A 72,089-nucleotide genomic window follows, 5' to 3' on the forward strand; every position below is an offset into this window, starting at 1 on the left:
AACCAGCATCAACCGTGCATAAATTTGCATATTCGATCATTTTTGACAAAGTTATGGCACTTTGAACTTTGGTTGGGGACATGTATTGCAGCGCAATACTCAGAATGCTTGTTAATTGCAGGATTTTATTTGTAATAAATACAATTCATCTGTGTTCATTCATTTTATTACAGGATTTTTATAATGAATAAATTCATCTGTGTTTATTCATTGTATTTATTATAGGATTTTATTTGTAAGAAATACAATTCCTCTGTGTTTATTCATTTTATTTATTACAGGATTTTATTTGAAAAAAATACAATTCATCTTTGTTTATTCATTTTATTTATTATAGCATTTTATTTGAAGTAAATACAATTCCTCTGTGTTTATTCATTTTATTTATTACAGGATTTTATTTGAAATAAATACAATTCATCTGTGTTTATTCATTTTATTACAGGATTTTTATAATAATAAATAAATTAATCTGTGTTTATTCATTGTATTAATTGCATGATTTTTAAAATAAATACAATTCATCTGTGTTTATTCATTTTATTTATTACAGGATTTTAATTGTAATAAATACAATTCCTCTGTGTTTATTCATTTTATTTATTACAGGATTTTATTTGAAATGAATACAATTCCTCTGGGTTTATTCATTGTACTTATTGCATGATTTTTATTACAAATAATATTCATCTGGCTTTATTCATTGTATTTATTGCAGGATTTATTTGTAATAAAAAAATTCATGTGTGTTTATTCATTGTATTTATTGCAGGACTTATTTGTAATAAATACAATTCAAGTGTGTTTATTCATTGTATTTATTATGGGATTTTATTTGTAAGAAATACAATTCCTCTGTGTTTATTCATTTTATTTATTACCGGATTTTATTTGAAATAAATGCAATTCATCTGTGTTTATTCATTTTATTACAGGATTTTTATAATAAATAAATTCATCTGTGTTTATTCGTTGCACTTATTGCAGGATTTTTATGATAAGTACAATTCATCTGTGTTTATTCATTGTATTTATTCCAGGGGTTTTTTTTAATAAGAAATACAATTCATCTGTGTTTATTCATTGTATTTATTCCAGGGATTTTTATAAGAAATACAATTCATCTATGTTTATTCATTTTATTTCAGAATTTTTATAATAAATTACAATTCATCTGTGTTTATTCATTGTATTAATTGCATGATTTTAAAAATAAATACTGTTGCGGTTTTGAGAACCCACACAGGTAACATCATTAAAGGTTAAAGGTTGCACCCCATAGTTAGGCCACAAGCAACACGTAGGTCACCTTAGGACGTTAGTTATTTCATAGTATGTGTTTAGGATAAGGCCATTCCCAATAGTTGCATCTGCGTTGTGTAGAACAAATAAGTGTAGGCCCCGTTCGTCCATTTTTGCAGCCTCCCTTCAATCGACGCCATTAAGCGCTATCTATTCTGCACCCCATGGCCCCGCGCAGTATGTTACACCTCCTTTGCCAGCAGCGTTCGCTGCCCTTGGGCTTCCGCTCGAACCAGCCCAAATGCCACGACGTAAGGCCCGAAATGGAGGCGGAGCGCAAGGGTGGGGGTGTGGCCACGTCAAGCAGCCGTCAAAGGCGGAGCCGGTGAGCCCTCAACAGCCAATCAGGTCTGAGGCGACATCGCCTGACAGGGTGTGGCTGGACATTCCAGAGGGTTCGCTGGGCGTGGCAATATAACCCTTCGCGCGAGGCCCCCACCTCAGTTATGAGCCGGGATCCTCAGTTGAGTTGAGCTACGAGTCTTGATCGGAGTTGAGTTATGAGGAGAGAGCTCGAGTTCTGAGAAGGGAGAGGCGCTCGACAAGTTATGATGGGAGAGATGCTTGAACAGAGTTGAGTTGAGTTATGAGGAGGACAAGCTCTGTGAGTTGAGTTACGAGGAGGAGAGACGCGTGGTGACAAGCCTTAAAAAGGATTGATTGCGCTTTACAAGGGACGGGCGCGTGGCACGCATTGCAGAGGACTGCAGCGTGCAGAAGGACTTTTGTGGGAAGGCACCATTGGTAACATCATTGGGGGAGCGGCGCATGGTACATAGCAATACCGGGAGCACGTATAAAGGCGCCGGTACACCTATTGCGTACGCGATATAATCGCCAGCCAACCGACCTTTCCCCGATATACAACTGTCCGCCTTGCGCCTACACCACGCAGAGAGCTGCCTGCTGTCTTCCATCATCTGCACGGTACGAGTCGGGGACCGGACGAGCTGTGGACCCTTGGACCCTCAACCAGACCATCTACAAACCCCGTGAGTGAGCCTGAGAGTGAGTCTGAGTGTGAACGGGCCCGTGTCCAGGGAATAAGTAAGGCTGTATAAGGCTGCCCTGCGTATCTGCTTCTTCCTCTTCATTGTACATTGCTCTTTTTCTTCCTCTTCTTCTTTGTGTACAAATTGTTAATAAACCAATCTGTTCTTCCTGTCCTTCCTGATTCGACCGTTTTATTATAACCGCTCCATTCGGGTTAGTCCCTGGTAACGGCCGGAATCGCGGCTCGCTTCGCTCGGCATGTCCACTAACGCCGTGGTTCGGGTGGGGTTATTTCCTTGCTTCACGGCCGGTGTTAGTACTTAGGTAATAGGACTAATTCGACCAACAACCCTATTTAACACTGACCGGAAGGAACGTGATAGCCCCGGGATCGCGTCGGTCAGATAAAGGACAAGGGGATTAATCCCCCCTTGATAAAGGGAAGGCCGACGTTGGAGATCCGCAACAATTGGTAGTCAGGAGTGGGGATTTGGAACCTGGGACTAAATTTTTTTTAGACCAAATTTTGGGCACCAATTGTGCATATTGGCCGCAACAATTGGTGTCGGGGAGTGGGATTTGACCCGAAGTGCGCCTAACGCACTCAAAATTATGAGCGGCCGAAATTGTAGTAACATCTAAATTAACATCGTGCGATGGATAGCCAAGGCGGTCGGATGCCGGTGGGGGTAGATGAGGAGGAGTTAGAATTAACCTAGGCCCCCAGGAAGAATTGGGACAATTCGAAGAAATGGAAGAGGACATTGAAGAGGGTGCAGCAGTAGGGGTGGCAGGCGAACAAAATGGCGGTGCCTCACACATGGCGACGGGGGCCGCGCCCGCTGTACCAATGTTTGAAGGAATGCAGTTATTCATGGCTCTATTTACAAAGGAAATGGACAAATCCACCCGGGAAATGAAAGGGATGAAAGACGGGTTAAATAATTTGGAGAACAAAATGGGAAATCAAATTGGGGGATTGAAAGAAGAATTAAATAAATTTGAAAACAAAATGGGTGACCACATAAAAAAATTTGGGAAAGATTGACCGCAGGTCGAGCGGGAAAGGCACAGTGGTATGCGACGAGGTAGCGCGATGTGAGAAGCGTGGGTTAAGTGAGGGGGAGCAAAGCACAGCCGGGTGGACCGGGGTAGAAATCGCGACACGGGGTATGGGAAAGCCGACGACCGCCGAAGTAGAAGAGAAAATTTTATTAGCGCTGGCGGTCGTCGAGGAAAGAGAAAATGAAATAATTATTGTGGAAATCGGGGTTGAGGAGCCGGCAGACTTAGAAAAGCAATCGCGGAAGAAAGAGATGGAATTTGTTCAGAGTCTGTGCTCACATCGTGATGCCGTACTGCCTAACCCAAATGAAAGTTTGCAGCTGCATGGCGAGAGGAGGATCCCGAAGCATATACAGCAGGGCTGTATATGGCGCGAAAAGGTTTGGCGCGAAAGTGTTTGGCGCAAAAGGATTTTTCGCGCGCTTGGGATCCCGACGTCACCCGGGCACTTGTGGAAGGTCCGTGGTGAGGTGTATGAAGGTGAATGGCGCACATGTGAGAAAAAAGTGTGCACCAGAGCGCGAGTGTGAAACGGAGTGTGGAACAGAGTGCGCTACAGAGAGTGAGATGGATGAAGAGAGTGTGCAAGGATGCACACCAGAGCATGTTGGAGCGAGTGTGCGGGGCTGCACACCAGAGCGCGTGATTGGGTGTACAGTGGGAGATTGCACACCCATGGGTAGGTGTGTGCTGAGTGGGTGTATGCAGGAGTGCACACCCATGGGAGTTACAGAGGATGCAATGGAGTGTGCGAGTAGAATGAGTGCACCAGGATGTGCGCAAGAGAAGTGTGTAATGGAGTGTGCGAGCAGCGAGTGGTGTGCATCTGAGTGTGGAACGGAAGAGAGTGCATGAGAGGAGTGCGTGGAAGAGACGTGTGTAACAGAGTGTGCGAGAGAAGAGTGTGCACGAGAGCGTGCGGTGATAGGATGCATGGAATGTATGAGAGGCGCTAGAGCGCCGCCTTGTGTGCATGTAGAACGGGTCGCGGGGTGTGAGAATGCGACTCGAGCATCGACGCAGACCGGGGCAGCGTTTAGGGCGACGGATAGCCGACGCGAGTCCTCGGTGCGTGGGGTGCTTTGTGTGCTGTGGGAGCCGGCGGGGATCGTTGCCGCGGCGCTCTTGCAAGGAGCGCTGTGCACGATTCGGGCCGGGCCCCGCCCTGTATGGTCGGTGCCGCGCCTTCGCGGGCAAGGCGATCGGCACGATTCCGGGGGAGAAAGGCCAGGTCGGACATTCGCCCCTGGCGGGTGCGGTGCTCCGGCCAGGGGAGGTTGGGTCATCGGGCCGGAGACCGGAAGGCTCCACGCCGGGATGGCGCCTGGAACCTCGGTCCGAGTATGCCTCCTCCCCAGAATCGAAAATGCCGGACGGACCCAACCAACAGGAGACTGACCATCCACATGCATTGCTCAGCTTTGCGAAGCCGAGCTGTGAGAATGTATTTCCACCCCGAGAGGCTCGTAGTACAGTGGACAAATGGTAGCGATAGTGTTGGCGATGGTAGCCGGTGTAGAGGGATGGTAAATCTACCATCCCTCACTTTTGGGGCAGAGGAGCAGTAGTTTATGGGGTTTGGCAGTATGAACTAGCCAGGGCGGGCTAGGATAATTGTTAGGGATCTAGAAAGATGACCATAGGAGACCAAGATTGAAGTAGAGACATTGTACAAGTAGTGGGGACGTAGAGAGATTAGGTGGATGTTAATGACGAGGGATGTGCTTAGTTTAAAGGGATGATGGGGAGCACGAGTATTAGAGGGAAATAGTTAGATTAAATGATGCTGTGTGTGTGACTCTGAGGATGCGCTTTTGGCGCAAATGAGGACTTGGGAATGAGAGTCTTGGTGGTGAGACCCACGCCTCCTCCCCCCAAGCCCTCCCACAGATCTCCCGATCTCCCTGCTCTCAAATGTTGTGTTTGTGTGCTTCCCCTTCTCTCCCAATCTTGTCTACCACTACCCTTATTATATGTTTTGTGTGTCTGTTTGATTTTTTTTGTGTGTGATAAATGTTGGCTCTTTCACGAGCCTTGATCCTGTACACAAAAAAGGAAAAGAAAAGAAAAGAAGAAAGCTTTATCTATCTATAATTCCAGTAATCTCTGTGTGTCTGTCTGTGTGTCTGTGTGTCTGTGTGTCTGTGTGTCTGTGTGTTTGTCTGTGACCGCTGTTTCTCGACAACCACGGGTCCGATATACTTGAAACTTGCCAGGTATATTGCTGGGGACCCGAGGATGTGCCTTTTCAAGGTTTGAAATTAATCGGACAAGTACCTACCGAGCTATGTCCAAAAAACGCTTCAACCAATCAGAGAGCAGCGAGCTATCACGTGTGCCGAACCGTTAATGCAATGCAAGCGTTAATGCGTTAATGCAAGGCTTTTCTTTTTTTCCCTCTTCTCTTTCTACTTTTCCTTGCGATTAAATTGCAAACAGCCAAAATACGTTGGCGCTAATTGAATAATTGGCCATTAACACTAAAATAATCGTAACTGCGATATGCCAACTTCCGGACAGTGCAGCCTTCCCTGTTGTTGTTGTTTGCAGCAGCTGTTTGCAGCAAGGCAAGGCTTTTCTTTTTTTCCCTCTTCTCTTTCTACTTTGCCTTGCGATTAAATTGCAAACAGCCAAAATACGTTGGCGCTAATTGAATAATTGGGCATTATGTTTTACAACTAATAAAAACGAATTTGCGATTCATTCGCTTTCCTGCGCGTTTGTGTACGCGATGGCGATTTCTTTACCAAACTCCGGAAGCCGTTCGCTTTGGACCGAACCATTGCATGTAAATAGAGGGGGGGGGATTGTCACCACTCGCAAGCCGTTCGCTTTGGACCAAACCATTTCATGTAAATAGGGGGGGGGATATAATTTTAGATATATATATAGTACGGGCATGCCCTAGTTATGATAATACAGAGAAGGCGATTCATCATTTTGTGAAAAGATCAAAAGGTTAAATGTCAGCACCATCTATATTCATCAATTTATCATCCAATTGACCTGAAATTTAAATTTACCATTTGAGTTTTGTCATCAGATTTTCAACAACGCTTTATTATGAGAATATGGTGAAGGCAAATTAATAATTTGGTCAAAAGGTCAAAAGTAAGCGTCACATAACATCGACAATTTTGACCCGAATGACCTTGAAATTGAAGAATTTGTATTTTGGGTCACTGAATTGGTTCACTAATCAAAATAGTACATGGTGTTGTGTCATTGTCGTGCAAAATTTGCTACACTAGTGGAACCAATGTTTTTTGGAATCCTTATACCCGAGGCAACAAGACCTGAGTTGGTTCCATTTTTTTCAATGGCGTCTTTGGCGGCCATTTTGAAAGTCAAAATGGCCGCCATTTTTTGCAATTTTGTATGTATCTTTTCACATAAAACACTTTGATTAACCATTTTTTCTGGCATTTTTGTCATTCCTTGTACAGAAAATCCACCAGAACACTTATATCCAGTTAACAGACGTTTTTTGAGAAATATCTTTGGCTAACAACTTGTTTTGAGCATAATCTAGTCGGTTGTAGCTGAAGAAGTATATGCACAAATTTTCTAGAGACGCCAAGTACAGGAAGAAATCTGGCCGCTTCAGTGAACGTGTGAAGTTAATCAGCGCCAACACTTGCCTCATGTACATTCGTGCCCATTGATACATTGGGAATTTACTGCGGCTCCTGTCAAAATCACTCAGCTGCTTTTCCAAGTTTAGATGTTCAATCCCCATTAGAAGTTGGTGATGGGCTTCCTGAATGCCTACCTCTTTCTTGTTTGCTTCTATCAAGTGATCCATACAGGCAGATAGAGCTTCTACAACTGCAGGCTTCTCTTTCAGAAATTCTGCAAGTCAGAGATCAAAGAATACCTCTAATGTGAACTCATGAGCTTGAACAGCAGGATTGTGGTGATTCCCATTGAGTATCTGATTTACTGTCACAGTGCTGTACAGATCCTTGCTCCAAGCTTCATCAAGCCCGCCGTGCTCAACAGTCCTCCCAAGGCACCTCAGTGCACACAAGACAGTGTGGAAACCACCAGGGCATACCATCCATTTCCCAGCATATTGGTCATGAAGATATTCTAACTTTAGGGCCCTCTTGTAAAGATCCATGTCAAATGTAACTAAGATCGTTCCAGTGTTTTCTGGACACACAACACTATTGAGGTACGAAAGCTTCTCAAGAACTGTCACCAGTGTTGTCCACTCATGAGCTGGTGCCTTAATGATAGGCATTGTGTGATCTTGATCAAGGTTGGGTGTCTTGTTCTCTTCTGGAGTGCACACACGAGAATTGTATGCTGACCAAACTGGTATACCGTCTGATGTCTCTTCATGGTGCCTCTGTGAATACCGTGAAAGTAGCCATTCAAAGTCTTGCTGTGTTGCATTAACAACTTTATCTTGATACTGACCAAGTTTAAAGTTTTCATGGCGTGGACTTCTACTTGGCTTGGGGTTACCAGTAATTGTACAGTCAGACATTTCAGTCACAGTTGGCAGGATGTTCTCAAGTTTTGTTGAGGTGTTGTCATGCAGCTTCAGTGGTTCAGCTCCAGTCTCGTATTCTGATACATCTGGGGGAACTCGTTGATAGACAGCAAGAGCAGTCCCATGGAATGTGTTCCATCCATCAGCTGTGTCTACCTTGGCATCTATGTTATCAGCTGAGCATCTGATTGGCAGATTTTTCAACAGTCCTGGAGGCACGTAAACGCCATTGAATTCATTCATATTCTCTTGGACTGTGGTGGCAATCTTTGAAATTATCTCCTTTACACGTTGATATGAAACACCAACGCCACTCTGGTACAACATGTCTATGTCTCTGTGACTGCGGTGTGCATGATGGCTATGGAGTGAAAGTCCAACCCCTAATGGCGTTTCAGTTGTGAACCTGAAGGTTGAAGTTGAGGACTTTGGCTGATATTGCACCTGCCGATCAGATTTGAACTCCTGGATGATGTGCTGTCCAATAAGTGCACATGTTCCATTTATCTTTTCATTGCGTGATTGTGTTTTGGTGGTGGCTGCTCCCTGGATGATCCATCTCATCATACAGAACAGTTGTTCCGGTATTCCAACTTCAATACTGTCCTTTAGCGACCCCTCAAATTTCCAAGGATGTTGCCTCGCCTGTGTTATTGCATTTCTTATAATCTTTCCACTTTGAAAGAGAATTTTGAACTTTGCTTGCATATCCTTTTGTTCAGCAGAAGCTGCCCGAATAGCTGCAGCACCAGCATCACTGGAATGAACTGTTGATAGTTTTCCAGATATGCCTGTGATTTCGACATTATCCAGGTTGTTCTTCAGTTTCTGGTTTAAGTATAGCCTCTTGGGATCAAAACCAGGAACGTTGTGGTTCTGGAAGATATCTTTATACAGAAGGTGCACATCAGGCATGGGGATGAACTCTCCTTCATCAATCCTTTGCTGTATGATGCTTGTAAACTCTACTTCAGCTGCTATGGATTTCAGGTTCTCTTCCTGATTGGCTTCACCACCAATCCCTGGTGTTGGGCTAGCGGCTAGGGTGCCAGCTTAGGGTCCGAGGATCCTGGGTTCGAATCCCGGTCGATCGCTGAATTAACGCCAGGGGGGTTGACTCAGCCTGTTCATCCTTCCGAGGTCGGCAAATTGAGTACCAGTTCACTCGTAATTCCCTGCTTGTCGTAAAAGGCGACAAACAGGGTTGGCGGCAGGAAGGGCATCCGGCCGTAAAACATTGCTTCAAAAAGGGGACCAAAAAACAACAACAACCACGGTCCCCGAAAAAGGCCAACCCCGGCTTTGCGGGGAAAAATGGCCTCTAAAGGTGTTTTTTTTTTTTTTTCCTGTTTGGCTTCACAGGACAACTCACCACCCTTACGATGTGGACGTTGAACATATTGTTGTGGATATGGGATTTACATCCATCCATATCCGCTTGTAAATATTCCCCTATTTCCTCAGTACTTCTCAACTATCCCCAATCCCCCATTCCCTAGTCCCATTTTCTGTAAACAACACTCTGTAGACCCGACCTCCCCCTATTTCCCCCATTAAATGTCGCATCCAGGTCCATCGCATCTCACGTAGACAACTATAGGACATCTTGCTAGTTATTCTTAGTCGATGTCAGTTAAGGACTCGTTTCCATTAATTCTGACTCTTCGTTGCACCAGAATGTGATTGTATGGCACCGTTAGGAAGTTTAGGACCTCCCAATACCTCCCCGCAGCTCTTCCTCATGGTACAACAGCAACAACAACAACAGCAACAACAACGGCGGCGGCGCGGGGAGTGCGCGTCCTCACTCCGGCTTGGTTAGCCGCCATCGGAAATGTGCTCGACGGGGTTACCACGTAGGGGCTCGCTGTCAGCTCCTCGTCAAGGGCGGAGCCCGGTAACCCCCGCACCCAATGGGAGCGGCGGACCGGTCCCATCTGGGGCGGAGTCAAGCAGCCGAGGGCGTGTCACTCCCCGTTGAGCATGCGCAGGAAGAGGGAGGTGACGTCAGATGCGCACTGAACTTGAAGCGAGCAGGACGCCACCTCCGAGCGCTGTGACACCTCCCTGCATCTTTTGGACCGAGCTGTATCCTGTCCCTGAGCCAAGGTGCACCTTGTGCTATCGACTGCCTGTCCTTCCCTGCCATCAATCCCTGTGTAAGTCAGTCTTGTCCCGTTTGTCTGTGGTCTGTCGGGGATAAGATAAGACTGTAACTAAGTGCCTATCTCTTCTGTGTCTTTCCCTCATTACTTTGTAATCTACCCTTCTTTTCCACCACTAATTATATCCTCCTCCGGAGGTCTTGAGAACTGTACCCCTTGTGTCGTTTCATTTATCCCAGTCGTTGTGTCCTTTCCAAATCATTGATTTAGCATAGCGCGACTTGGTCAACGTCGGGTGGAATCGGGGTCTAGTCGGGGAATAACTTAGGTCGCGGCAATACCACCGCTCGGTAAATAACATCTTAATCCGCGATCCGTAACAATATTTTTCCCAGTTACGAGTGTAACAAAGGTGATGGTACACAATATCTCTAGCAAGTAAATCACCAGAAGTTATCACATCACCTAGGTTTACCTGCCAAGTCTTGTTTCCACTCTTATTGACAATATCTGTGAAATGCGAGCCTCTACTATAACTAGTACAAGGATGGAGAACCTCATTAGTATCTTTCTGGCAAAAGAAACATTTATCTCTGAAGAATGAGTCACTTTTGCTTTGAGATCGTGTAACTGTTGACACAGTTGTTGCTGAAGTTGACGGTGCTGCTCGGTTTTGAGGATTCGACGGTCGTCCCCTCTTGCGGTTCGTCAGACTTTAAATATTCTTTGATTCACAAGATTTACTAAAGTTCACTTCATCACGTTTGATATGAGCACGATTTGTCACTGCCTTGTAACATTGCTTGTGCCATGTAGCCTTTTTTTCTTTAAGTACTACTGAAGAAACATCACATAGTCTCTCACTAGCTGACGCAAAGCTTAAGTTGCCAAGTTGCACTCTTTTGTGTAAGCTGCTAAGAAATGTTTCATATGAAGCACATTTGAAATTGGCATGAGCAACGTCAACCAAAGGTTCAGGAGTTCTCTCTTGGCAGAATACACGAAGTTCGTAACTTGTGCATTGCTTCTTAGAAGGCGGCTCTTCAAACGATGACATTATGCAGCGGTGAAGCTGAAATCCAACTTGTCTATGAATACCTGTAAGATAAAAAAGAATAAAGCAAATGTTCATATTTCTTTCATTATTGTAATTATAGTTATCTATGTGTAGTTTAAGACTGTAGAAATTAGAATACATACAAAATTGCAAAAAACGGCGGCCATTTTGAAATTCAAAATGGCCGCCGAAGACGCCATTGAAAAAAATGGAACCAACTCAGGTCTTGTTGCCAAAGGTATATAGATTCCATTCCAAAAAAAACATTGGTTCCACTAGTGCAGCAAATTTTGCACTTACATATAATAATTCTACATAACACCATGTACTAAAAGGTATGAGTCGATTGTTTTTTTGTTTTGTTTTTAGATCAAAAGGTCAAAGATCAATGTTGCATGAAATCATCAATTTTTGTCGAATTGATATGAAATTTTAAGAATTTGCATATTCGATCACATAGTTGGTTAACCAATCAAAAGCTGGAAGCTGATTATTTTTTCGATCTGAAGCTCAAAGGTCAAAGCTGAATAAAATCATCAATTTTCATTTCATATTTTTAAAAAAAAACTGTTTTCGTTATTTTGAGCATAAGGAAGAAGAAGACGTCTGAATACAAACGGACGCGGATGGGCTTTGCATTTGCAGATGTTTTCTAGTTGTATTTATTACAGGATTGTTATAAAACTATCATGTTTTCAGGTTGTTCGTCCGGCTGTCCATCTGTCCGTCCGTCCATCCGTCCGTGATAGGTTATCGTTACCGCGATAACTTGAGAACGGCTGAAGGGATCTACGTCAAACTTGGTGCAGGAATGCATAATGAAGGAATGATGCACTGATTCGATTTTGGGGTCATGAGGTCAAAGGTCATGTTAGGTAAAATCCTGTTACCGTGATAACTTGTGATCTGACCAAATTTGGTACAATTATGTGGATTTTTTTTTTTTTAATGGATATCGCCCCAGACAAGGCATACATCCACTCTGCGTAAGGAGCTAAGAGAAAGTTAGAAAAATATAAGGATAAAGCAAAACAAAATAAATATATATAAATACATAAATAAATAAAAATAACAAGAAAACATCCAAGACACCGGAAGTCGTAGAGGTCGGGTGTGAATATGTATGTCGTATAATATATATATATTGTTGTCGATTTGAGAATTGCTGTGTTTTTTTTAATTGTAGTGTAATGAATTGTTGTAAAAATCACCCTCCGTGTTGTGTGTAAAGGTCAAAGGTCGTCCCTTAGTTAGGCCATATACAATCACGTAGCAAATCATAGATCTCCCTGTTCAGTAGTTATCTCCTTATTATGTGTATTAGTTTAAGGCTCTGTTCCCACTAGTTGACACTGCATTGCACTAAATGAAATAAGGTAGAATCCCCTTTCAATTGCCACCAAAACGCAATTGCCGGCAGCGTCCGCTGCCCTTTGGCTGGGGCTCGCTCGAATCGCCCCAAAAACCTCCATTACGCACGTGGTCAGCTCGGAGAAGAAGGGCGTGGCCCGTCCCTCGTCATCATGGGCGGAGCCAGGAAGAGCCCGTGCCCACCAATCGGCACTGCGGAGAGCGACCCGGTAGGCGTGCCCTCTTAACCCGCGGCTTGATCGCGGGAAAAGCAATAAAAGGGTGACGGAGAGACTACATGAGAAAGATGAGTGAGGAGGGCGCACGGAGCAGTCAGTGAAGGAGGAGCTGAAAGTGGAGCTTTGACGTGCAGTTGTCGACCCGCTGTGGCGAAGCAACGCGACCGTGCGACCCAGATTGCGGAGGATCGGCGGCCGCTCACCTCGAGCCCTGCCGTTTACATGGACCGGACCCGCATCCTCCCCGCCTTGTGATCCCGCCTCGTCCGTCCAGCCATCCCTCTGGTCCGAGCTGAACCTTCTTCCCTTTCCAGCCATTCGTGCCTGCCTTCATTTCCCATTCGTGTGAGTCTGTCTTTGTTTGTTCTGTCCTGGGTTTTTAAGTAAGACTGCCATAGGTAAGCTAGCGTTGCACTGTGTCCTTCTGCTTTCTGCAATTATTTTCTTATTCTTCCTTCTTCCTTGGTTTCTTTGATTGTGTAAATAGTAATTAGTAAATAAATCATATTTGTATTTCCCACCTTTGTTCTGCTTCTTCTTCACATCCGTGTCGCTTTAGTGATTTCCCCATTGAATACCCGTGGCACGATTTGGCCAACGGTCAAGAATCGGGTCTAGTCCTTGTTAATAGTTCGTGCCGCGGTTGCTAAAACCGCTCGGAAATTAACATCTGTCCGTGGTACGAACGGGGCTGCGCACCTGCCTTTCTGGAGGTAGCTGTGTAGCGTCAGGAGCGGAGACGGCCAGTGAAAATAGAAGGGGGGGATTAACCCCCCCCCCCCTAAGGGGAGTGCCGTACTCCGGTTCCGTAACAATATATATATATGTAGGTCTATATAGGTGTGAATATATATGTAGGTCGGGTGTGAAGTATGAATTGACATTCCTCTTAGAGCAGAGTAAGTCGTAGGATAATGGGAAGCATGTTACAGGTCGTGAATTCCAGAGCGAGACAGCCCGAGGGATAAAACTATCTGCATCGCCTTTCGTTCTGCACTTTGGATCAGCTATTGTGTATGGGTGACCGGAGATGGCAAACCGAGTCTTGGGTCCAAACACTTGTATGGGAGGAACCAAGTTAGAAAGTCCAACAGAACATTTGCCATGAAAATATCTGTAGAACAAACCAAGAGTAGAAATCGACCTACGGTGAGAGAGTGGTAGAAGAGTTGAACCCATCTCCACACCAACCAGGTTGACTATGCGTTTCCGGAGCCTATCAAGTAAAGGTAAGTGGCAGGCTTGTGCTCCAGCCCAAATGTGACAACAGTACTCCATGAGGGGACGTATAGTTGCTTTGTACAGGTACAAAATGGCCTCAAGAGGTAAATACCTCTGCACTCGATAAAGACAACCAACTCGCTTAGAAGCACTCTTGGCAATACCAGAAATGAACTTATCCCAACGGAGGTTAGAAGACATGTCCAGACCAAGAAGCCGAAGCTCCGGTGATTCCGTTAAGGTTGAAGATCCCATCTGCACAGAACAGAAAGACCTGTTTCTACAACGAGATATGGACAACAGTTTCGTTTTCTTTGCATTGAAGGTTACCAGCCAGTCGTGCCCCCACTTCAACACATTCTCCAAATCTTTGTCCAGAGAAACTCATACCTCATTACGAGTGGCGTTGAGTGAATCAGCAGATGTACAGTAGAGTGAGGAATCAGCATACATGGCTATAGCTGAGACAGAACATCAGGAAGATCATTGATATAAACAAGGAACAATGTGGGACCAAGGACAGAACCCTGTGGAACACCAGAATTGATGGAGCAAGTAGGAGAAGATTGACCCTCAAGTTCCACCTTCATCTTGTGATTTGTAAGGAAAGCTGAGATGATTGAATGCATCACTCCAGATACACCATGTGACTGAAGCTTGTGGAGCAGACTCCTGTGCCAAATTTTATCAAAGGCTTTTGAGATATCCAAAGCAACTAATCGAGCTTCACCTTTGAGCTCCAATGCCCTGTTGGTATGATCCGTAATTAAGGATAGCAGATCACCTGTAGAGCGAGAATAGCGAAAGCCATACTGGTAGTCAGTGAGAAGTTCATTGTCCTCTAGATGGCTGAGAAGTTGTTCATTGATGAAGCATTCAAATACCTTACTTATTACAGGAAGTAGGCTGATGGGGCGATAGTTACTCGGTTCAGAATGCTCACCGACACCCTTGAAAACAGGGACAACAGAAGCCACTTTCCATGATGAAGGAAACACTGAAGCAGACAAGCGCATGTTGAAGAGCTTGGCAAGAATTTGTGACAGTTCAGGACAACACATCTTCAATACAATCACAGGGATTCCATCAGGACCAGTCGCTTTTGAGGCTTCTAGGGTACGAATAATTCTGGCAACCTTCTTCGGAGTGATAAATGGAACAAGAATATCAGAGTGTGTACGAGATGGAAAATCAGGAAGAGGGTGTCCCTGATCATTGAGTGTTGAATTAGAAACAAAGCGGTTTGAAAAGAGGTTAGCCTTATCCAGAGGTGAAGTAACAACCTCTGGTTCCTGAAAAAGAGGAGGTATAGAAGATTTGTTGCGGTTGAGTCCATTGCTTGCAATCCGCTAAAAGTCCCGAGAGTCGCAATGGAATCGCCCACAGAAGCAGCATCTTGTTTCAATCTTTAAATGACTTTCAATCTTTGTATCAGCACAATTTGTTTGGTGTTTTTAGTGTTTTAAATCCTCAGTTTCATGTCCTTTTACAATTTCACAAAAACAACTCGGATGACAATCATCGGTTGAACGTTTTATTTGGTCTTGTGTGAATTTTAGCTTCAACATGATATTTTGAATTATTAACGCACAGGTTGTAAACCTGGTGCGTTATAGCGTTTGCCTGGGAATTTCGGGCGCTCAAAAGTGAAGCTAGTTTCTGTCACCCATTTCTGTCGCTCATTTCTGTCGCTCATTTCTGTCGCTCAGATGTGTAAACATGACGTCATCAAATCTATATTTATAGGATAGGTTTTTTGGAGATATATATGTTATAGGATAGGAATATAGGACCCAAATGACCCAGAGGACCCAAATGACCCAGAGGACCCAAATGACCCAGAGGACCCAAATGACCCAGAGGACCCAAATGACCCAGAGGACCCAAATGACCCAAATGACCCAGAGGACCCAAATGACCCAGAGGACCCAAATGACCCAGAGGACCCAAATGACCCAGAGGACCCAAATGACCCAGAGGACCCAAATGACCCAAATGACCCAGAGGACCCAAATGACCCAGAGGACCCAAATGACCCAGAGGACCCAAATGACCCAGAGGACCCAAATGACCCAGAGGACCCAGAGGACCCAAATGACCCAGAGGACCCAAATGACCCAGAGGACCCAAATGACCCAGAGGACCCAAATGACCCAGAGGACCCAAATGACCCAGAGGACCCAGAGGACCCAAATGACCCAGAGGACCCAAATGACCCAGAGGACCCAAATGACCCAGAGGACCCAAATGACCCAGAGGACCCAAATGACCCAGAGGACCCAAATGACCCAGAGGACCCAAATGACCCAGAGGACCCAAATGACCCAGAGGACCCAAATGACCCAGAGGACCCAAATGACCCAGAGGACCCAGAGGACCCAGAGGACCCAAATGACCCAGAGGACCCAAAGGACCCAAATGACCCAGAGGACCCAAATGACCCAGAGGACCCAAATGACCCAGAGGACCCAAATGACCCAGAGGACCCAAATGACCCAGAGGACCCAAATGACCCAGAGGACCCAAATGACCCAGAGGACCCAAATGACCCAGAGGACCCAAATGACCCAGAGGACCCAAATGACCCAGAGGACCCAAATGACCCAGAGGACCCAAATGACCCAGAGGACCCAAATGACCCAGAGGACCCAAATGACCCAGAGGACCCAAATGACCCAGAGGACCCAAATGACCCAGAGGACCCAAATGACCCAGTGGACCCAAATGACCCAGAGGACCCAAATGACCCAGAGGACCCAAATGACCCAGAGGACCCAAATGACCCAGAGGACCCAAATGACCCAGATGACCCAAATGACCCAGAGGACCCAAAGGACCCAAATGACCCAGAGGACCCAAATGACCCAGAGGACCCAGAGGACCCAGAGGACCCAGAGGACCCAAATGACCCAGAGGACCCAAATGACCCAAATGACCCAGAGGACCCAAATGACCCAGAGGACCCAAATGACCCAGAGGACCCAAATGACCCAGAGGACCCAAATGACCCAGAGGACCCAAATGACCCAGAGGACCCAAATGACCCAGAGGACCCAAATGACCCAAATGACCCAGAGGACCCAAATGACCCAGAGGACCCAGAGGACCCAAATGACCCAGAGGACCCAAATGACCCAGAGGACCCAAATGACCCAGAGGACCCAAATGACCCAGAGGACCCAAATTCTATGTATGTTTCTATGATGATGTATGTTTTGGTGAAAGTACATAATGTGAATACTAGTAGCAATTTTACAAAAACCATGGCATAATTTCAAATCTTGACCCGAGATGATAATTATGCTACATCATAATTTCCATGTGCCAACCTGGGCGGAATCCAAGTGGATTCACTTGACTTGTTTTAAAGAATACACTGATTGCACGTATGATAACATTTAGTGGGAATTTTTCTTGTTTTAAAGGAGACAAAGCAACACATGTATTACTTGGTTTTATCTTCAAATAGATGTTTGGGCCACAATGTATATGTTACAATGTCTGGTGACGATATCGGCCTCGTTTCCTTTTCACATTTGTAACAAAAGTCACTTGTTATTTCAAATGTCGACATCGTATGTAAATGTTCAGGATATATATATATATATAGGGTGATTGAAAAGTAACTCCCTATTTTAAAATACTTATAATGTATTTCTTAACTACAATTTTTACAAGAAATGGATATAAGAGGAAAGCGTATAGCATGAAGTTTTATTTAAAATTCGATATGGGCACCAGAATTCGCCACCAGCTTCTCAAGCCGCCCGGGAACCGCGTCAACTGATTTCACCAGGAACTCTTGTGGGATGTAAGACATAACTTCTCGTATTCGCCCTTCAAGTTCTTCCAAAGTCGTTTTTTTTTTTGTATACTGAATCGAGGCTCGTGAAAGAGCTAACATTTATTTCACAAACAAATCAACCAGACAAACAAAATATACAAAAAGAGGGAGCGGAAGACAAGATGGGGAGAGAAGGGGAAGCACACAACCACAACATTTGAGAGCAGGGAGAAGTGTGGGAGGGAGAGGGCTTGGGGGCAGGAGGCGTGGGATGGGGAGGGGGGGGGGGGCTCAGTAGACTTGCTCTTTTACCCAACCCCAAAGAAAAAAGTCACATGGTGTTAAGTCAGGGCTCCTGGCTGGCCACTCATACGGACCACGACGACCCATCCATCTCCCAGGGAAGTGGGCATTCAGCCATTCACGAACAACAATAGCAAAATGTGGAGGAGCGCCATCTTGCATGAAAATCAAATCTTCAACATTCTCCGAAGCACTGATAATTGGCCAGATTTCGTCTTGCAGCATGGTGAGGTACCTTTTGGCATTCATGGTATCGCGAAGAATGAAGGGACCTACAATCCTTTCCGAAGTCATTCCACACCACACCGTTACCTTGGGCCGATATTGCGTTTTTTCAGAAATAACACGAGGATCTTCTCCTGCCCAGTAATAGCAGTTGTGACGGTTCACAAACCCACCGATGTGAAATACCACTTCATCAGACCAGAGGGTATTTTCAAAGAGATCAGACCAATCTTCATACCACTAGCTGGGCACGCTCCTGCAGGGTAAGACGTCCAGCCATGTTTGTCGGGCTTCCGAATTTCAAACAAAAAATAATCTGAAAAAAAACCAACACAGATTAAATTCTCATACATTAAGGAACAAACACTAAAATTTTGAGAAAAATACGTATTACAATAAATAAATAATTTCTAAATATTTTAAAATAGGGAGGTACTTTTCAATCACCCTGGTATATATGATTACTTCGTGTTTCGAGATGGTGGTACTTAGGTCAACGGCACCAGAAGTTTATTTTGTATTTTTCAAATCAAGTTGTTTTTTCTGACTCTTATGAATAATTAAATGAAAGACTACCTGGTTATGTGCTTATGAAGGATGTGTACGTTGATTACTTCATCACAGGAGGGTTGTGGCTGTCCAAGGTAAAGTGTTTCAGAAATGTCATTTTTACCCCCCTTGCACCATATCCCATTGGATGGATATTAAGCTGGGTGTCCCATGTGCTCGCTGTAACTGTGCATGTTGAAGATCTCACCGGGTTCTCCGCTAAGAGTCGGTGAGTTATCTCCAGCATCCTGAACAAATGACTCGTTGCTGTCCAATCACCTTTCGTCGGACATCAGGCAGGGTGTGTTCTGTGTTCCGTTACCAAACAGCTTGGAGAGCGCTCGCCAAGTGGTTTAAGCACTCTATTAGAAACCGCTAAGGAACGGCTGCGTTGGCAACTGAACACAGCCCTGCTCAGCCTGTTCGTGAAAGACTCAGTAGAAAAGTTTTTCCCAGTCAACCCCTCAAGGTGTGCATAACGGGGGTTATTAAAGTAGGTGTAGTCCTCGTGAAATGCGTTGCAGGTACAGATACCTGAGCAGTTGAGCTAGGCGGGAACAGCTCACATAGGTGTTCACCATAGCGGAATATCATTGACGATTTTCTGTCCATTATTAAGTGAGCGAACTTCGAGATCTTTACCTTCAAGATGTCCATGCGTTTTGTTCGCTGGAATGCAGCCATGACGATGTAATTAGCGCCATATACTCACATTGGCTCCATCTTGGATTGTTTGTTTTTTCATTTACTAACCTGGGGTTGAAAGTGTGTTTGTATTGCTTATGGTGTTGAATGTAAATGGTATGAGAAGGAAGGACGGAAGGAAGGCTAGAGGAAGGTAGCGACGGTTCGTAGCTCAGAGGCCAAGTGAACCACGCCCTGAAGGGATCGAGAGAGAGGGAGCGAGTGAAGGGAACTGGAAGTGAGGAGAGATACTGGGAATAGAAGAGAAGGGGGAAAATCGGGAAAAGGTGGCAGAGGTGGATGGGAGACAGTTGGTCAAGGGAGGGGGAGCAAGCACGGCAAATATTCGGGTTACTAGTGAAGAATACGTGCTGAGGGGGAAATAAAGAGGAAGTGAGAGGAAAAGCGCCTGCACAGGGAATAGAGAAGAGGGCGGGAAGAGGAAGAGATCTCTTTCCCTTCCTGGGTTTTAACAACGACTGCAGGCAAGTTCGGGTCCGTCCGTGTGTTCCCTTACATGTTACATGTTTGTCTCGTTCTTCAGCTGCTATAACAGTTTGAAGTAGAAAGTTAATTCCCGAAGATAATCTAGAATCTCGATCCAAGTCTTGTGCGTTTACGGCTCGATAACGGGGGTGAGCGAGGGTGAGCGATTATTGCGGTGAGGACGAGGGTGAGGGAGTATTGCGGTGAGGTTGAGGATGAGTGAGTATTGCGGTGAGGACGAGGGTGAGCGAGTATTGCGGTGAGGACGAGGGTGAGTGAGTATTGCGGTGAGGACGAGGGTGAGAGAGAGTATTGCAGTGAGGATGAAGGTGAGTGAGTATTGCAGTGAGGACGAGGGTGAGAGAGAGTATTGCAGTGAGGATGAAGGTGAGAGTATTGCGGTGTGGACGAGGGTGAGTGAGTATTGCGGTGAGGACGAGGGTGAGGGAGTATTGCAGTGAGGATGAAGGTGAGTGAGTATTGCAGTGAGGACGAGGGTGAGCGATTATTGCGGTGAGGACGAGGGTGAGGGAGTATTGCAGTGAGGGTGAGTGAGTATTGCAGTGAGGACAAGGGTGAGCGAGTATTGCGGCGAGGACAAGGGTGAGCGAGTATTGCTGTGAGGACAAGGGTGAGAGAGTATTGTGGTGAGGACAAGGGTGAGAGAGTTGCGGTGAGGACAAGGGTGAGCGAGTATTGCGGTGAGGACAAGGGTGAGCGAGTATTGCGGTGAGGACAAGGGTGAGCGAGTATTGCGGTGAGGACAAGGGTGAGTGAGTATTGCGGTGAGGCCAAGGGTGAGAGAGTATTGCGGTGAGAAGGGTGAGAGCGTATTGCGGTGAGGACAAGGGTGAGAGAGTATTGCGGCAAGGACAAGGGTGAGGGAGTATTGCGGCAAGGACAAGGGTGAGGGAGTATTGCAGTGAGGACAAGAGTGAGGGTGAGCGAGTATTGAGGTGAGGACAAGGGTAAGGGTGAGTGATTGTTGTAATGAGGGTGAGTGATTGTTGTAATGAGGGTGAGTGATTGTTGTAATGAGGGTGAGCGATTGTTGTGATGAGGGTGAGCGATTGTTGTAATGAGGGTGAGTGATTGTTGTAATGAGGGTGAGTGATTGTTGTAATGAGGGTGAGTGATTGTTGTAATGAGGGTGAGTGATTGTTGTGATGAGGGTGAGTGATTGTTGTGATGAGGGTGAGTGATTGTTGTAATGAGGGTGAGTGATTGTTGTGATGAGGGTGAGTGATTGTTGTGATGAGGGTGAGTGATTGTTGTGATGAGGGTGAGTGATTGTTGTGATGAGGGTGAGTGATTGTTGTGATGAGGGTGAGCGATTGCTGTGATGAGGGTGAGCGATTGTTGTGATGAGGGTGAGCGATTGTTGTGATGAGGGTGAGCGATTGTTGTGATGAGGGTGAGTGATTGTTGTGATGAGGGTGAGTGATTGTTGTGATGAGGGTGAGTGATTGTTGTGATGAGGGTGAGTGATTGTTGTGATGAGGGTGAGTGATTGTTGTGATGAGGGTGAGTGATTGTTGTGATGAGGGTGAGTGATTGTTGTGATGAGGGTGAGTGATTGTTGTGATGAGGGTGAGTGATTGTTGTGATGAGGGTGAGTGATTGTTGTGACGAGGGTGAGTGATTGTTGTGATGAGGGTGAGTGATTGTTGTGATGAGGGTGAGTGATTGTTGTGATGAGGGTGAGTGATTGTTGTGATGAGGGTGAGTTGTTGTGATGAGGGTGAGCGATTGTTGTGATGAGGGTGAGCGATTGTTGTGATGAGGGTGAGTGATTGTTGTGATGAGGGTGAGCGATTGTTGTGATGAGGGTGAGATTGTTGTGATGAGGGTGAGTGATTGTTGTGATGAGGGTGAGTGATTGTTGTGATGAGGGTGAGTGATTGTTGTGATGAGGGTGAGTGATTGTTGTGATGAGGGTGAGTGATTGTTGTGATGAGGGTGAGTGATTGTTGTGATGAGGGTGAGTGATTGTTGTGATGAGGGTGAGTGATTGTTGTGATGAGGGTGAGCGATTGTTGTGATGAGGGTGAGCGATTGTTGTGATGAGGGTGAGTGATTGTTGTGATGAGGGTGAGTGATTGTTGTGATGAGGGTGAGTGATTGTTGTGATGAGGGTGAGTGATTGTTGTGATGAGGGTGAGTGATTGTTGTGATGAGGGTGAGTGATTGTTGTGATGAGGGTGAGTTGTTGTAATGAGGGTGAGTGATTGTTGTGATGAGGGTGAGTGATTGTTGTGATGAGGGTGAGTTGTTGTAATGAGGATGAGTGATTGTTGTGATGAGGGTGAGTGATTGTTGTGATGAGGGTGAGTGATTGTTGTGATGAGGGTGAGTGATTGTTGTGATGAGGGTGAGTGATTGTTGTGATGAGGGTGAGTGATTGTTGTGATGAGGGTGAGTTGTTGTAATGAGGGTGAGTGATTGTTGTGATGAGGGTGAGTGATTGTTGTGATGAGGGTGAGTGATTGTTGTGATGAGGGTGAGTGATTGTTGTGATGAGGATGAGTGATTGTTGTGATGAGGGTGAGTGATTGTTGTGATGAGGGTGAGTGATTGTTGTAATGAGGGTGAGTGATTGTTGTGATGAGGGTGAGTGATTGTTGTGATGAGGGTGAGTGATTGTTGTGATGAGGGTGAGTGAGTATTGCAATGAGGGCGAGCGAGTATTGCAGCGTTGATGAGGCTGAGCGAATATGATGATGAGGCTGAGCGAATATGATGATGAGGGTGAGCGAATATGATGATGAGGGTGAGCGAATATGATGATGAGGGTGAGCGAATATGATGAAGAGGGTGAGCAAATATGATGAAGAGGGTGAGCGAATATGATGAAGAGGGTGAGCGAATATGATGAAGAGGGTGAGCAAATATGATGAAGAGGGTGAGCGAATATGATGAAGAGGGTGAGCAAATATGATGAAGAGGGTGAGCGAATATGATGAAGAGGGTGAGCAAATATGATGAAGAGGGTGAGCAAATATGATGAAGAGGGTGAGCGAATATGATGATGAGGGTGAGCGAATATGATGAAGAGGGTGAGCGAATATGATGAAGAGGGTGAGCAAATATGATGAAGAGGGTGAGCGAATATGATGAGGGTGAGCGAATATGATGATGAGGGTGAGCGAATATGATGATGAGGGTGAGCGAATATGATGATGAGGTTGAGCGAATATGATGATGAGGGTGAGCGAATATGATGAAGAGGGTGAGCGAATATGATGACGAGGATGAGCGAATATGATGATGAGGGTGAGCGAATATGATGATGAGGGTGAGCGAATATGATGATGAGGGTGAGCGAATATGATGATGAGGGTGAGCGAATATGATGATGAGGGTGAGCGAATATGATGATGAGGGTGAGCGAATATGATGAGGGTGAGCGAATATGATGATGAGGGTGAGCGAATATGATGATGAGGGTGAGCGAATATGATGATGAGGGTGAGCGAATATGATGATGAGGGTGAGCGAATATGATGATGAGGGTGAGCGAATATGATGATGAGGGTGAGCGAATATGATGATGAGGGTGAGCGAATATGATGATGAGGGTGAGCGAATATGATGATGAGGGTGAGCGTATATGATGATGAGGGTGAGCGAATATGATGATGAGGGTGAGCGAATATGATGACGAGGATGAGCGAATATGATGATGATGGTGAGCGAATATGATGATGAGGGTGAGCGAATATGATGATGAGGGTGAGCGAATATGATGATGAGGGTGAGCGAATATGATGATGAGGGTGAGCGAATATGATGATGAGGGTGAGCGAATATGATGATGAGGGTGAGCGAATATGATGATGAGGGTGAGCGAATATGATGATGAGGGTGAGCGAATATGATGATGAGGGTGAGCGAATATGATGATGAGGGTGAGCGAATATGATGATGAGGGTGAGCGAATATGATGATGAGGGTGAGCGAATATGATGATGAGGGTGAGCGAATATGATGATGAGGGTGAGCGAATATGATGAAGAGGGTGAGCGAATATGATGAGGGTGAGCGAATATGATGAGGGTGAGCGAATATGATGAGGGTGAGCGAATATGATGATGAGGGTGAGCGAATATGATGATGAGGGTGAGCGAATATGATGATGAGGGTGAGCGAATATGATGATGAGGGTGAGCGAATATGATGATGACGGTGATCGAATATGAAGATGACGGTAATCGAATATGATGAGGGTGAGCGAATATGATGATGAGGGTGAGCGAATATGATGATGAGGGTGAGCGAATATGATGATGAGGGTGAGCGAATATGATGAGGGTGAGCGAATATGATGAGGGTGAGCGAATATGATGATGAGGGTGAGCGAATATGATGATGAGGGTGAGCGAATATGATGACGAGGGTGAGCGAATATGATGACGAGGGTGAGCGAATATGATGACGAGGGTGATCGAATATGATGACGAGGGTGAGTGAACATGATGACGAGGGTGATCGAATATGATGACGAGGGTGAGTGAACATGATGACGAGGGTGAGCGAACATGATGACGAGGGTGAGCGAACATGATGACGAGGGTGAGCGAACATGATGATGAGGGTGAGCGAACATGATGACGAGGATGAGCGAATATGATGACGAGGGTGAGTGAACATGATGACGAGGGTGAGCGAACATGATGACGAGGGTGAGCGAACATGATGACGAGGATGAGCGAACATGATGACGAGGGTGAGTGAACATGATGACGAGGGTGAGCGAACATGATGACGAGGATGAGCGAACATGATGACGAGGGTGAGTGAACATGATGACGAGGGTGAGCGAACATGATGACGAGGGTGTGAATATGATGATGAGGATGAGCGAATATGATGACGAGGGTGAGCTTGTGAGTCAGTACTACGGTGATTATCAGTGATTATAGCGGTGATGAGTGTAACTATGAGGATTGGGGAGAGTGAGCTCCATGATGAGGATGAGCAAGTGTGACGATGAGGTTAAAGGAGTATTGCGGTGAGTGAATATTGGGATAAGGATGCATAAGTATGAGCAAGGGAGAGGATGGACGGGTGAGTGAGCACTGCGGTGCGGGTGGGCAAGTGAGCAATGCAGAGAGGACGGGCATGTGATCACTGTGAACAGGGCGATGGAGAGAGGGGGCGAGCGAGTGCCTTCGGGGGTGGGGGGGGGGGCTGGGAGGGGGGTGGGAGGGGGGTTTGCGGGCACTTTGCATTCTAGATTTGAGGAGTCAGTGGGCACGTTGTGGTCTGCATTTGGGAGCTGGGTGGGTATAGTGCAGTTTGGATTTGCGTGGATTGGTGGGTACATTGTGGATACAATTATTTGGGGGTGGTGGATAGGCCTGATGCAGGCTCCATTTTGAGGGGTGTGCATGTGGGGCATTGCGTTCGGGATTCGGGGAGGGGGGGGGGGGGGAGAGCAGGGAGGGATCATAGATGAGTACACTGTGGCCTAGATTTGGGGTGTGTGGGCATTGTGCAGTGTATATTGTGAGGGGGTGAGCAATCGTGTCATTTTTGGAGTTGGCTGGGTAAATTGCAGTCTACATCTGGGGAGTGGATGGGCACGTTGCAGTCTCAATTTGGTGGTGGTGTTGGGGGTGTGGAGCATGGGAGAGCATATTGTCGTTTGGATTTGGGTGGGACGTTGGGTACATTGTGGACAGAATTCTGGGCAGGGGGAGGGGTGGTAGTTGGCAAGCCTGATGCGGGCTGCATTTGGAGGGGAGCGCATGGGTGGGGGGCGGGGGGCGCATGGGCGGGGGCATTGCGTTCTGGATTTGGGAGGGGGGGAGCATAGGTGAGTATACTGAGGTCTGGATTTGAGGGTTTTCTGAGCATGTTGTGGTTTCTAATGTGAGGGAGTGAGTGATCACATTGCAGTATGGATTGAGAAGTAGGGGGAGGTGGTGGAGGGGGGCATGTTGCAGTCTGTATTTGGGCGATTGCAAGCGTATCGTGGTGACTTCAGCCTCAGCAAGGAGAAATATTGCGGTGAAGATGAGCGAGTATAGCTGGGAGGGTGAGGATCAGGATGACGAGCTTGCATAAAAAAAATACAGGACACTCAAGCAGGTGGCAATGGAGCTGCTGTAAGACCACTTGTTGGATTCATGGGGCAAGGCTTCCCCTCCCCCCTCCCACCCCCTTCCCCACCCAAGCTATGATGCTACAGTATTAGAATAAGCAAGGGGGAGTTGAATATTTAAATGTGCCTGAGATATTCCTTGAGTATGTTAAGGTGCACTTCCTATATACAGACCAGCTGCTTCATGGTAATTGGCATCACGACAGTAAAAAGCCAAAATGCTGAGAATACGGGACAAATGGCGTCCCGTAAAAGGTATGAAACGGCACACTTCGGTATAAAAAGGGACAATCCCTGAAAGTACGGGATGGCTGGTCACAGTGCTGAGGATTGCTATGATCCTGACCCCAATGTTATCGATGTTGTTTGAGTAGGGAGATTGTGTGCACGTTTACATCAGTGTTTTTCACGCTTTAAACTCGAGCAAGTGTGTGTGCTACCATCCCACTTTAAGTTTTACGAGTGTTTGATATCGCAGATCTTCAAGATCCCCGCGTTGTTGTTCTTGTGATTCTTGTTGGGGGTCGATTTTTGAAATGTGCACCTATTGGTCGGACAGCTGCCAGAACTCACACTTATTGGTCCCACTCACATTTGTTGCTCATCTCCACCCACCATGACACCCAGGCAAAAATAATATGGCCGCCATCTTGGTTTTCTGGTGGGCGGAAGACATCAGGCTACTGAGATCCCAGAACATGCTTTTAGCTGCTTCTACAAGATTTTTTTAAATACATCTACCAGGGTTGAGCCATAAGCCCCAGGAGTAATAACATATAACAGTTGCAACAGTAATACATAATAACAGGAGTAACGAGAACAGCACTCGGTAGAGCATGTACTGAACAGGCTGAACAGTTTGTTTTGTATCCCAATGATGGGCCGCATCTGGATTCAGACCTGAACTAAAATCTAATCGGCTTGTTCTTGTCACCGAACCAACTCGTCCACCAAGTTTAGTTATAACTCATCCATAAACTTTTTAAATATCATGTTATGTGTCGCTTTTCGCCTGATCCCTCAATGGTGAAGAATCACTTAAGATATTAAATAACTCGTATCCGAATGCATATTCAGATCTTCACCAAAATCGAATCATCCTTGTCAGACACCCAACTGGTCCACCAAGTTTCGTCCAAATCCGTCCACAACTTTTTGAGATATCCTGCTATGTATCGTTTTTGGCCCGATCTCCCAATGGTGAAGAATCACAGAAAAAATTTCCATTAGCCGGATCCGAATCCGAATCTTCACCAAAATCTAATCATTTCGTCCTTGTCAAGTACACTACATCTCTGTCAAATTTCGTCTGAATCCGTTCACAAGTTTTTGAGATATTTTGTTCACAAACAAACAAACAGACAGACAGGGGTGAAAATATAACCTCCATTCACCTTTGGTGGTGGAGGTAATAATAACAAATCTTACTATAATTCACCAAATGTCTGTCTGTCCGTTTGAAGGTACCGCAAAAACGGCTCAGCTGATCGCAACGATATTTTGGGTGGGTATTCCTGGGACCACTGGGAGTAAAATAGGCTATCTTGTTTTTCCAAATTTTCCAGTTTTTCCAAACACGATGGAATTATATTTACCTATATGAACAGTGATGCGGCTTTCATTGAAATTCAACAAATACTGTTTAGATTTTGATGACAATTATGATTCTGCCGCGAATGCGGAAGTGGACAGATGACAGCAATGCGCGGGCTTGATAATATCCAAATACAACCGTCATTCAATCGTAATGTTAAATCGTCAAACGTTAATCGTGTTAATCGTTTTGTTAAACTATCAATTGATGATTGGAATTGAGTGAATACAAGTACGATTTTGAATTCGTAATTGTATTCACCCAACCGTACGGAACTTTACATCAGGATTTAAATATTTGTTTATGTCACGAATGTCGTCAAAAGTTTATTTTTTATATTCATGTTATTTCATTTGTGATTGGAGTTATGCTGTTTGGAATGAAAAAAGAGATATCGAGTTCAAGTGAATGACGAAATGCCGTGACGGTTTCTACTTTCTAAACGTGAATCTGCGGATCGCCATATGCAGATTCGCCATTCACCTTAGTGTAAGGGAAGACGGGAAAGCACTAGTATTAGAGGGAAGTAGTTACTTAGATGACGCTGTGTGTGTGTGTAGTAGTGTGGAGAAATTGTGTGTGAGTAGGAGGATGAGCTTTAGGTGCAAATGAGGAATTGAATGAGAATCTTTGTGGTGAGCATGAGGCATTGGTGAAACATGTGACATGTCTTTGACAAGTGGAACATGTCTTTCAATCCTGACAAATCTCACACTCTTACGATGTCTCTCCGAAAAGACCGACTGGACAACCCTCCCATCTACTTTCTGAATAATCCTCTCCAAGAAGTTCTGTCACTCAAGCTTTTGGGTCTCACTATCTGCCATGATCTTTCCTGGGAAAACCACATTTCCAAGCTGGCCTCCAAAGCCAGTCGCCGACTGGGTATCCTCCGTCGTGCGAAGTCCTTCCTTGGCACACCTGAGCTCCTCACCACATACAAGGCTTTCATCCGCAGCTCAATGGAGTACTGCTCTCCCCTCTGGGCTGGTGCTCCTGCCTCACACCTAGCTCGTCTTCACACTGTTGAAACCAAAGCGTTCAGAATCATTGGAATCTCCCGCGATGACGCTATCTCCGAGGGCCTTTCACTTACTCAACGCAGGCAGGTTGGTGGTCTTTCAGTCTTCTACCGACTCCTCTCCGGCCTTGCTCCCCCAGCTCTCTCTGGGCTCTGTCCCCCAAATATTCCTACAGGTCGCACAAGATCTGCCTGCAACCCTCTTATGGTTAAACTGCCAAAATCAAGACTCTCTGCTCACCTTCACTCCTTCATTCCTCTTTTCTCCCGCCTCTGGAACAAACTCCCCGACTCCCTTCAATCCCACCCCTCCCTCCAGGTCTTTAAAACAGCTGTTCACCACCATCTCTTATCTTCCCCAATCCAAAACCTTGATCTTTTCTACCCCTGCTAATTTCATCCCAAATCCACTTTTTTTAAATACCAACTTCTTTCCTGGAAGTCCTTGGTGTCCTTGCGTTTTATCCCGATCCTGCCTCCCCCAAGCCCTCTCCCTCCCACACATCTCCCTATGTCCCTGCTCTCAAATGTGTTTGTGTGCTTCCTCCCCTTCTCTCCCCATCTTGTCTACCGCTCCCCTTTTTATATACTTTGTTTGCTTGTTTGTTTGATTTGTTTGTTTGATAAATGTTAGCTCTTTCACGAGCCTCGATTCTGTATACAAAAAAAAAAAAAAAGTGTTCGATGCCTGGTTTCTGGTTGGTTTTTAATTAGTGTGGTTAATGGCCGATTTCTTTTTAGGTGGGTGTAGTGCGGTGTCCTAAGGAACACAGGAAAAGATTACAGAGGCAATTGCATACAGGGGATTAATTTACCCATAATCCCTCGCTAATTAACAAACCCCACCCCTCTCATGGGGATGAAGATACAAGCTTACCGGACATCCGGTCTACACAAATTTCCTACTTATGATACATCAAGGTTTCTTCTTCTTCACGACAGTCAGAGCACACTACCTATACAATATTGTACTTGGACTAAGGTAATGCCTACCCTCTACAAACGTAACAATAATATGTACCAACCAATTGCAGACATGTTGGGTGTGATGTATTCTTCGGGACAAGTGTTGGACAAGCGCGATGTGTGTACACATTATAGGCAACAATTTGATTAGATGAGAGAATTGTACACATGTGCAGTTCGGCCTATTTTACCAATCCTTTTTGGACCATAATTGCACAGTACATCAACTTGTAAGTGTTGACATTGCAGACATATTTGACAAACGTGATATGTACATGATGAATACTGATGTTAATTAGAGATGATGGATGAATTGTATATGTACACCTACTTCTGCAATAGAATAGAAAACTAATATGTATGGGAATTTAATTTTTTTTACAGAAAAATGAAGGACCACGAAGAGGTCCCTTTGAAACCAAGAGACTGTAACTGCATTGAAAATACATTTACTTCTTCATGTAGCTGAATGAATCAAATTGGCGCCCCTTCACACTACCGGTCAAAAGTTTGAGAACACCTCAATTTTTCCAGTTTTATTGAAATTTACACAGTTTCATGTCTCAATGTACTCTGAAATTAAGCATAGAACAAATAAACAATTGGAGATAAAAAGAAATCACGGAATCATTCAGTTTAACAAAATGTGTTTTAAAATTTTGACTCAGTAAGGTAGCCATCTTTTGCAGATATAACCGCCGAACACACTCGTGGCATTCTTTCTACAATGGAAATCAAATATTGTTCGGGAAGTTCTTCCAAACACTGTTGCAGAAGTTCCCACAAATGTGTTGCACTTGTAGGTTGCTTTGCTTTCACCCTTCTGTCCAGTTCATCCCAAACCAGCTTGATGGGGTTTAAGTCTGGAGACTGTGCTTGGCCATTCCATGATTTGAAGTCTACCGTCTTGTTCTTTTCCTCGAAGGTAGTTTTGATATAGCCTGGAGGTGTGTTTAGGGTCATTATCCTGCTGGAGGATGAACCCCTGACCAACTAGGCGTATACCAGAGGGTATTGCATGGCGCTGCAAAATGCTGTGGTAGCCCTTTTGGTTCAGGGTGCCAGTCACTCTGTGCAAGTCGCCGACTGGATCCAGCAAAAGAGCCCCAGACCATCACGCTTCCTCCTCCATATTTGACAGTTGGTGTCACACACAGTTGGAGGATAAGGAAGAAAGTGAAGATCGACGAAATGCAGTTTGGATTCATGCCAGGAAGAGGAACGACAGATGCGCTTTTCATTGTGAGGCAGTTGCAGGAGAAGTACATGGAGAAGAGGAAGAAGTTGTTTCTTGGGTTTGTTGATCTGGAGAAAGCATTCGATAGGGTACCACGCAAAGTATTGACATGGGCATTGAGGAAGTTAGGAGTGGAGGAATGGTTGATCAGAGTAGTGATGGCAATGTACAAAAGAGCGCGCACAGCTGTAAGGACGAAGGACGGGAACAGTGGTGAGTTTGAGGTGAAGGTGGGAGTGCATCAGGGGTCGGTACTAAGTCCACTACTATTTGTAGCTGTGATGGAGGTGCTGGCTCAGAACGTAAAGGAGGGTTTACTGTGGGAGTTGTTGTATGCAGATGATCTGGTGTTGATTGCGGAAAGTATGGATGGACTTTTTTTTTTTTTTTTTTTTTTTTTTTTTTTTGTATACAAGATCGAGGCTCGTGAAAGAGCGAACATTAATCACACAGAAAGACAAACAGACACATAAAACAAATAACATCGGGAGCGGTAGACAAGATGGGGAGAGAGGGGGAAGGACACAAACACAACATTTGAGAGCAGGGACCGAGAGACATGGAGACATCGAGAGATCTGTGGGAGGGAGAGGGCTTTGGGGGGGAGGCATGTGAAGGGGGGGAGGCATGTGAAGGGGGGGGGGGGCCACAGTGCCGGACTGAAGGAAAAGATGAACACGTGGAAGGAATGTATGGAGACAAAAGGTCTGAAGGTGAATATCGGAAAGACGAAGGTGATGGCAAGTGGTAAAGCATGTGGTGAGGTGGAAAGCACTGGGAAGTGGCCCTGTGCTGTGTGTAGGAAGGGTGTCGGAGTGAACTCCATTCAATGTACAATGTGCGCTGAGTGGGTTCATCAAAAATGTAGTGGTCTGAGAGGGTCATTAACCAGTGTGGCAGCTACATTCAAATGTAAGGTGTGCACAGAGGGAGCTGCAGATGGAGGAAATGTTGAGTTGGATCTTGGAGATGGCGTGAAGCTGGAAGGTGTGAAAACATTTTGCTACCTCGGAGACATGCTGAATGGAGAAGGTGGATCAGACTCGGCAACGGTTGCTTGAGTGAGATGTGCATGGAAGAAGTTTCGGGAACTGAGTGGCATGCTGATGATGAGGGGAGTGTCGTTGAAGCTGAAGGGAAAGGTGTATGCTGCATGTGTGAGAAGTGTTATGATTTATGGGAGCGAGACATGGGTAATGAACGTAGAGCAGCAACGAAGGTTGGAAAGGGTGGAAATGCGAATGGTTCAGTGGATGTGTGGAGTATCGTTGAGAGAGAGGAAGACAAATGATGAATTGCGAAAGATGATGGGAATAGAGCCTGTGATTGATGCTGTGAAGAGGAACAGGTTGAGATGGTTTGGTCATGGGTTGAGGAAGGATGAAAGTGACTGGTTGAGAAGAGTGATGGAAATGAATGTAGAAGGAAGCAGAGGACGGGGAAGACCGAGAAAGACTTGGCTAAAGATGGTGGAAGAAGAAATGCGGGCAAGGGGGTTAACAAGGAGAGATGCAGAAAATAGGGCAAAATGGAGAAGATTGTCATGGGGACCGCAAGGCTAACCCCCGCTCCAGCAGGGAAAATGGCCTTTAAAATGCATGTTGTTGTTGTTGTCACACACTGAGGAACCATCCTTTCACCTACTCGACGGCATACAAAAACCCTGCGTGATGAACCAAAGATTTCAAATTTTGATTCATCGGTCCACAAGACCTTCTTCCAGTCTTCAGTAGTCCACTGGCGGTGCTTCGTGGCACAGGCAAGCCTCTTTTTCTTATTTTGCCATCTTAGCAATGGCTTTCTTACTGCCACTCGACCTGTCAAACCTGCAGCTCGAAGTCTTCTCTTCACAGTTGAAACTGAGACTTGCTTACTTTGACCAGTGTTAAGCTGTGCTTGAAGCTGTTGTCCTGTGAGCCGCCTATCATGCAAGCTGTTGACTCTCAGAAACTTGTCTTCTGATTCTGTTGTGGCTTTGGGTCTGCCAGACCTCTTCCTGTCAGAGTTTCCTCCAGTTTCCAAGTGCCTTTTGATGGTGTAGGAAACTGTACTCACTGACACCTTGGCTTTCTTTGCAATTTCTCTAAAGGAAATACCTACACTTTTAAGGGTTATAATGGTCTGCCTGCCTTCCTTTCTTAATTGCCTTTTTCTCGCCATTATGATAGCAATATACTACTTCCTGCAGTGCAATATTGTCCAAATAATGCTTCAGAGGGTGTAATAACAGTCTGTTCCAATACTGCTTTTATATGGACAGGGGGTTTGTAATCAAGTAATCAGCAGAGGTTGGGACACCTGTCAGGATTGTTTGCATCAACTTTCAAGGCTTAATTTACTTACATTGCTGCAGAATAGCTGTAAGTTGTTAACTTGTTCCCTGAAGAAGGCCTTTTTTTTTTTACAATATAACTGTGCAATTTGCATTATTTGCCTGTTTTTGGCTAACCTAAACTTTTTTTTTTAACCTCAAGCAGTTTACTGCTTACCTTTGTACCATTTCAGGTTGTTCACTGGACTTGAATTGCTTACATTTCAATAACAACTGGAAAAATTGAGGTGTTCTAAAACTTTTGACCGGTAGTGTATATGAACTTTTCTGGAGCATTACTTGGTTCCTCCAAAGAACACAAGGGTATTCCAGCATGCATACAATCTTATTTTTTTTGAATGTCCCTTCTTTTCTATGCTTTGCCACATGGCACATACCATATAAAGGGGCCTTTTCTATGCCCCTGGCATTTTACCCAAGATTATTATAGATTTTCATTCTGAAACTTAATCTTTTTAATTTGTTTTCATTGTGAAGCAGAGGCGATGTAATGTAATGCTGTTCCTGCTCCATGCATGTGCTTGGTTCACTGTTTTGTGAAATACTATATGCCCTTGCGACTCGAGCGGGATCGTTTAAAGTCTCGCAAGAGCCTACCACGCCGCTATGGCCATGACACATAAAGCAGTTATCTTACAATAACTCCCATCGATCTTGTTGATACCTCCCATCGATCTTGTTGATACCTCCCATCGATCTTGTTGATGCCTCACATCAATCTTGCTGATACCTCCCATCAATCTTGTTGATACCTCCCATCAATCTTGTTGATACCTCCCATCAATCTTCTTGATGCCTCCCATCGAACTTGTTGATGCTTTATATCGACCTTGTTGATGCTTTCCATCATTCTTGTTGATACCTCCCATCAATTTTGTTGATACCTCCCATATATCTTCTTGATACACCCAATCAATCTTGTTGATGCCTCCCATCAATCTTGTTGATGCCTCCCATCAATCTTGTTGATGCCTCCCATCAATATTGTTGATGCCTCCCATCAATATTGTTGATGCCTCCCATCAATCTTGTTGATGCCTCCCATCAATCTTGTTGATGCCTCCCATCAATCTTGTTGATACCTCCCATCAATCTTCTTGATGCCTCCCATCGAACTTGTTGATGCTTTCGATCGAGCTTGTTGATGCTTTCCATCAATCTTGTTGATACCTCCCATCAATATTGTTGATGCCTCCCATCAATCTTGTTGATGCCTCCCATCAATCTTGTTGATGCCTCCCATATATCTTGTTGATGCCTCCCATATATCTTGTTGATGCCTCCCATATATCTTGTTGATGCCTCCCATATATCTTGTTGATGCCTCCCATATATCTTGTTGATGCCTCCCATATATCTTGTTGATGCCTCCCATATATCTTGTTGATGCCTCCCATATATCTTGTTGATGCCTCCCATATATCTTGTTGATGCCTCCCATCAATCTTGTTGATGACTCCCATCGATATTGTTGATACCTCCCATCGATCTTGTTGATGCCTCCCATCTATCTTGTTGATGCCTCCCATCAATCTTGCTGATACCTCCCATCAATCTTGTTGATACCTCCCATCAATCTTGTTGATACCTCCCATCAATCTTGTTGATACCTCCCATCGATCTTGTTGATATCTCCCATCGATCTTGTTGATACCTCCCATCGATCTTGTTGATACCTCCCATCTATCTTGTTGATGTCTCCCATCTATCTTGTTGATACCTCCCATTGACCTTGATGATATTTTCCATTGATCTTGTTGATGCCTCCCATCGAGCTTGATGATATTTTCCATCGATCTTGTTGATGCCTCCCATCGACCTTGATGATATTTTCCATCGATCTTGTTGATACCTCCCATCGTGCTTGATGATATTTTCCATTGAGCTTGTTGATATTTTCCATCGATCTTGTTGATACCTCCCATCGATCTTGATGATATTTTCCATCGATCTTGTTGATACGTCCCATTGATCTTGTTGATACCTCCCATCAATCTTGTTGATACCTCCCATCGATCTTGTTGATACCTCCCATCGATCTTGTTGATACCTCCCATCGATCTTGATGATATTTTCCATTGATCTTGTTGATACCTTGTCTGAAGTTTGTCCATGTGTGTGTTCAATTTGGGTTCCAGCTCTTCCATGAGCGTTGGACCCAATTTAAAAAAAACTATTATAAAATATACTGTTGGACCTCAACATTACCAATAAAAATTGTTCTTTTGATAACATATATTTGATTGTACTGTTGATGGTTGTGATTCTGTGTGGGTGTGCTTCAATGTATCTGGCATTGGTAATTCCTCTGACCATTGACCTGCACTTTGTCCTATGAATAGGCATTTCACTGATGTCGTTGTTTTGTTGGGTAATCAATTTTGAAGCTGGTCAATGATTGGTTACTTGGAGTGTTCCTGCACTCTGTGTCAGGGTTTTTGTGACTCGAGCCAAGTTGTCACTGCGCACTTGGCTCGTCGAGTTCACTTAAGCAAGTTTGTAGATGGTGAATTCTGCTTCTCTGTCTCGTTTCTTGTGAAGGAGAGCATGGTTGCACTTGACCCTGGACTGGATACTTGACCATAAAGCAAATTTGCTTTGTTGTTGATTCTAAAAAATTTTTTTGTAAGTTTCCGGTTTGTTAACCGTTGTAAACCGGACCATGTACACCAGGATTGTACAGCATTTTTACAAGTCTTCTCCTCGTGTCTGTTACATATCAAATGTGGAAGTTGGGTGAGCATGGGAAGCTGCAATCTCCTCAACCTCCCACACTCATCCTGCTAGTGAGGCTAGGGATGTGGTTAAAGCAGGAAACTGTCAGCGAGTATGGAGTTGTGGAAGACTGGGGAGTGGCTGCACAACACTGAGCTTGAAAATGTTTGTCTGTGAAAGGGGGGAAAGAGTGGGTGGTGATTATTGGTCGAGGGGCTAGAGCCGATAAGGTTATCCGAAATCTGTGGACCACATTTGGAAGATGGGAGAACTGGGAAAAGGAGCAAATGGAAAGGAATGGAAGTCATTGATTAGGTGGGGGACTTGTATGTTAGTTTAGTTACAACTCAAACCTTTTTGTTTCTTTCAGGTTACGGGATGCAGGCAGTGAAGTGCGTCGTGGTTGGAGATGGTGCAGTGGGCAAGACGTGTCTGCTCATTGTGTACACTCGTAATGCTTTTCCTGCCGAATATGTACCCACCGTCTTTGACAACTACAACAGTAACCTGACCGTGGAGGGACGCAGCATTTCTCTCAACCTGTGGGACACTGCCGGTAGTATTTGGGATGTGGGGAACACGTATGATGGAGAGGAGTGGGATGGATCGTTGCGTAAATGTGGGGTAGATGTGTCATTCTCCCGATATCAAACTCGTGCACACGTTCTGGAATTTGATTGATTTATAACTTTCTTTTTGTTAACTGTGGATTAAAAATATGTCTCCATTTTGTGTGATTCCTCATCTCCAGGTCAGGAGGAGTATGACAGACTGCGCACGTTGTCCTACCCACAGACCAACGTTTTTGTGATTTGCTTCTCCCTCGTGAGTCCTCCTTCGTACGAGAACGTACGTCTCAAATGGCACCCCGAGGTGTCGCACCACTGCCCCGGTGTACCGGTCTTGCTGGTCGGTACGAAGCTGGATCTCCGGGGGGACCCTGAGACTCAAAGGAAGTTGAAGGTGTGATGTGCAATGTTTAATTTTTTTCACGTGTTTTCACGAATCATGTCGTTTATGAAGCGAGACATCCACTGTTTTGCTTCGTTGTTCGACACTAACATTTCCATGATGGTTCTCGCTAATGCACCTTATCGATTGGATCACTCCCTTTCCCTTTTTTCTTTCCATCTGCACTCCACGCACGTTCTACAGGAGAGTGGCCAATGTGTGATATCCCACACGCAAGGGAACACCCTCGCTCGGCAGATCCGTGCCGTGCAGTACCTCGAGTGCTCCGCCCTGACGCAGGAGGGTGTCGCCAAGGTGTTCGAGCAGGCGGCCCGTGCGGTACTCTTCCCGTCCCCGCCTGGAGGACACAAGGGCCGCTGCCGTTTTCTGTAGAAACCGCGAGCTCGTCCCTTCCGTCTCGTTCTTTTCCGCTCCCACTATTGCCAACAAATTTGGTCCAGCCAGCCTGAACTTGTCCGGCTCGTCTTTCTTCTTTTTTCCACCTTCTCCTTGAGTGCTTGGTTTTTTTTCCAGCTTGTCCCTTGTTTTAAAATCCATCGTTTTTACGCGATCCCTTCTGAGGGATCTTGTGCCTCAAATGCAGATATGCTGCCTGTCTCTCACATCGTCTTGCGCACATGATCCGCTAACCCAATGAACTTGTATTTCGTGAAACCTGAATGTATTATTCACCGGCGTTGTTTAAAGGCCGAATGAACTCGGCAATGCTCCGTTTTCAGTTCGACGATTAGACCCACTTAGTAGTCCACGGTTGTCCGTTTTTACCTTCGATGCCGTGAATCTGAACACTGACCCAACACCGTGTGACTCCTGTATAATGAAGGGCTTTATTTTTGGAGTAATTGCCACTGACCCTGTGACCTTTCCTTGTGCCTTGATCCTTGTGCCTTTACCTCTGATCCTTGCACCTTGACCGTCATTGGGTTTTACCCCATAATGGTTTGATGAATGGCTCCCTACCTCTCAAAGCATTCTTATGTTCTTCCACTCTCACTTGTGCCTGTTTCCTGCTTTTCTATTTTATATATTTTTTAAGGTTGGTCAGGTTGGAGGAGGAGGGACCACAAAGGCTCCACGTGTTTGTTTAAAAATGGTGTTATGTGCAAGTCTAACTACATAATCGGAATGCCTCCTTGAATGCAGGTCCAAAATATTTCATTTCTTGACCTTTGTGGTTTACTGACCCACCGTTCTGCTCTTTGCTCATCTCTGCTCTCACTTCATCACACCTGCTGACTGACTCGCACTGCCTCTCCCTATCCATGTTTATTTACCTTGTTTGGACCAATGGAATAGAGACTGTACAAAGTGCTCCCTGTGTGCTGGTACGTTGTGATCCGATCCGGTTGCTATTTGCCGTTGCTAGTATAGGAGCATCGTGCATGGATGGCATTTCAAAAGGGGATCCGGGTGTGTCAGAGTCGCGGAGAAAAGGTCACTCACCTGAAGGAGTAGTGGATAAAAGGTCACTCACCTGCAAGCATCTCCATGAATACGGCCGACTTGCATAGAGAACTCCAGAGAGATAGACGCCACATATGCCCCCTTTCACCTTTTATGGTTCAGGGTACTACCACATATGTCCCCTTTCACCTTTTATGGTTCAGGGTAGTACCACATATGCCCCCTTTCACCTTTTATGGTTCAGGGTAGTACCACATATGCCCACTTTCACCTTTTATGGTTCAGGGTAGTACCACATATGCCCTCTTTCACCTTTTATGGTTCAGGGTAGTACCACATATGCCCCCTTTCACCTTTTATGGTTCAGGGTAGTACCACACATGCCCCTTTTCACCTTTTATGGTTCAGGGTAGTACCACATATGCCCCCTTTCACCTTTTATGGTTCAGGGTAGTAACACATATGCCCCCTTTCACCTTTTATGGTTCAGGGTAGTACCACATATGCCCTCTTTCACCTTTTATGGTTCAGGGTAGTACCACATATGCCCCCTTTCACCGTTTATGGTTCAGGGTAGTACCACATATGCCCTCTTTCACCTTTTATGGTTCAGGGTAGTACCACATATGCCCCCTTTCACCTTTTATGATTCAGGGTAGTACCACCTATGCCCCCTTTCACCTTTTATGGTCCAGGATAGTACCACATATGCCCCCTTTCACCTTTTATGGTTCAGGGTTGTACCACACTCGCTCACTCCATGGTTCAGGGTAGTACCACACTCGCTCACTCCGTGGTTCAGGGTAGTACCACACTCGCTCACTCCATGGTTCATGGTAGTACCACACTCGCTCACTTCATGGTTCAGGGTAGTACCACACTCGCTCACTTCATGGTTCAGCATCGTACCACACTCGCTCACTTCATGGTTCAGGGTAGTACCACACTCGCTCACTCCATGGTTCAGGGTAGTACCACACTCGCTCACTTCATGGTTTAGGGTAGTACCACATTCGCTCACTCCATGGTTCAGGGTAGTACCACACTCGCTCACTCCATGGTTCAGGGTAGTACCACACTCGCTCACTCCATGGTTCAGGGTAGTACCACACTCGCTCACTCCATGGTTCAGGGTAGTACCACACTCGCTCACTTCATGGTTCAGGGTAGTACCACACTCGCTCACTCCATGGTTCAGGGTAGTACCACACTCGCTCACTCCATGGTTCAGGGTAGTACCACATTCGCTCATGGAATGGTTCACGGTAGTACCACACTCACTATTTTCATGGTTCAGGGTATTACCACACTCGCTCACTCCATGGTTCAGGGTAGTACCACACTCGCTCACTCCATGGTTCAGGGTAGTACCACACTCGCTCACTTCATGGTTCAGGGTAGTACCACATTCGCTCATGGAATGGTTCACGGTAGTACCACACTCACTATTTTCATGGTTCAGGGTATTACCACACTCGCTCACTTCATGGTTCAGGGTAGTACCACATTCGCTCATGGAATGGTTCACGGTAGTACCACACTCGCTATTTTCATGGTTCAGGGTAGCACCACACTTGTTCACTCCATGGTTCAGGGTAGTACCACACTCGCTCACCTCATGGTTCAGGGTAGCACCACACTCGCTCACCTCATGGTTCAGGGTAGTACCACACTTGCTCACCTCATGGTTCAGGGTAGTACCACACTCGCTCACTCCATGGTTCAGGGTAGTACCACACTCGCTCACCTCATGGTTCAGGGTAGCACCACACTCGCTCACTTCATGGTTCAGCGTAGTACCACACGCGCTCATGGTATGGTTCATGGTAGTACCACACTCACTATTTTCATGGTTCAGGGTAGTACCACACTCGCTCACTTCATAGTTCAGCGTAGTACCATACTTGCTTACGGCGTGGTTCAGGAGGTTCAGGATAATGTATCACACTTGTTGCCCTTCAGGATAACGTACCACACTTGTCGCCCTTCAGTATAACGTACCACACGTGTCGCCCTTCAGGATAGTGTACCACACTTGTCGCCCTTCAGGATAACGTACCACACTTGTCGCCCTTCAGTATAACGTACCACACGTGTCGCCCTTCAGGATAGTGTACCACACTTGTCGCCCTTCAGGATAACGTACCACACTTGTCGCCCTTCAGGGTAACATACCACACTTGTTGCCCTTCAGGATAATGTACCACACTTGTCGCCCTTCAGGATAATGTACCACACGTGTCTCCCTTCATGGTAGTGTACCACACACACGTGTCGCCCTTCAGGATAATGTACCACACACACGTGTCGCCCTTCAGGATAATGTACCACACGTGTCGCCCTTCAGGATAATGTACCACACGTGTCGCCCTTCAGGATAATGTACCACACGTGTCGCCCTTCAGGATAATGTACCACACGTGTCGCCCTTCAGGGTAGTGTACCACACGTGTCGCCCTTCAGGGTAGTGTACCACACGTGTCGCCCTTCAGGATAATGTACCACACGTGTCGCCCTTCAGGATAATGTACCACACGTGTCGCCCTTCAGGATAATGTACCACACGTGTCGCCCTTCAGGATAATGTACCACACGTATCGCCCTTCAGGATAATGTACCACACGTGTCGCCCTTCAGGATAATGTACCACACGTGTCGCCCTTCAGGATAATGTACCACACGTGTCGCCCTTCAGGGTAGTGTACCACACGTGTCGCCCTTCAGGGTAGTGTACCACACGTGTCGCCCTTCAGGATAATGTACCACACGTGTCGCCCTTCAGGATAATGTACCACACGTGTCGCCCTTCAGGATAATGTACCACACGTGTCGCCCTTCAGGATAATGTACCACACGTATCGCCCTTCATCGTTGGTTGGTTGTAGTTGTCTTGTTTTATATCCACAACTTATTGGTTCACTGCTAAACCAAAGGCTGATCATGCCGTCCACCCTGAATCCTGATAACCACAGGGCCGGTGCGGTTTGTGGTTAGTTTGATTCTGCTCGCCCTTTATGAAACGCTTCACGATATGAATCTTCCAGACTGTGCTCGGCATCCCTTGGTGCTTTACGTGTTTATTTATTTAGTGCTTCCATGAGCCAGGCCCTTCTCTAATTGGCGAAGGGGCTTTTCATGTAACTTCGTGATCCATTTCTCCCAACGTGGGCCCTGGTTCATCGCAAAGTCTGTGCTGTTCGAGTTACGAAACGAGGCACAAAATCCCCAAAACCGTCTCAGCGTAAACAGGGTGGTTGCGGTTGCGGTTGCAGCTGCCAGGGTGATAGGGAGCTGGGGGTGGGGGGGCGGTGGGATCATCCTGCCCCTCCCCTCAGTTAACTGCTGCAGTGCTCATAATCATCCAAATCCTGTTTATTTTAGTCTCTTTTTTTCTCCCTCCACTTGAGTCAGAGTCATGATTGACGCTTCCACAACACACGCTCCATTTTCACCACCTCAATCCCGGTGAGCTCCACCTTTCCTTCACAGCTTGAATGCGATTGGTTCCTTTTACAAGTTGCCATGATGACGGCATGATTTGCTGCTTTAGGAAGTTTGCTTTGTTCAAATGTTATAATCCAGCAAAGTGGGATATTCTCTATAAGATGTGGTCTCTTTCCTGTTTGTTTAATAAGGTTTGGACATGTACGTTGAGATACGAGCTGCTTGCTCATTCCGTGCTTGTGCAGTTTAGATCAAAAATATCCAAAACAACATAAAATAGTCCAAGACCTGCCACCGATTTCTCATTTTAAAATATCATATTGATAAATTAATTTTCTTCATTCTGTCTGAAGGTATTTTATATAAAAATGTAGCCAACATCTGTTTTATACCTCATAATCACGTATGCTTGTGTGTGGGGGGGGGGGGGGGGGGGGAGGGTGGAGGCGGTCAAATCTCCCCCATTCTTCCCTGTCATGAGTATATTCAACAATCTCCAAGATGGCTTCCATAACTGCTTTAAGCCTTAGAATTGTCTACAGTACAGTCTGTCTTCGTTAGCTTATAGCGGAGTGCAAAGCCATTGGGGTGTAGCCTCTGCCACTTCCCCAATGGACCGGTGCTTCCGGTTTCCAGCTCTCGTCCTTTTCGACCATGAAATCCCAGTGTCTCTGTGGTGAAAACCCCACCATGTGAGGCTGAGTCGAAGGGTGTGCTTCTTGCTCACCCTAGTCTGGTTGTGGTCTTGCAGCCTTATATCATACTTGCACCTTGGAAATCTGACCTCTCCGTTCAACGAGACCGGACTACAACTTCCTGGGACGCCTCTTCGCGGTGGTTGTAATGTACCCCCACCCCCCCCTTGTAACGCAAGTCGAGGGGCCAAATCTTTCCCATTATTCCTGCTGCTGGGATTTGTCAGGGCAGTGTGGTCATGGTCAGAGAGCCGATTGGTCCCCATGGATCAGCCCTCTCCCTCTTGTCTGTCTGTCTGCCTCCCTCTCTCCCCAACTCTGTCGTGGCACTGACTTCGTGAAGGTGGTGGTACGCCATTCTGGATGTGGGGGATCTACGGGTCGCTCCTGGGAGATTGTTCGGCGGCCGTCTCCATGCCACGGGGTTGTTCGATACACCTGTCCGGGGCTATACAACAACTAGGCCAGACTCCATGATGTAATGGTTAGAGGGTCTGAGTCTAGGAGGTCGGTAGTTCAAACCCCGACCGAGACCTATAGCACCAAACACTAACAAGAATGGGCCGCACTGTGGTCACAACTTGCAAAACAATCTGGTAACGGGCCGATTGGGAAATGCACATTTTAAAGCATCTTTAACGATTAATTTGACACCTCCATCCATGTCACCCTCCGCCACAGTTTTATCAGAATTGTCGCCCTTGTAAATCTGTTGTAAAAATGAGATCTTCAACATTGTCCCAATAGTAGGTTTCATTCAGAATTGATCTCTAGTAACACCTGTAAGAAATCCACAAGAATAATATCAGTATACCGTAATCATAGAAGTAATAATGAATTGGCAATTGGTACAAGAAAGCCTGGAACATCTAGCAATACGCACCATTCGAGTATGCACCACCACACAATAAATGTCACAGGAATGAATCGGAGCGATGTCCGTCCGAGTTCTTATGGAAGCCCCTCAGTGGTCGGAGCCAGCATAGCTCTTGGGTTCAACTTAGACACAATTTCATTAAAGAGCTGATTGGTCACACAGTGACGGATGGTTTAACCCCAATATGAGACATCCATGTCACCCTCCGCCACAGTTTTATCAGAATGAGCTGATTGGTCACACAGTGACAGATGGTTTAACCCCAATATGAGACCTCATCCATGTCACCCTCTGCCACAGTTATATCAGAATGAGCCGATTTGTCACACGGTGACGGATGGTTTAACCCCAATATGAGGCTGTTCAAAAGTTATGTAACGCTATTTTTTAGGGAGGTGTGTGCCATGTGTGCTGTCAGGTTTGATTAAACCTTGCTAATAACTTGTATTCGACGTTGATTCGATTTTTTTGAGGACCCTCATTGTGAGTAAAACTCGATCTAAACAAAGCAAATGGAAATCTGAAGCAGTGCATAATCAGCAGAGGCCTCCAGGCCTGATTTCGTCGGCCCACCAGAAAAACCAAGATTGAGGCCACATTTTGTCTCGGTGCAATGGTGGGTCGAGTCAGGAGACAAATGTGGGTGGGGTCCGGCAGCTGTCTGACCATTGAGTGCACGTTTCAAGAATCGGTAAAAAATAACAACAGGTAAAAATGGTACGTTATGGTTCCTTGCTAGATGCTGAGCATTTAGGGGATAGAGCACAGATGAACAACCACAGGTTGGCAACCACTGCACAGGCTTTTGATGGGTCAAATGACCTCCTATGTTGATGTTCCTTGTAAGTGGAACTCGTATTCACCTGTACATCTTCCTCCAACCTGTTTATACAGATCACACATCTTTTACCTGAAATCCTATCCTTGATAGTCATCGTGTTACATGCCTGATGAAGTGCGTCCTTGATTATCATCATGTTACATGCCTGATGAAGTGTGTCCCTGATCATAATCATGTTACATGCCTGATGAAGTGCGTCCTTGATCATAATCATGTTACATGCCTGATGAAGTGTGTCCTTGATCATCATCATGTTACATGCCTGATGAAGTGCATCCTTGATCATCATCATGTTACATGCCTGATGAAGTGCGTCCTTGATCATCATCATGTTGCATGCCTGATGAAGTGCGTCCTTGATCATAATCATGTTACATGCCTGATGAAGTGCGTCCCTGATCATAATCATGTTACATGCCTGATGAAGTGCGTCCTTGATCACAATCATGTTACATGCCTGATGAAGTGCGTCCTTGATCATAATCATGTTAAATGCCTGATGAAGTGCGTCCTTGATCATAATCATGTTGCATGCCTGATGAAGTGCATCCTTGATCATCATCATCATGTTACATGCCTGATGAAGTACGTCCCTGATCATAATCATGTTACATGCCTGATGAAATGCGTCCTTGATCATAATCATGTTACATGCCTGATGAAGTGCGTCCTTGATCATCATCATCATGTTACATGCCTGATGAAATGCGTTGGTGCTGCCGAGGCAGTTACTAGTCTGAACTTGTGGTTGGGTCGTCATTCCAACTCAAGAAGTCAGGAGAGGAATTTGGAATTTGTTCAAGGTGCAGCTACTCTTCGCGAAGGACATCGTGGGATCTTACCATCCACCAACTAATATCGGCAGACAACCTGTTTAACTATGGATGGCATACACCTTGATGAACCACCTTACCTGTGCAACACTGCGACATGACAGTTTATAGCGAGGGTGGAATTTGAACGCAGAGGCGACAGCTTGGAGGTGATTGTGCATACATCGAGGCCATCCTCTTACCGTGCCATACGTCTAGGCCATCCTTTTACCGTTCCATACATCTTGGCCATCCTTTTACCGTTCCATACATCTTGACCATCCTTTTACCGTGCCATACATCTATGCCATCCTCTTACCGTGCCATACGTCTCGGCCATCCTCTTACCGTGCAACACATCTAGGCCATCCTCTTACCGTGCCATACATCTCGGCCATCCTCTTACCGTGCCATACATCTCGGCCATCCTCTTACCGTGCCATACATCTCGGCCATCCTCTTACCGTGCCATATATCTCGGCCATCCTCTTACCGTGCCATATATCTAGGCCATCCTCTTACCGTGCCATACATCTAGGCCATCCTCTTACCGTGCCATACATCTAGGCCATCCTCTTACCGTGCCATACATCTAGGCCATCCTCTTACCATTCCATACATCTAGGCCATCCTTTTACCGTTCCATACATCTAGGCCATCCTTTTACTGTTCCATACATCTAGGCCATCCTCTTACCGTGCCATACATCTAGGCCATCCTCTTACCGTGCCATACATCTAGGCCATCCTCTTACCGTGCCATACATCTGGGTCATCCTTTTACTGTGCCATACATCTAGGCCATCCTCTTACCGTGCCATACATCTAGGCCATCCTCTTACCGTGCCATACATCTTGAAGTGCGTCCCTTGGCATACATCAGCCCCCTTTCCTTGTTACCCTTCCCACATCTGAACAACGATAATGTTCATTCATCAATCCTCTTCTCTCATCTGTGGAATATACTCCTTTATCTGAAGCTTTATTTCAGATTTCAAATCTGCTTCCCTCTGCCACCTCATGGTCTCTCACATTTCAATTTCTGAACCTTACTACATCCACTGAGACCCTGCTTACGCTTCGTCGGTAATTCCTCCACTTGTGCTGCAATGCAGCCATGTTCGTGTTCAATGCGTGGCGTTCAAAATGACATGAATGCGATATGAGGCCTTTCAGTCTGCACTGGTTGGTTATCTCCCTCTGCAGGTTTTAGGTTAGACGAGACAATATACCATCACACCCTCAAACAAGTCTAACAAAAGGTTTTTCAGTGTTTTTTTTTTTACCTGCTGGGTGTTTTAAACGACAGAAAAAAGTCTACCAAAATCTGACCACCGGAAGTGCTTTTTTTTCTTCTTTTTTTTGGGGGACACGATTGAGGCCCGTGAAAGAGCTAACATTAATCACTCAAAAAGTCAAACCGACACACAAAATAAGGGGAGCGGTAGACAAGATGGGGAGAGAGGGGGAAGGACACAAACGCAACATTTGAGAGCAGGGACATCGAGAGAAATGTGCGAGGGGGAGGGCTTGGGGGGAGGTGGGAGAGGTATAAAACATATGGACACTGCAAGGACTTCCAGGAAAGAAGTTGGAATTTCAAAAAAAGTGTATCTGGGGTGAATTAGTGGCGGTAGAAAAGATCAAGGTTTTGGATGGGGGAAGATAAGAGATGGTGGTGAACAGCTGTTTTAAAGACCTGGAGGGAGGAGAGGGATTGAAGAGAGCAAGGGAGTTTGTACCAGAGGTGGGAGAAAAGAGGAATGAAAGAGTGAAGGTGAGCAGAGAGCCCAGATTTTGGCAGTTTAACCATAAGAGGGTTGCTGGCAGATCCTGTGAGTCCTGTAGGAATATTTGGGGGACAGAGCACAGAGAGTGCTGGGGGAGCAAGGCCGGAGAGGAGTCGGAAGAAGACAGAAAGACCACCAACCTGCCTGCAGTGAGTAAGTGAAAGGCCCTCGGAGTTAGCTTCATCGCAGGAGATTCCAATGATTCTGAAAGCTTTGGTTTCAACAGCGTGAAGCCGAGCTAGGTGTGAGGCAGGAGCACCGGCCCAGAGGGGAGAACAGTATTCCATTGAGCTGCGGATAAAAGCCTTGTATGTGGTGAGGAGCTCAGGTGTGCCAAGGAAGGACTTCGCACGACGGAGGATACCCAGTCGGTGACTGGCTTTGGAGGCCAGCTTGGAAATGTGTTTTTTCCAGAAAAGATCATGGCAGATAGTGAGACCCAAAAGCTTGAGTGACAGAACTTCTTGGAGAGGATTGTTCAGAAAGTAGATGGGAGGGTTGTCCAGTCGGTCTTTTTAGAGAGACATAGCAAGAGTGTGGGATTTGTCAGGATTGAAAGACATGTTCCACTTGTTTGACCAGTCTGTGATTTTGTCCAGGTCTGCAGAGAGTGAGGAGGTTGCAGGCTGCTTTTCTGAGGGATGAGGAATGGAGTGGCAGAGAGTGGAGTCATCAGCAAAGAGATAGAGAGGATTTTCAAGAGAGTCAGAGAGATCACTGATGAAGACCAGAAAAAGCACATGGCCTAGAACACTACCTTGGGGAACTCCAGCCAGAACAGGAAGGGGAGATGAGAGAAATCCATTCAGGGCCACACGTTGACTGCGACCAGAGAGGAAGTCTGCCAGCCATTCGTGGAGATTTCCATGGATACCAAAGGAGGAGAGTTTGGTGAGCAAAGCGGGGTGCCAGACCGTATCGAAGGCACGTTATATGTCAAGGGAGACAGCTCTGATTTCCTGTTCAGCATTGAGGACCTCAATACATTGTTGAGACAGCAGAAGCAGCATGACCAGAGTAGAGTGACCTGGTCTGAAACCAAATTGATGATCAGAGATCAAGCTATTGGAGAAGAAGAAGGATTTGATATCCGAAGCAATGATGGATTCCATGACTTTGCTGATAATTGGGAGCAGGCTGATTGGTCTGTAGTTGCTAGGATCTGTTTTTGCACCTTTTTGTGCAAAGCGGTGATGTTGGCAGATTTCCAAGCAGATGGAAGATGACCTTGAGCAAAAGAGAGGGTGAAGAGAACAGAGAGAGGGAGTGAAAGAGCGGAAGAACATGATTTTAGGACCCGTGGGCTGATGCTGTCTGGGCCAGTTGCAGAATCAGAGTCGAGGTTTGACAGAAACTTCTCCACCTTGTCAGGAGAGAAGGACACAGAGTCCAGGAGCAGCTGGGTATGACTGGGTAAGGTGGGTACAGAGAGAGACGGGTTTGGGACACAAGATTTTGAGGCAAACACAGAGTTGAGGCATTCGGCTTTGTCACGTGCTGAGGCAGCTGTGTAGCCATTTGAGGTAAGGGGGGGGATGGAAGAGGAACAAACACCAGAAACAGATTTGTCCAGGTGCTTCCATGATTTGGAGGAGGGAGACAGGTTTGAAAGGTCAGTCTTGAGAGTGGAGAGACATTGTTTCCTGGCTCTCCTGAGGGTATACAAACACTTGTTCTGAGCTTTGTGAAAGGAACTGAGATTGCCTTCCGTTGGATTTGCCTTCCATGAGGAGAAGGCAAGTTGCTTCAGGGCAACTACATCACCGCAAGCTTCAGTGTGCCATGGACGGGAGGAAGGGTATGACAACTGAAGAGGAGATGGGATAATTCTGTGCACGAGAGAGAGCAATTTACTTTGGAAGTATTCCCAGGAAGAGTTGATGTCAGAAGCAGTGGAGATGGGAGACCAGTCCAGATGATTGATGGCTGCTTGAAGACCGTGCCAGTTGGCCTGAGTGAAATGCCAGACTTGTTGACACTGAGGAGGCTCTCTGAGAATGGCCAGAGAGATGTCCTCTTTCACAAGCAAATGGTCAAATGAACCGATTGTAGCAGAAGAAGAGCAGCAGACATTTGCAGGGAAGTTTGTCATAACCAAGTCGAGAAGAGAAGACGCTCCATTGACTGAGATCCGGGTCAGGAAATTGACAGATTGTTTCAGTCCCAGTTGGTTGCAGAAGTCGTTTGCTGAGGTGCCATGACTGATGAGAGAGGTACCCACACCCAGCCAGCTGTCATGATGACAGTTGAAATCACCACATATGAGGAAGAGAGAGTTGGGATGAGTGGAAAGAAGTTGATCCATGTTACCAGACCGCGAGATGTAGATGGAGTCATCACTGTTTGGTGGACGGTACAACATGTAGTGAAACGTAGGAACTCTAAGTCATAAGTTATAACCCAGGTGTAGTAACAAACATCTCTTGCCCACTGAAGTACTCTTATAAATATACATCCACTGAAAGCGAGGGGCAGACCTGTGACCATTACGTGCTTACTTAGGATGGTGAGGAAATCATATTTGCATGAGGCTTGCTTAATTGTACCCGATATTATATATACTGCTGATGCCCATCAGTGTACATGAATGATGGCTGTTATGTATTCTTTCTTAGATGCTGTTTGAGATTGATTCAGATTAAACTCGGATCGAGAAACCGGTTGTGAGGCTCTGATTTTGCAACACTTAATCTGAATCATCTCCTGTCACAGTATGAGATGAACAAGCTTCTGCAACTACCTACTTTCAGTGGGGACCCTCAGGCTGATGACGTGGCGAGCCAGCTTACACATTGGTTATGTTTGCTCGAAAGTTACATGGAGACATTGCTGACATCACGGACACGCAGAAACTCTGTTCTCAACTGTCACGTGACTAAGACCATCCACGACTACATCTCACATTGTCCCACATATGCGATATCGGTGGCGGCGCTTCGGAGTATCTACATCAAGCCTCGAAGCGTGGTCTATACCCGATACAAGCTTGCTACTCGGAGGCAAGACCCCTCGGAATCGCTTGAGCAATTCCTTCAAGAACTACGTCGGCTGGGAAAGGAATGTGCACATGAGGTTCGAACTCAAGAATAAATGTGTGACGATCTTATGCGGGACTCTTGCGTCTGGGCTTCATACACCTTCGATCTGTCAACGTTTGCTTGAGAAACCCACCCTGACCCTACAAGAGGCGTATGATCAGGCACGAGTACTACAGTTGGCACAGGCTCAATCGGAGTCGTATGGTCGACCTTATGTAACTGCCAGACTCACTGGGGAGAAACGTCCGGGGATTTCCTCCCATGGAGCGTGAGGTTGCTGATACCCCTATGGAGCCGAGCCAGCCAGAAATCCTCGGAGCAGAAGGTACGAGCCTGGCGGCGACTGCCTCTTTCGGAGGCAATACTAAGTGCTATTTCTGTGGCAATCGAAGGCACCCTCGAGCCACATGTCCGGCACGGGACACGACGTGCCACACCTGTGCCAGGAAAGGTCATTTTGCGAAGGTTTGCCACGCCTCGAGAGGGCGGCGTTCGATTCTGGCTGGGATCACCGCGACGCGCGAGGCCCGACGCGGGCCTCTAGAAGTCCCGGCACTGTCCGTACCGCATGGTTTGGCGAGCGCCGTGGTACCGGTGCTGATTGAAGGTCAGTCTGCTAACGCTCTTGTGGACACAGGGTCGACAGAGAGCTATGTTGACATGGCCCTTGTACGACGGCACAGATGGCCAGTTTTGGGGACCTCGCGAAGATTTTTCATGGCTTCGCAGTCGCTCTGGATGCGCACCAAAGGTGAATGCCGTGTCTAGTTAGTGGTTAATGGCACGATGTATCCGGATGTCCGTTTGATGATTTTGTCTACTCTATGTGCCGACGTACTGTTGGGACATGATTTTCTTCATCGGCATGGTCGTCTGGAGATGACGTTTAATGGGGAATCCACACTCTGTGTGTGCTTTGACCGGAATGTCTATAGAGCCACTGTCACTATTCCTGAGTCTAACCTCCGACAGCACGCCGGTCGCAATCAAGTCGAGACGACACTCACGGGCCGACGAGCAATTCATCGCCGAGGAAACTAGTCTGCTTTTAAAGGATGGGATTATCGAACCGAGCCGATCACCCTGGCAGGCTCAAGTATTGGTGGTCCAAACTGAGAATCAACGTAAGCGGATGGTAATCGATTATTCATAAACTATAAATAGATTCACGCAGCTGGACGCCTACCACACTCACGGGCCGACGAGCAATTCATCGCCGAGGAAACGTCTGCTTTTAAAGGATGGGATTATCGAACCGAGCCGATCACCCTGGCAGGCTCAAGTATTGGTGGTCCAAACTGAGAATCAACGTAAGCGGATGGTAATCGATTATTCATAAACTATAAATAGATTCACGCAGCTGGACGCCTACCCGCTTCCCGGTCTAGACTCGCTAGTTCGACAGGTTGCTCAATACGCTGTCTATAGTACGCTCGATTTGCGTAGCACGTATCACCAGGTACCCATCCGTGAGGCAGATAAACTCTATACGGGGTTCGAGTCGGGACAACGGTTGTATCAATTCACGCGTTTGCCCTTCCGCGTAACCAACGGCGTTGCGTGCTTTCAAAGGGCGATTGATGACATCATTGCCAAGGAGCAATTAAAGGATGTCTTTGTGTACCTTGATAATCTCACAGTGTGTGGACGAGATCAAGCGGACCACGGCGCTAATCTGCGGTGGTTTTTACAGGTCGCGTGACAATATAATCTAACTTTCAACGAGGACAAATGTCGCTACTCCGCAAGGACGATTGATCTTTTAGGGTACACGGTGACCCAAGGGAAGATAACACCCGACAAAGAGCGCCTGCGACCCTTGCTAGACATGGCGGCGCCGCGTGATCGTGCGTCCTTGAGACGGGCTCTCGGCTTGTTTGCACATTATTCTCGCTGGGGCCAGAATTACTCCGAGAAGCTCCGTCCACTTGTTGATTGCAAAACATTCCCGATGACCGAGGCCACCAAGGCCGCCTTTTAAAGGCTGAAGGTAGACATAGCTAGCGCAGCTGTAACCTTGGTTGACGAGAACATACCCTTTGTCTTGGAAACTGACGCGTCCGACTGTGCTATCGCGGCGACCCTGACCCAAGGGGGGAAACTGGTCGCCTTCTTTTCTCGCACCCTCTCAGATAGTGAGAGATGCCATTCTGCTGTCGAGATAGAAGCCTATGCCGTGATAGAAGCAATAAGACGATGGAGGTCATATTTGCTTGGCAAGAAGTTTGAAGTAATTACCGATCAACAGAGCGTTGTGTTTATGTATGACACGCGACATGCACAGCGCATTAAAAACGAAAAGATAACTCGTTGGCACATCAAATTGGCTGACTACAGTTTCAAGATCACATATCGCCCGGGGCGGGATAATTTAGCTGCGGATGCGTTATCTTGGCCCGGAGTGTGCGCGGGCCTCACAACAGGCGAGGATCTCCGCGAACTTCACAAATCGCTATGCCACCCGGGTGTGACGCGATTGGCGCATTTCGTGCACAGCTGGAACTTGCTCTACTCCGTGGAGGACGTTCGTCGTTTGTGTCGAGCGTGTCCTGTTTGCGTGGAGCTGAAACCGCGCTTCTACAAACCAGACATGGGGACTTTGATTCAAGCTAGCCGGCCGTGGGAGAGATTAGCTATGGACTTCAAAGGGCCTTTGCCAGCGTCTGGCTCGTATCGTTATCTTCTTACATTCATCGACAAGTACTCCCGATTCCCGTTCGCGTTTCCGTGTCACGACATGACCTCCGGGTCAGTTCTTCGCTGCTTGAGGCTCTTGTTCGTGATGTTCGGTTATTGTCCCCCGTCGCACAGCGGAGCGAAAGGGGGACTATGGTTTTCCCCTCCGTCCGTGTGTCCGTCCGTCCGTGCGTGCGGGCGTGCGTGCGTGCGTAAGCGAAGGACCGCATTCGAATTTGGTGTGTGGGTGCAACCCACGTCAAAATCCAAGATGGCTGCCGCCATGTATGTCTGAACCTTGAGATGAATATCTTGAAAAATAAGTGAAGTACCAACTTATAATTTGGTGTGTGGGTGTATCTCGGCATAAGGAAGAACGCTATTGAAAATTGGGTCGCCACGTCAAAATACAAGATGGCCGCCACCATATATATGTCTGAACCTTTTGAGCGAAATATCTCGAAAAATAAGCGAAGTACCAACTTCTAATCTGGCGTGTGGGTGTATCTATGCACAAGCAAGAACGCTGTTTAAAATTGGGTCGCCACGTCAAAATCCAAGATGGCCACCGCCATGTATGTCTGAACCTTGTGAGATGAATATCTTGAAAAATAAGCGAAGTACCAACTTCTAATTTGGTGTGTGGGTGTATCTCGGCATCAGGAAGCACGCTATTGAAAATTGGGTCGCCACGTCAAAATCCAAGATGGCCGCCACCATATATATGTCTGAACCTTGAGCGAAATATCTCGGAAAATAAGCGAAGTACCAACTTCTAATGTGGTGTGTGGCTGTATCTAGGCACAAGGAAGAACGTTGTTTAAAATTGGGTCGCCACGTCAAAATCCAAGATGGCCACCACCATATATATGTCTGAACTTTGTGAGTGAAATATCTTGAAAAATAAGCAAAGTACCAACTTCTAATCTGGTGTGTGGGTGTATCTGGGCATAAGGAAGAACGCCATTGAAAATTGGGTCGCCACGTCAAAATCCAAGATGGCCGCCTCCATGTATGTCTGAACCTTGTGAGCGAAATATCATATCGTAGCATGTTTTCTGCGTCTTCCACTTTGTCAACTCACATCACTTCACCGACGGGGGACCTAGGCGTAACGCTTGTCCTACTTTCCTTCATACTGATAGGGGTGCTGTCTTCATGTCTCATGAAGTCCGGGCCTTCCTGTTGCATCGGAATATTGCTTCCAGCTGCACTTCCCCTTATCGGCCACAAGGAAATGGACAATTGAGCATTTTATTGGGATCATATGGAGGGCCATTACCCTAGGGCTCAAGGCCCGGGGGTTGGGACCGGATGAGTGGACTTGGGTGTGACCCGAGGCTCTACATGCAATTCGGTCCCTATTGTTCACCGCTACAAATAAGACTCCTCACGACCGTCTGTCTCACTACCAGCGTTGTACAGATAGCGGGCAGGCATTGCCCGCTTGGCTCTCCGAACCCGGGCTGGCCTATCTCAAACGAGCTGTGCGTTCGAGCAAATACGATCCGCTCGTCGACGAGGAACAAATAATTCAAGCTAATCCTGATTACGCTCGGGTTAGAATGCCGGACGGCCGTGAAACTACTGTGTCGGTGCGTCATCTCGCTCCTTGCAGGGAATCCGACGAGTCTGAGTTCAGTACGGAGGTTCCGTTGTCCGAGTCTGTCTCCTTCCAGGTCACCTGACCCGGACAGAGCCGTGGTACCGATCCGGTCGCCTGAACTGACTCGAGCGCTGACTGAGGAAGACCTGAGCAAACCAACTGACAGCTCGGATGTATATAGAACCCGCACGGGCAGAGAGCCGTCGTCCGGAGCGCTTTGGGTGGTAGTAACTCCTTGATAGGTGTTCTTCGGTGTTTCTTTGGTATACTGCTATAATTGATTGCTGATTGGTACTATGTGTATTCTGCTAAAATGGCCTCCTTGCAAATTTTTTGCTCTCTGGGAGGATTGTAGTGAAACGTAGGAACTCTAAGTCATAAGTTATAAGCCAGGTGTAGTAACATCTCTTGCCCACTGAAGTGCTCTTATAAATATCCATCCGCTGAAAGCGAGGGGCAGACCTGTGACCATTATGTGCTTACTTAGGATGGTGAGGAAATCATATTTGCATGAGGCTTGCTTAATTGTGCCCGATATTATTAGTAAGGGCATTTTATGAGATATTTCACAAATCTGTTAACTAAATTGTTACCAAAATATTTCTTCACCAATATGTTTGTAAAGGTGTGAAATAACATGTGTTAAAATGTTGAAGTTCAACTCCCGTGGGAAACCCAGAAAAAAAGCTGTTGAATTCGGGTACCGAAAAATTATTTTCGAGAATTTTTTTTATTTTAAAATCGGCCCTTAAGTAACTTATGAGGGGTCAAATAAGGGTTTTTCATGATTCTGAGTTGATTGTTAACATTTATATTTTCACTTTTACATTTACACACAAAGTAGCTTTTATTTCACATACATATATAATACTCAAAAGTTATTTCTCATTCACAATGTCAGAAGTTTCAACAGTCATTGTCTATGTCTTCTTCAGACTCAACAACATCATGACTGCAGTTTCTGCAGTGACATCATGACTCCAAATCGGAAGATCAAAGGTCACTATAGCGACCCCAGCGCGCCGTATGCACTCTTTCAGAGTGGTGAAGATGGTGTTGAGGTCATTAGGGTCTCCTTCAATAACTGGGAGGAACTCGATCTGTGTGCTCTGCTTTGCATCATTAGCATGGATTCTCTTCATCCAGCCATTCCAGTTGGAGTATGGGAACTCAGGATCGTTGGCTTTGATCACCCACCCCGCTGCCCAGAGTGTGTCACCTGGAGTGAGGAGTGGCTGATCATGAGCCAGGGAGGAGGAAAGCTCAGCGAGGGGGAGAAACATGATCGCGTTCGTTCCTATCTGTTTCCTGTTCGTAAATGGAATAATCTTTACTTCAGTTCCTCTCAGGATCTTAGCTTTGTCGAGTGCCTTCAACTTCACCCAGGGGAAAGCTGCTGTTGTCTGTGGATCTGGAAAAGGTGGTGCCGGAGAGGTGACTTCGATCCAACCCATTGAGTGAAAGAGAGTGTTTCCGTGAATAGAGACAATGTTTAAATCTATATTGTCTCCAACAAACTGAGTGACTGCATTGTTTGTTTCCCCAACCTCCATAAAGACCACCTGATCATTACTTGACAATTCACTTTCACTGGCTGGCACTTTGGCTGTCATCACTGATTGATCCTCAAGCGCAGCATCAACCACAACCTCATCATTGATCTGTTCATCGGTTTCCTCCACAATGGTGTCAAGAGTGCCAGAAGTATCTGGAACATCATCTCCACTCCTACTATTAAGGAAGCAGTATTTGTAGTTTTGTGTCTCCGTGTAAGACTCAGTGTATCCCAGCCGGTGGAACTTGTTGAGCATCCATTTTGACCCAAATCTATGATCAAGTTGTATGGCAAGCCCCATTTGGTGTGGCAATACTCCAGACCGAGGTCGACAGGCCTTAATAAAATTCTGCCCCCAAACGGCAACTCTTTCGTTTGTCTTGACAATCGGTCTCAAGAACATCTGAAGGCTTGCAGGAACAAGTGTCAGCTGACTATCGATGTCAGTCATACTGTGTGTGGTGGGGTATGACTTTGGACCTAAATCAATCAAGGCAATATCATTGGATATGAACTTGAGTGCCGTCTTTATGATCTGAGTCTTCTCATCTCCATGGTCAAGATTAGCATGATGCGCTCGCAGAATATTGTCGGTGCCATCTTTGAGACAGAGTACATCTGCCCTTCTTTCCTGTGTTGTGAAATACAAGGTGTCTTCGTATTTCTCTAGAAGTTTTATCTTTAGCCAATGCTTTGAATAAGAAAGGCTCTTCTCTGGTGACTGATCAAACTCCTGCAGCTTTTCATGGACGTGGTCCATGTTCATTACCCCATGCTCTAATTCTGAGTCTAACCATTCGCAGAATTCAATAAAAACTGCCTCTCGCTCCTCATCAATACTCCTCTGTCCTCTCTTCCTTTTTCCTTCCTCATCAGTCTTGGACAAACTGTCACCTCTCGCAAACATAAGTTTGCATCGCAAATGGTACAGTGTTTCTTCTGCTACCAAGTCGTTGATCCCTTCCAGGCGTCCAGTGACTTCAGTGCCCCAGTCATCCCCGCGGCTCCGTGCTGTCTTCAGCAAGCTTGCCTTCAGTGTATCTGCAGTCAAATTATCTGGCACTCTGTATTTCTTTCTAGCTTGTGCTGGATTATTTTTGTAGAGCTGGGCTGGTTGGTTGCAAAGAATGCATACATCCTTATACAGGAGGTCAACTGACTGTGATCTTCTAGAACTGCAGCCAGTTGATGAACTGAACTCACAAGTAGTGCGTCTTCTCTTCAACTTTGATGACTCTTTCTCTGCCTTTGATGCTTGAGCTGACTTCTTGGTGGTGGTTGCAACAAAGTTGTTGTACAGATCATTTTTACACTTCTGGTGGTACCTCAGTTTTCCTTCCTTTTGAGCCTCCTTCATACGTTCCACAACAGTAACATTTTCGACAGTTTCTGCTTGTTTCAATAAAGTTTGAGTATCCCTTTGGAGTTGCCTGTATGAGCCTTTCAGCTGGTGTATCCGAGCGTGCACAGATGAAGCAATTGAGCACAGGTGGAGTAACGTCTTCATCCATATTGCTAGACTCCATGTCCTGCAAAGTAGAAAATGAGATATATTTAGAAATTATTTTTCCACAAAGGAGTGTCTGTGGTGAAATATAAATGTTAACAATCAACTCAGAATCATGAAAAACCCTTATTTGACCCCTCATAAGTTACTTAAGGGCCGATTAAAAAAATAAAAATTCTCGAAAATAATTTTTCGGTACCCGAATTCAACAGCTTTTTTTCTGGGTTTCCCACGGGAGTTGACCTTCAACATTTTAACACATGTTATTACACACCTTTACAAACATATTGGTGAAGAAATTTTTTGGTAACAATTTAGTTAACAGATTTTCATATGTTTCCCTTACTATATATATAATCCTGATGCCTATCAGTGTACATGAATGATGGCTGTTATGTATTCTTTCTTAGATGCTGTTTGAGATTGATTCAGATTAAACTCGGATCGAGAAAGCGGTTGTGAGACTGATTTTACAACACAACACACATATGAACAAAAGGTGGGAGCAAAGGGGAAGCCATAGCCAGAGGTATTCCTGGGGGTGAGGTGGAGAGAGGGCAGTGCAGGGAGAATGAGGAAGAGAGTTTTTAATAAAGATAGCAAACCCACCTCCAGGACGAGGCTCAGGTCTATCGTACCATAGGAGGGAGTAACCAGGGAGAGATATTAAGGAATCAGAGACGTCTTGAAGGAGGAAAGTTTCTGTTAAGCAGATTAAGTCTGGTTTGTCAGAAGCAACCTGTATGGAGAGATCAGTCAGGTTTGAGCCCCCGGATGTTTGAGGTCCATACCATTAAGGAAGAGGAAGGGGGAGCATCGGATACAGAACAGTGGAGGGGTTGGGGAAGGGTAAGATGTGGAAGAGGAGGAGGAGGTATGGAGAGCTGTTGATAGTGTGTCGGAGATTACAGAAGGGAATGATGAGGAGGACAAAAGGTTTGATGGTGAGGCATGTGAGGATGAGGCACAATGAGGTGTTGTTTGAGGGGGGGGGGGGGGGGGAAAGCGAGGAAGAAGGTTGGAGGAGATTCAGGTAAGAGTTAAAAGGGAGAGGAAGTGGGGAGGAGGCCGCTTTGAGGAGAAGGGTTGAGAGGGGAGAATTGGAGAAGTTCTCCCATAAGGCAAAATCTCCACCTCCTTTTCGGCAAAGGATCCTTATTCATGAACCACATTGTGAAACTTCATTCTCAAAGCTTATTTCCAAGGGCTCTTTTTAGAATACTCACTGAGCCTCTGACGGCCTCCACTTGTAGCTTGTTTGTCATGATATTCCCCGGAATGATTTTTAATTTGTGGTGATATTCCCCAGAATGATTTTTAAGTACTCAGTAAGGGTTTTCCTGATCATCCCTGTTGCTCCGACTATCACTGGTACAATTTCAGCCTTCTTCAATGTCCAACTTCTTCAATGTCCTCTCCAAGAAGTTCTGTCGCTCAAGCTTTTGGGTCTCACCATCTGCCATGATCTTTCTTGGGAAAACCACATTTCCAAGCTGGCCTCCAAAGCCAGTCGCCGACTGGGCATCCTCCGTCGTGCGAAGTCCTTCCTAGGCACACCTGAGCTCCTCACCACATACAAGGCTTTCATCCGCAGCTCAATGGAATACTGTTCTCCCCTATGGGCTGGTGCTCCTGCCTCACACCTGGCTCGGCTTCACGCTGTTGAATCCAAAGCTTTCAGAATCGTTGGAATCTCCCGCGATGAAGCTATCTCTGAGGGCCTTTCACTCACTCACCGCAGGCAGGTAGGTGGTCTTTCTGTCTTCTACCGACTCCTCTCCGGCCTTGCTCCCCCAGCTCTCTCTGTGCTCTGTCCCCCAAATATTCCTACAGGTCGCACAAGATCTGCCAGCCACCCTCTGATGGTTAAACTGCCGAAATCTCGGCTCTGCTCACCTTCACTCTTTCATTCCTCTTTTCTCCCACCTCTGGAACAAACTCCCACACTCACTTCAATCACACTCCTCCCTCCAGGTCTTCAAAACAGCTGTTCACCACCATCTCTTATCTTCCCCCATCCAAAACCTTGATCTTTTCTACCCCCACTAATTCACCCCAGATCCACCTTGTTTGAAATTCCAACTTCTTTCCTGGAAGTCTTGGCAGTGTCCATATGTTTTATACCTCTCCCACCCCCCCCCCCCCCCCTTCCCATGCCTCCCCCCAAAGCCCTCTCCCTCCCACAGTTCTCTCGATGTCTCCATGTCTCTCGGTCCCTGCTCTCAAATGTTGTGTTTGTGTCCTTCCCCCTCTCTCCCCATCTTGTCTACCGCTCCCGATGTTATTTGTTTTGTGTGTCTGTTTGTCTTTCTGTGTGATTAATGTTCGCTCTTTCACGAGCCTCGATCTTGTATACTACAAAAAAAAAAAAGAAGAAGTCCTCTTGACCTCATTTTTCAGCTCCTGGTATTTCATCATTTTCCTGGCTTCTGAAGCATCTAGTCCAAGGTCATTTGGAACTGAAACCTCAATCACCAATGCCATCTTTTCCTTTTTATTATTAGATAAATGGCGGAGTTAATACTGGGGGGAAGGGGAAGGGGAAGGAGGAGTAGGAGGAGGAGGATGCTGAAGAGCACTTACCTGCACGGATCCCACCAGCAGTCCTCAAACCTGCGGAAAATAACTCAAACCGAGGTGAGATAAAAATGTACAAAAATGCCGGCTTAATTAAATGGAATGCCGGTAATACAAAATATTTTTTTTCTCCCTCTGAGTGATTGATATCCGTTTAATTAACTTATTCGGAAAATTACTACTTTTCTCCCATTCCTCCTTATCCTTCTCCCATTCCTCCCACTCTTCTTCCTCCTCCATCTCCTCCAGCTGAAAAAGTTTGAATGTGTGTTTGTTGGTTTGGAGGTGTTTTTTGTAATATTTATATTCACGTTAACAAACGTCGCAAAATGTTGTATTCATTTCTATTTGCATAACAAAAATTATTCTTTATGTTAAAATCAATTTTATATATTTACATTACACATTCAATTTCACATTTTATACATTTTAATATTTTAATATTTATTTTATATATTCTTGACACAGATCCAAATTAGTATGGGATCCTTGGAGGAGACTGTTTAAGTATTTAAACATTATTTTTCAATTTTTATTTTAAGCAATGTTTTGTTAGAATTTTTTCAAAAATATATCTTATTATAATAGAGCAAACATATATGGTTATGTCGTTATGTCGCTGTTTAAATGCGACGATAACGTCTTCTTCTTCTTCAAAGAAAATTACCACCCTCTTAATTAACCCTCTTAATTGCGTGACTGAGACCCCTCAGACCTTTGACGACCCTTTAATTCCCCCAAGACCCTTCAGACCACCAAGACCTCTGAAGACCCAAAATACCCTGAAGACCCCCAAAGACCCAAAATGCCCCCAGTGCCCACCCACACTTGACCACGCCCAAGGTCTAGTTGACAACCATGCTCCCCCAGGAGGCTCAATCCCAAAAGACATGGTCCACACACCTCGGACACCCACAGCACCACGTTGACCTCTGGACTACCCAACTACATCTCCGCTTCCCAAATATCGGCGCCATCACCCCTGTAGCCAGTTGAAGGCTGTGTCCTGCTAGTCTATCCATTTTATCCTAGCCTCCAACACTTTGGTGTAACACACCCTGGATCAATAATGGTGTCACTGCTGTCAGTGTCCACCTTACCTCTTTACAAAATTCACCCTTAAATTTACATCTAACCCTCAGATTACCCATGCCAAATATATTTTTTTACATTTCACTAATTTCACCAAAGAAGGGTGCTTCTCCATACACCTTCCAGCCGAGCATGGCCCATTTGCTCGGCTCTTTACAAATTCCCATTCATCAAACCCATGGCTCTCTTCCCAAGCCGAGAGTCCACAAATCACAACAGAGCATCTGTGGCAGATCCTTCTCACACCATCACATTCCACAGATGCTTCAATGGTTGTCCAGTAGGCCATATCCATCCCTGTCCATGCGGTTCGACCCGCATCAATAGACCAGCTGGCTGTCCCAGGGTCTCAGGGAGAGGCTGCCAGGCCGAATGCCCAGGCGGTCACCACATCAAGCCCATGTTTGCCGTCCGTGGTGCCGCCACCAAAGCGCAGCCCACAACACCTCCCCCTAGTGGTCCTCATAATACACCATACCAGGTACCTGTGAGAAACCACCTCGGACCCCCCTCGGAGGTCTTAACCCCCACTAGGGTCCAGTGACCCTGCCGGCCCGAGACACACGCTCAGGCGGCGCCTCGATGGACAAGGGACGCCACACTCCGCCAGACCCCCCATGGGGCCCAAGTCGTACCACGACACCCATGGTCAGACCCCACGTCCAAACCGTGCCAGCCCAGCCCCCTCAGCCGGCTGGCATAACCAAATTTCCAAAGGGGCAACCTTTCCCCGAGGCCGACCCCAATGACCTCCCGTGGTCCATATTCCGCAGCCTGGGGACCAACTCCCTCCAAGGCTGACCCAAATCAAACTCCGATTTCAATTTAATTTTAGATTTCCTTTTAAAAAATTTGGCCTCGTGTGTCCAATAACCGCAGCTGCAGTGACAACCCCTTCCTCGGGTTGTTCTGCCCCTCCCTGCAGCTGCTCCAAATTCCCTACGGGGACAAGTTCTTCTGAGGCTCTATTCCCCGACTCTTCCTTGTCCAAATCCAGCTTGGAGTCAAAACATGCCCCCTGCTGGGTATCCAGTTTCGGAGCCTCTAGTACCCAATCGTGGTCGTGATGAGGGTCCCCTTGGTCACTCTAACCTCATCAACGGACCGACTCACCTCATCCTCCAGACCCTGTTGGACCTGAGCAACCCCTCCTCAATGGTATTGTCACAGGTGCTCACCCGCTGAGTCAAATCATTAATCTTATCATCCCCAATCAATCCTGGCCCCAACAGGCCTTTATCAATAAATACCCGGTCCAGTTCCGTTACACGGACCCCCAATATTTTTACCCCCTGTTGCTCTGAACCACCATCTTGGCACTGCACAAATCGAAATTTTGCCCCCTGCTGGTGCAATGCGGCATCCACACCAGCCCGATAACCTTCCAGGTCTTCCTCAGCCAAACAATCCCCATTTAAATGTGAGTTTCCCCCATTTACCTCTACACACTCCCCATTTACCTCCAAACATTCCCCATTTGCTTCCAAGCATTCCCCATTTAAGCTTGACCTCTCCTGTGCCCAAAGCGCATCAGCTTGGGTCTCACACTCTTCCATTCCCACTGTTAATTCCCCCCCGTTTTGATTCAAATTCTGCCACCCATGGCTTCTCCTGTGCCCTATAGGGATATCTTTTGCTCTTTCTTTATTTCATTCGTTTGTTCACATGGGGTTTTCGTTTCTCTAGTCATTCCTTTCACCAGTTCACTACAGGCATCCAATTTAGCTATCCATCGTTCATGACGGGCAACCAATTTGTTATTCAATTGCTCACTCTGAGCATCCATTTTATCATTTTGGGCATGCATTTTAGCCTTCAATTCACCCATAAAATTTGTTATCCTGGCCTGGAAATCCATCGGGTCTGTTTCCTGGCTCTATCGCTCCGGAACGGGGGAAGTTCCATCTCTATTCTCATACCCCTCTATCCCCGGCTCACTTCCAAAGTCTTCAGCATCCCTAACCTGCACGGCCATCTCACAAGCATTCAGCCATCCGCGGTGAGAAAGTAGTTTCCAGCACGCGTATTTTTACATCAGGAAAAAAAACTATTTACATTTTCTGAAAAACGCGATGTTGCGCTTCGTACACCAATTTACTATAGAATTTGGACACCCCGGTACTATGAAAAATTTTAAATCCGAATGCTGGGCGCAATTTGCACCCAGCGGGTGTCGATCTCATCACCCTCGAACACAAAATGTCCACCGGGTCCGAATCACACTTCTGCCACCGAATGTCGCGTTCCTGGCGATTAAAATCTTTCCAAGGAACGGATAGCCGAACAAGCCGTTACTCCGAAGCGTTCAGTTCAAATGTATGGCGGAGTTAATACACGGGGGGGGGGGGGGGGGGGGGGCAGGGGGGGTGAAAGGGGGAAGGGGAAGGAGGAGTTGGAGGAGGAGGATGCTGAAGAGCACTTACCTGCGCAGATCCCACCGGCAGTCCTCAAACCTGTGGAAAATAACTCAGATCGAGGTGAGATTAAAATGTACAAAAATGCCGGCTTTATTAAACGGAATGCTGGTAATAGTCAGGTTCACTATGTCAATAAATTATATTTCGTTCAAAATCATGGTAGATTAGCAAACCTATACATTTTTGGAAAGGTTACAGCATAAGGAAACTAAAAATCAATGTTTACATTTGGAGAGATACCTGTATGGCGGCCATTTTGGATTTTCAAAATGGCCACTGTAAAATACATATTTTGTTCTATTTCTGCCTCTAATTACCCTAAAAACTTTTTAAAATATACTAAACCTATATTTTCAGGGACAAGGAATCCAATGAAAGTATCAAATTAGTGCTATGGGGAATGGTAAGACACGAATCAAAGGTTTTGAATTGCAAAATACTGTCTTTATATTCGCGATAAGTTGCATAATCAAATACATGTTATCATTTTGTACAGGCAGTTAATAACATCAAAATGTGACACAATAATTCATATCACCAAACATACACAGGCAGTCAGCAAAATCATATATACACATGCAGTCAGTATAACTTTACATCTACACAGGCAGTCAATGACAAAATATACACAGGCAGTCAATGGCATCAAACATACACGATTACAGAATATGCCATTTCGAGTTCGTCATCACTGTCCTGTGTGTCGTATCCGACAATATAGTCCGCATCGTTTTCACAGTCCGTTCCACACAAGCAAAGGTCGGTCAAATTGATTGGCAAATCGAATTGGTCGAATGGTCGATCGAATCGAATTCGATGAATCGAATCGAATCGATCGAATTGGTCGAATGGTCGAATGGTCGATCGAAGCGATTGGTCGAATGGTCGAATTGGTCGAATGGAATTGGTCGATTGGTCGAATTGGTCGAATCGAATTGGTCGGAATTGGCAAATGTAAACATTGATTTTCAGATTTTCCATGTAATAACGTTTCCAAAAATGTATAGGTTTGCTAATCTACCATGATTTTGAACGAAAACACATAGTGAACCTGACTATAATACAAAATAAAACGCGCGATAATAAATAATGTTCCTAAATGGGACGTCCCCAAAGACAGACACAAACACAGATGAAGGATAAAATTAATGCAATCAAAAATAATAGGTGTGTGATTGGCACTTAGGCCGAGAAAAATATATTTCTGGTCTCTGGTCAGCGCGCGCATCGATTTTGACCCTGTGCATCAATAGTTTTTTTTTTTCAAATTTCCAACGGTACCGCCAACAGCGCGCGCCTGTTGTTGCCGGGCCGGCGCGCTATCTCGGGGAATACAGGTCTGTGCGGGTCGCCATTGGTATCGATGTTCGCGCACGGTTCTCCCCTACAAAACTACGCTTAGTTTGTCCAAATCCAACCAGCCTTTCCAAAAATATGAGTAGTTTTGTGTGCCGTGACGTCATGAATCTAATCGGCTGGATATTGTCATTTATTGAAACGAAGACGTTCTTTGTCGCGTTCGTGTGAAGCAACCAGAGGGCCTAGAGAGCTGTGGGTAGTCTCCTTAGTTAGGCCTGGATCCTATCTCGTATGTCATGAAGTTGTAAGTGTCTGTGATCATCTGGTGGACTGGGAGAAGAGATCGTGGGAGACCATCGCAATGGATTCAAGCGCTTCCGCGTTAGCCCAGCGGTGAATGCGCCGATTTGAACCACACCATACAGCCCATCTGCGCATGCGCGGCTTTGATACACATGCAGCGTGTCATCCCGTACACGAAGATTGGTCCGGGGTGTAGTCATTTGCGCATGCGCGGTTTTTTCAGCATTCAAATGCTTCGGCAATCGCCTGTTAGACCACTTGTGCATGCGCAGTGTTGACGCGATCGACGCATTGGAATGTTTGACGGTACGGCGAGGCGATCTCGAGAACGAAATGGCAGTCTATAATATGCTTGAAGAACTTAATGATTTTCAGAATAAATACATTTTAAATTAACTTAAGCTTGTGTTCATTATTTACAAAAAGGCCTACCAGTCCCATTGGCTGTCTTTAATTTCTCTCTGGACGGCACCACGGCAGATGAGGAGGACCGCAAAGCATGAGGACACAAAAAACAACACCTTTATATGTGCAATCCATGCTTTTCAAAAAAAAGAAGAAGAAGAAGAAAAAACGCATCTCCGCATCAATTCTGGAACTTTCGTCTGACCAGAAACCAGCAATATATTTTTTTCGGTCTTATCTGCGAGCGGCTTGAACCTCGTCGGGAATCATCCGGCCTTGGCGGGAAACGCACGCCAGTTGGCGCAAACTCGTGTGTGCGGGAATTAGGTCTCGCTGAGCCCTTGTTCGCCTGCCTGTGCGTTCCGCTCAAGTCCCGCTGCCTCCTTGGTTCGCTCGGCACGGCCCCCAGCTGCACAAAGCTGGGCTACTCGCACAGAGTCCATGAGCAGCCTCCTAACCCTAACAACCTGACGCCATCCGAGCAGTCTTCAACCCTGCAAATTAATCTCACACGAACACGGGATTTGGAATGAAAGGGAAAGTAATAAAAGGGTTTATTCAAAATAAATATCGGGACAGGGAAACACGATGATCAAACTAGAACCTACGTTGGGACATCCCCACTCACACTTCGGATACAAACAATGGGAGATTGAATAAAATAAGTGTCCCGTTGTGTTTGTGAAATGTGGTGCGTCTTATCTGTGTCTGGCAGTGTAGCGTCGGGTCGATCAGGCACCGTCCAACGCGTCTCTGGTCAGCGCGAACCGCTCGGTCCCGTCTGCTGGTGTTCCACCGGCCCACCCCCGTTCACCAGGCCAAGCGAGCGAGCATGCAACAGTCTCATATAAAATTGTGTTCATATAAAATTGTGAGTTTGTGTTTATATAAAATAGTGAATTTGTGTTTGTATAAAATAGTGAGTTTGTGTTTATATAAAATAGTGAATTTGTGTTTATATAAAATAGTGAGTTTGTGTTTATATAAAATAGTGAAAGTGTGTTTCTATAAAATAGTGAATTTGTGTTTGTATAAAATAGTGAGTTTGTGTTTATATAAAATAGTGAGTTTGTGTTTATATAAAATAGTGAGTTTGTGTTTATATAAAATAGTGAATTTGTGTTTATATAAAATAGTGAGTTTGTGTTTATATAAAATAGTGAAAGTGTGTTTCTATAAAATAGTGAATTTGTGTTTGTATAAAATAGTGAGTTTGTGTTTATATAAAATAGTGAGTTTGTGTTTATATAAAATAGTGAACTTGTGTTTCTATAAAATAGTGAGTTTGTGTTTATATAAAATAATAGTGAGTTTGTGTTTATATAAAATAGTGAATTTGTGTTTATATAAAATAGTGAGTTTGTGTTTATATAAAATAGTGAGTTTGTGTTTATATAAAATAGTGAGTTTGTGTTTATATAAAATAGTGAGTTTGTGTTTTTATAAAATAGTGAATTTGTGTTTATATAAAATAGTGAGTTTGTGTTTATATAAAATAGTGAATTTGTGTTTGTATAAAATAGTGAATTTGTGTTTATATAAAATAGTGAACTTGTGTTCTATAAAATAGTGAGTTTGTGTTTATATAAAATCGTGAATTTGTGTTTGTATAAAATAGTGAGTTTGTGTTTATATATAATAGTGAGTTTGTGTTTATATAAAATAGTGAGTTTGTGTTTATATATAATAGTGAGTTTGTGTTTATATAAAATAGTAAGTTTGTGTTTGTATAAAATAGTGAGTTTGTGTTTATATAAAATAGTGAATTTGTGTTTGTATAAAATAGTGTGTTTGTGTTTATATAAAATCGTGAGTTTGTGTTTATATAAAATAGTATGTTTGTGTTTGTATAAAATAGTGAGTTTGTGTTTATATATAATAGTGAGTTTGTGTTTATATAAAATAGTGAGTTTGTGTTTATATAAAATCGTGAGTTTGTGTTTATATAAAATAGTGAATTTGTGTTTGTATAAATTAGTGAATTTGTGTTTATATAAAATAGTGAGTTTGTGTTTCTATAAAATAGTGAGTTTGTGTTTATATAAAATAGTGAATTTGGGTTTATATAAAATAGTGAACTTGTGTTTCTATAAAATAGTGAGTTTGTGTTTGTATAAAATAGTGAGTTTGTGTTTATATAAAATAGTAAGTTTGTGTTTGTATAAAATAGTGAGTTTGTGTTTATATATAATAGTGAGTTTGTGTTTATATAAAATAGTAAGTTTGTGTTTGTATAAAATAGTAAGTTTGTGTTTATATAAAATAGTGAGTTTGTGTTTATATAAAATAGTAAGTTTGTGTTTGTATAAAATAGTAAGTGTGTTTGTATAAAATAGTGAGTTTGTGTTTATATAAAATAGTGAGTTTGTGTTTGTATAAAATAGTGAGTTTGTGTTTATATAAAATAGTGAGTTTGTGTTTCTATAAATTAGTGAGTTTGTGTATATATTGTCGAGCGAATGCCCTCTGTTAAGACCGTGGGATCGTGGATAGCCTGAACGAGCTTTAACTCCAAGGCGACGATCAATTGCGGATTAGACTATGCAAGCACAGGAGGAAGAAGGGGAAGAGGAAGAAGCGGGAATTTACCTGACACGATCCGAGCAGTCTTCAACCCTGCAAATTAATCTCATACAAACACGGGATTTGGAATGAAAGGGAAAGTAATAAAAGGGTTTATTCAAAATAAATATCGGGACAGGGAAACGCGATGATCAAACTAGAACCTACGTTGGGACATCCCCACTCACACTTCGGATACAAACAATGGGAGATTTAATAAAATAAGTGTCTCGTTGTGTTGGTGAAATGTGGTGCGTCTTATCTGTGTCTGGCAGTGTAGCATCGGGTCGATCAGGCACCGTCCAACGCGTCTCTGGTCAGGGCGAACCGCTCGGTCCCGTCTGCTGGTGTTCCACCGGCCCACCCCCGTTCACCAGGCCTCTTGCGCCAAGCGAGCGAGCGTGCAACGGTCTCCAGGCTACTGCAGCTCGTGCGCTCGCCATCCGCACGTGAACACCGGGGAAGATAATTGTCGGCGCTCCAATGTCTTTCCACCGTCTTTCGAAGCGACCTCCAACCGGGAACGAAAGCAAGGGCAGAAGGGAGGTCAAATGGAAAGGAAAGGCAAAACAGAAGGAATGCCCAGGCACGAACGAAGCCAAAACGAGGAGAAAGGTCCGGCAGGAACGAAGCCAAAAGCGAGAAGAGCAAAATGCCGGCGAGCCAGTTGTTTTGTCACTCGCGGTGTGACGTCAGCCCTCCTCTACTCCAACCAGCGCGGTGCCCCTCGGTTTCCCGAATCTTCTCACTGCGTTGGCGTCCTCCCATTGGCCGAGCGCCTCCTGGTCATGCCATCCGTCGGTGGCCAACCACAAGTTCCTCTTTACCCTCCAATCACGGGGAAGCTCTCTGCCCTTCCGTTGACCAATCACTCGTCCTCCCCTACTCTGCCAATCGGTGCCCTGCTTGTTGCTCACGCCTCCCCCTGGCCAATCAAGAGTCCTCCTGGGCGTGGCTCCCAGCCTTCCCGGTCACTGCGCGGCCGCTGCCTGCTTGTCTCTCCGGTTTGTTTTATTGTACGGGAGCGGATTTAATTAATGTGGTGCACTAAGGGCCTTTCTAAGTGTCTATGGGAGTGCGTTGCCATAAGGGACACGGATGCTCACAGAGGGAACGACACACAATGGAGTTAGCATATTCCCTAATTCTAGTTACCAAGCCCCGCCCCCTCATGGCAGGGACACAGATACACACTTATTCCGACATATGGCTAAACACAGAACTTATTACAGGTGAGGTTCCCTATCACGACAGCCGGTCAGTTCAATCTTGGTTTCATCAGACCACATAAATCTTGTTTCTCAGTCTGAGAGTCCTTTAGGTGCTTTTTTGCAAACTCCAAGCGGGCTTTCATGTGTCTTTGACTGAGGAGAGGCTTCCGTCTGGCCACTCTGCAATAACGCCCAGATCGGTGGAGTGTTGCAGTGATGGTTGTCCTTCTGGAAATTTCTCCCATCTCCACACAGGATCTCTGGAGCTCAGCCAGAGTGACCATCGGGTTCTTGGTCACCTCTCTTACCAAGGCCCTTCTCCCCCGATTGCTTAGTTTGGCCGGGCAGCCAGCTCTAGGAAGAATCCTGGTTGTTCCAAACTTCTTCCATTTAAGAATTATGGAGGCCACTGTGCTCTTGGGAACCTTCAATGCAGCAGAATTTTTTTTGTAGGCTTCCCCAGATCTGTGCCTCGACACAATCCTGTCTCTGAGCTCTGCAGGCAGTTCCTTCGACCTCATGGCTTGGTTTTTGCTCTGATATCCATTGTCAGCTGTGAGACCTTATATAGACAGGTGTGTGCCTTTCCAAATCATGCCCAATCAATTGAATTTACCACAAGTGGACTCCAATCAAGGTGTAGAAACATCTCAAAGATGATCAAGAGAAATGGGAGGCACCTGAGCTAAATTTCAAGTGTCATAGCAAAGGGTATGAATACTGTCGTGCGCATCCCTCAAGGTTAACACCAGGGATGATGGCTCAAATAGCTTTAATGGAGGCGACGATGAAAGACGGATTTTGCTATCAACCGTGGGAGGAAGAAGTGAAGGAGAAGAAGAAGCGGAAGCGCTTATCTGGAGAGGGAACGAACTCAAATGGGAATCCGGGGTAAAATGTACAAAAGGAAACACGCTTATTTCGGAACCCGAGAACAAGAGAACGCGACGGTAAATAAATAATGATCTTAAATTGGGATCAGCCCCCCAGCTGGCTGGCATTCCCAAATTTCGAAGGGGGCAACTTTTGCCCGAAGCCATCCCCAATGACCTCTCCTGGTCCACATTCCACAGCCTGGGGACCAACTCCCTCCATGGCTGCTCCAAATCAAATTCCCATTTAAATGTAAATTTATTTTTCCTTTAAAAAAATTTCATCCCCATTGCCAAACCGCAGCTGCAGGTAACAACCCCCCCCCCCCCCCAGGTTGTTCTGCTCCTCCCTGCAGCTGTTCCAAATTCCCTACGGGGACCAAATTTCCCGAGGCTCGATCTCCCGATCCCTCTCTGTCCGAATCCAGCCAGAGCCAACACACTCCCCCAACTGGGTATTCAGTTTCGGAGCCTCTGGTGTCCAAATGTGGCTCGTGGTGAGGGTATCCTGGGTCACCTTAATCTGATCCTGGAGATATTCAACAGACCGACTCACCTCTTCTCTTAGGCTTTCTTGGACCCGAACAACCTCCGCCTTGATGGTATTGTCCCAGGTCTCCAGTCGCTCCTGCATCAAATCATTCACTCGTTCGTCATCCAATTGCGACCCCCACAGGCCTTTTTCAATTAACCCCCACTCCTGCTCTGTTATGCGGGCTTACAACCCTTTTACCTCTTCGGCCAATTGCCCCCCCCCCCCCCCCGTTGTTTGAGCAGTCCCCATTCCTCACTCTGTTGTCACATTCTGGCATCCACCCGGCCCGATAGCCCTCCAGGTCTCCATTTGCTTGATCAATTCGGGCATTTGTGGCACCAATCCTATCCTCCAACTTTTCCCCCATTCGGACAGCCTGGGTCATGCCCTCCTCTATTCTTGACATTAATTCTTCCCGTTTAAGTTCAATTTCCACCCCCACTGATTTTTCCATCTCCCCCATTTTAGTTTCTACTTTAACCTCAAATTCCCCCAGTCTGTCCGTAATTTGGTTTTGCACTCTCCCTTCAATGCCATCAATTCGTTCCCCCAGCTGCTGTGCCATTTCCCCAATTTTCCTTCCAGTTGTTCATTCCTTTCCTTCATTTCATTCCCTTGTTCATTCATTTGCTCATTCATCACCTCCATTTTCCCCTCCAATCCATCAATTTTGCTTTCCATCCCTTTGATTTGTTCTTTCAAATCCCTCCTTTAATCCTTCAATTTGACCCTCCAATTCTTCCTTTAGTCCCTCAATTTTATCACTGGGCATTCAATTCCCCCTTCAACCCATCAATTTTATTTCCCATTCCTTCAATGTGTCCCTCCAATCGATCACTCATTCCCTTCATTCCTTCCCTAAATTCATTCCCCTGGGACTCCATTTTTTCTAATCGCTCACTCTGAGCATCCATTTTGCTATTTATTTCCCTCATGTTGTTATTCATTTTCTCCTACTAGTAACCCTAAATTAGCCATATATTAGCCAATCTGTGAAAAAATTTAAAAGAAGCTAGTTTCAACTGATTTTGGTGGGTATGGGTATGGACAACTTCCAAAAAAAAGTAAGGAGGGATAGGGGTTGGGGAAACCTTTTTATTAGAGGTCAAAGGTCATTGACCTCTGCCTAAATCATATAAAATTGTATTTCAGCAACAAAATATGGTATATAGATGATCTTGGTGTCAAAATGCACAGGATGACGAAAGAAGATGACATAAGATAATTATTGACCCTTGGGACCAAATCCTGACCTCTGAAAATGAGGTCAAAGGTCAAAAAGCTGTTTTATCACTAAAATGTCATATTTATAACAGGAAAATTACCATATTATATAAAAATGAGCAAAACAAAAACCGAAGAGGTTAATTTCAACTTACGTGGTGGATATGGGGGTTATTATTTATTCCAAGAGCAGAGGGGGAGGGGGAAATTACCTTTCTTGGGATCAAATGTCATTGACCCTAGACTAAAACACTATATATTGCATGAATGAAGTCTTTGTTTTGTCTTTGTTTCAGGAGTGATTACTGAGAAAACCTAGCTAGCCTACATGTACCTTGACTACCCCAGTGCAGTGAGATGTCCCAAAAGTTCCCTGAGGCCTTTGGAACAATACTGTAAAATAACAAAATTACCAGGATGGATATATGTGAAATATGTAGTGAGGACTTTTCAGAAGCAGGAAAGCTACAGAGGTTGTACAGAAAGGGATATGAGAATCTAATAGAGCAGTGTAGACTTATCAACAACTCTTCATTATTGG

At 45.6% G+C, this 72,089-nt stretch overlaps 1 protein-coding gene across 2 annotated transcripts; it reads left to right on the top strand.

Moving 5' to 3' along the window:
* The first annotated feature begins 19,524 nt into the window (after positions 1 to 19,524).
* Positions 19,525 to 38,118, top strand: LOC137420698 (rho-related GTP-binding protein RhoG). Of its 2 annotated transcripts, none has more exons than XM_068105988.2 (4): positions 19,525 to 19,863; positions 36,206 to 36,391; positions 36,587 to 36,798; positions 36,991 to 38,118. In XM_068105988.2, the coding sequence occupies exons 2-4, from the start codon at positions 36,214 to 36,216 to the stop codon at positions 37,177 to 37,179; spliced, it is 579 nt and encodes a 192-aa protein (XP_067962089.1). In that variant the 5' UTR covers positions 19,525 to 19,863; positions 36,206 to 36,213; the 3' UTR covers positions 37,180 to 38,118. The 2 variants fall into 2 exon arrangements, with proteins under 2 accessions (XP_067962089.1, XP_067962081.2); XM_068105980.2 differs by lacking the exon at positions 19,525 to 19,863 and adding an exon at positions 26,148 to 26,225.
* Positions 38,119 to 72,089: the final 33,971 nt, after the last annotated feature.

The sequence above is a fragment of the Myxine glutinosa genome, chromosome 1 (genome assembly GCF_964187855.1).
Source record: "Myxine glutinosa chromosome 1, kmMyxGlut1.1, whole genome shotgun sequence".
Taxonomy (NCBI): Eukaryota; Metazoa; Chordata; class Myxini; order Myxiniformes; family Myxinidae; genus Myxine; species Myxine glutinosa.

Bases quoted from the DNA above. Each gene is read 5' to 3' on its own strand.
- LOC137420698 (XM_068105980.2), top strand. From the start codon at position 26,189: ATGCTGAGAATACGGGACAAATGGCGTCCCGTAAAAG. The intron at 26,226-36,205 runs GTATGAAACGGC...TGTTTCTTTCAG, and splicing joins CAAATGGCGTCCCGTAAAAG to GTTACGGGATGCAGGCAGTG. The intron at 36,392-36,586 runs GTAGTATTTGGG...CCTCATCTCCAG, and splicing joins CAACCTGTGGGACACTGCCG to GTCAGGAGGAGTATGACAGA.